Here is a 72,089-nt window from a genome sequence, read left to right as displayed (position 1 = left end):
AGGAAAAGTCGCCTAGTCGTTCGATGAATCATCAAATCCATTTGGCGAGACAAGTCGGGCTCGCCAAATGTTCCAGACAAAAAATTCTCAGAAATCAACATAAGTTGGCAATGTACAAGGTCTTTCGATGATTGGCTGACACCATTCCGCGAATTAAAAGTAGCTCGCCGAAAGTTACAGAACATTTTCAAAAAATTGGGGCACAGAAGGGTGAGCTCAGGCATATCACCGAATATTACAGAATCATTTTAACAAACTTAAGGATAAAAAAGGCGATCCAAGGGTCGTTAGGTGAACCGCCAAACCATTCGACGAGTTCGACCCAATTCGCCGCACAGCCCAGCATGCCAGATTTTGACCCCAACCTTCAATTTTTAACCCGCAGCCCATGAGAACGAAATTAAACACTTATTCTTTGCAATTAAACCTAGACCCACGTCATTAATGATCTCGGGGTACTCAAACTTCCCCCGATTTATCCAAAATTTACCAATCGACGTCTTTTGCCCTTAAGAATGACGTCACCCGCTCTATCATTAGGGAAGATCCATTTATCGGTGCAATTGGGGTTACTCAGACTTCACCCACACTAGACCTATCATATTAACAACATAACCCACAATTATAATCATGCATACACAGGGGATTTCACAAAAATAGGCCACCAAACACAATATGAGGTTGCGCGGGCACAAACTAACAATAATCAATCCAAACAAATAGTACTGCGCAACTGAATCAATAAGAATACGATCTTGCATTTTAAATCCGAAAAATTTAATGGCGGGGTTCGGATAACCAATCTCTGGAGTAGATAAACGAATGCTAGGCTAGAGAGTTGACAAGCGAAAGTGTACAAAATCCCCCCTGAGCAATTGATCCCTCGCAAAACAACAAGAATAGCAATCTAAAATCTAGTTGGGAAAGTGCAAAAGTTGGAAAATAAGAAATGAAGGGAGCTTTTGAATTTAAAAATGGTTTTGGTCTTTTGACCCTTCAGTTCGCTCACTGGTCGGCGATGGTCACTTATGTCGCTGACCATTCGTCAATGCGCCGAATGGCGCTTTTGTCCGCCAAAGTTTACAGAACCTCCAACCATTTTGTTTGTCCTAAAGGTGATCCAAATCGGTCTCGCCGACTTGTTCAACGAGTCACCAATTTGTGCCTGAGATCGCCTAATTGCTCCTTTTCCTAATATTTCTAATATTCAACCTGCATATTCAACACCTGTTATTCAAACCGCAATGACAAAAGAAAAAAACTTGGGTTGCCTCCCAGGAAGCGCCTTATTTAACGTCGTGGCACGATGAGGATACACTGTCAAGGTTCATTCTTTGGGTTAACTAAGGTATCACTTGGTAGACCCCCTTTTTGCCTCGGGTTTAAATTAGATGATATTTGGAACATTTGCATTTCCAGCTGTTTAATGGACACCGAGCGAGAAGTGATAGTCTGGCTTAGAGTTGAGACGTCCTCTTTCATTTCTTTGAGCACTTTGTCCGGCCCTTCCACTTTATTGAGAATGTGTGCAAGCATATCTTCAGTGCATAAATTTTTTGGGTCAACCATTTGCTCTTTTAGGTTTTTACGCTCATGGGGAGGTACATATCTCTCTTTGTCACCGTCTCGCTCCCTCCAATTTATACCACAGTCACACCATTCCTTATCACGGTCCTTCCGACCTTCATCACTCTCTCTATTCCAATCTTGGTTCCCAACTAGCCTTGGATAATTTTGGCAAAAACCTCCTCCCTGATTTTCTAGAAAGTGTACTTATTCATTGTACAAAGTTTCAAAGTACGCATCATTGGGATTTACTTTGCTAAGTCGAAATGCGTTCACAACCTTAGAACCACTACCCATGACATTTTTTGACGAAAGATCCAATTTTGGTCATCATTTTAGACGTGTTTTCATCCCGCTCTTGGTCCTTTTCTATTTTTCCTTTGTCATCCTGAACGTCGAAGGAGACACTTGATCCTCCCTAGTATACCAATCACAGTTTATCTTCGTCATTCAATCAAGGAGAGTCGACGCTATTTCAACAGGTTGCTGCATAATTCCTCCTTGGACAAGCTGGTCAGCCACGCCTTTGTTGACTGAATCTAGACTTCGGTAGAAATGTTTTATCAACACATTTTTCGAGAGTCCATTAGTTGGACATTGGAGTAACAGGTTTTGAAACCTCAGCCAAGTCTCATGGATTGGTTTACCATCTAAACGTTTGAAGCCCTGAATATTATCTCTCAATGTCGTCATCTTCGAAGGAGGGAAAAATCTTATGTATAAGCTCTTCCCAAGATGTAATCGAGTCCCTTGGTAGGTCAGCTAACCACTTTATTGCTTCCCCATCAAAGAAAAAGGAAACAACCAAAGCCAGACCGACTCTTGTGAGATGTTCTTAAACGTAAATGGACCACACATGTCCATAAAATTCTGGATATGGTCATGGGGATCCTCATGAGTCAGCCCTCCGAATAAACCCTTCATTTGCAATAGTTGCAACATCGTGCTAGTAACATGGAATACCACATTTCCCACGACCGGAGGTAAATGAATAGAACCCACACTACTGAATTGAGCTTCATTAACCTCATTCAAGTTACCGACGTCATCTTATGTCCAAGTTAACTAGCGTTACTCCCGTTCACACTCATCTCGTCACATGTTCACCAGTAACCAACAATAAACAAAAAACAAAGTAAGTCGATTCAACTTCAAACAACATTAGATCATAGATTAACTTCACTAAAAGAATTCTAAAAAGCTCACTCACCGGCAGCGGTGCCATTTTCTTTTAACGCTCAACTACACTTCATCGAATTCTAAGTGTAGGAGATCTCAATCTAGTATAAACCCAACGAATAGTTGGGGTCGATCCCATAGCGAGTGATATAGTAGAGAATTCAATTATGAAGTGACATATATGTTCTAATTGGTTTTAGGAATAAATTATCGAAACAATTAAAGTAAATTGAAGGGGCTGACAACTATTGTCAAATTGGGGGATTGGATTTGTCAACTAACAACTACGAAAATTGGGGAGTAATAAAGTAGAGAGGGATCATAGGGATGTGATCGACTAATTGAGAATTTCGCTATAAGGGTGATTACTATTTACTGAAAACCTTTGAATCTTAGTGGGTAGGCTAGGCTTTAGATGTAACAACTATCTCTCGATCAACTACTACGACTCAAGCGAGTTCTCTCGATCATCGACAGGTATAACAATTAGGAACAACCCAAAAGTTTAATTAATCTACTATCTCGAGCTAGATTGGTAGGATCGAATTAAGCACTTTCTCAAGTTGAATCCACAAAAACCTAATAACTACAATCATCAATTGATAACTTTAATTCTAAAACCTCTTTCTCAAGCAAGCATAGAATACTAGATTAGAACTGTATTTGCAACTACAATTCATGAATTAAAACTCAGTTATCAATCGAACCCACTTCAAAACAACAATTAAATAAGTAATTACTAACACCCATAAGCTAATTGAGAAAATTAATCACATAATCACACCCCCAATAATGGGGGTTTTAGCCACACTTTATAAAAGGAAGGAAAATATTACCAACTTCTCCATCAACTGGGTAACCAAATTCGAGTCTTCACAATGCTTCAAATTAACTTAAAATCGGAACCCAACTTAAAATTGTACTCAAAAACTCTAAAAATAGTGTTTGGGATCACAAACTCCAGGTTAGAATTCTCAAACACTCAGAATATTCACTTAAAATTTCGAAACTCCTTTTCATCATTTAAAAATTGGCATTTATACACTTCTGGATTTTCAGCTTTTGGACTAATCGGTGGAATTAGTCGAGCATCGCCGACCAGGTCGGTGATGTTCCAAGTATCCCTCTTCATCGCCTACCTTACTTGCCTCTTCACCATTCGACTTCTGTAACTTTAGGCGATCAGGGTCCTTGTCACTAATCCATTCGGTGGTTCGCCAAAGGTCCATTTCCATGGCCGAGTTGGCTTTTCCCCAAGACTGGCAAGCTGTAACTTTTGGCAAGCTAAAGTATCACTCGACAAGTCACCGAGTGGTCTTGACGATCATCAGCTCTCCTTATCTTCTGCTTTTTCAGTTTTTCCACTTCTTTTTTCTTGGTAATGTCCTTGCCTTGCTCTTTTGCCTTTATAAATGCAAATTAGCACTTAAACAATAGTTTTGAGCATATAGTAGGCATCGAGGACACTAAAACTATGAATAATAGGCCCTAAATGAGTCAAAATCCCATACTCATCAGTACCCACCCTTAGGTTCATGGGAGCTAAAAACTCCCTATTTTCTTGAGTCATTATAGCTTGGGCCAATGTGTGAAATGTGGCTCGAAAATCATCATTAGTCACTTGTTCAACCAAAGGTTCGACTGATACTTAAGAAACCTCGGGCTCCACATTTACATGAGAATTCTTTCTTCCTTCGTGGAGCCATATTTTGAAAAGCATAAACATGGTTTAGGAGAGGTGGACCTTTATAGAGATAAACTATATGGCACATCTTTGGAGTAATCAAAGAAGTGGAGTTTCCTAAATATGTTATAGCCTCTTATCCGTAAATGTGGCCTGTTTCACACACATGAAAAAGACTTTAATCTACGTAGCTTGTGAGACATCCTAGGACCCTTCTAAACCTTGTGCTCTTAATACCATGTTTGTAAACCCAAAGTATACGCTAGACGTGACATGGTGTATAAGACCATGAGAGGCCTTACACAAACCAGTTAACATACATCATACAAGATAATAGAAATAAAAATTTCAAAAGAAATAGTCCTTTATCATATAAGAGTTCAACAAAGTGGAAGTCTAACGTAGTCTCAACAATATATCTATTACATCCAGAGGAAGTGGTTGGGACATAACCCATACACCACATGCAAATGTCTGCAAATTGAAAATAAAGGAAAGCTATAAAACTGTCTTGGTCCTTAGAATATAAGGACTCACTAATCTCTGCATTTGTGTGAGAGAGATCAACAAGTCACAAGTATGTGATGTAGGAGCATCTACCCCTATATTACGAGATAATGTAGGTACAAGTATGCATAATAAACTGAGTATACTAAGTATGATAGCATTGTATAAAAGTTATGAAATCATGCAAAATAAACTTTACATGGCATGCAATGACCAAGCTAAATCATGAGATAAAGGGGTTTAGAAAACATAAGACCAAAGCATGATCAATGCAAGCTTGACATAGTTAAACCACTTTGTGAGATACCTTAAAAGTAACCTTAGCTAATTATTTTGGGAAGTTTACCATCAAGCGACATAGACCATGTGAGATATAACATGGAATCCATTGTACCGTGTAATACCCGGAAACTAGTAGGCTAAAAGAGAGCCTTATGTGAGGGTTCTAGAGTTTGACGTGAGGGTTAAAGTAGTGAATTTAGTTTCTCGTACTTAGAATGAAGGGTATAGGGTTAGAACGTCAAGGTATGACTCCCCAAGGATGAACCAAGGGTCTTTGAAGAGGACCCTAGAAAACCACCCCAAAATCTGCCTCAAGGCAGTGCACCCACATGAAGGATTCATGCCCCATAGGGTGACCCACGCCCCTTGGATGAGGGGACGTGGGTCAAGGGCTCAAAAGCATGATCCAGTAACTCTACCCACAGATGACCAGCATGCCCCGTGGGCGTGGTCTCGTGGGTGAGGCAGTGTGGTCCTTTAAGTCGGTTTAAGTGATGGCTTAGGGAAATTTTTATAATTAATTAGGGTTTAAGTGGTCCCCCTTTGTATTATTTTAGACCACCTATATAAAGATATTAGACCCCTAAATATATTGATCCTAGTCATTATTTTGAATTCACCAAAGAAACCCAATTCCCTCCAAGAAATTCTCTCTCTAGAAAACTCAAAAAAGAGGAAGAAGAAGAAGAAGAAGAAGAAGAAGTAGAAGAAGAGGATCAAGCTAGGTCAAATTCTTCCAATATTCTAAGCTTTGTGAGAGATTTATAATCAAGGTATGATATCTTATTCATACATGGATTCTTCCATCTACGGAGTCCCTTAGAAATCCCCCAATTATGAAGAAGAAATCCCTAATTCAAGTTAGGGTTCCTTCCAATATTATGGGTTAAGTTGAGTATGAATCCAATTGAGTGGATATTACTTGTTTATGATTGATTTAGTAGTGAATCATGTTATTATGATGATATTATATGATTTCCATGGGTAACCATAGTATAATTGATGAAAATGTAGTAATGTGGGTTTATGCCTTGTGAAGGGAAATTGAGGATTTAGAGATGGTCTTCTGGAATTGATGACTTGTATAGTAATAATTCAAGAATAAAAACAAGTAAACATGAATTGAACTAGATTATATGATATGTGATGGATCATTACTAGTAAGGCTTGAAGTTGAACCTTTATGATGATTTATGAATAGAATCACTTAACAATGAGGCATGTGATTAGAATGCCTTGAAATCTAGGTATGGATGATGATTGTAAGAAGTAGAGATTTGAGGGTAAGTCTTGTAGTCATGAAAGTTGATTGCTAGGGCTTTGAGAGTAAAAGCTAATATGTTGAATTATGAATGTATTGGCTTTGAGAGTGAAGCCTATATGAGAATGGTAGACTAGTAGATATCATTGTTGTGGAAGGACTTTACCCACCTCATCTACCTTATGAATGTTTGAATGTATAAAGTGATAGAATCATTTAAACATGGGTTGGTTGTTAAGGACATCCCTCCACGAGTCATGAGTTAAGTAAAGTTTAATAATTAGTCTAAGGGGTGTATGTTTGGCCCGAATGGATATTGACAATGAGGTAGAGACCCACACATAGTAAAGTCCAGGTTTCCTTAAGGTGGCTCTCATGAGATGGAAGCCTTCACCTAGTGTAGTCCAGGTTTCTAGTAGCAATCTCCGTATCCAAGGGACTCAGACGTGCTTAAAGAAGTATCTCGTAGAGTTCAAGAAGATGAGCTAAGACATAGTTAGAGTGGAATCTCATAGTGTTCCAAAAGTAATAAAGTAAGACATACTTGAGATGGTATCTCCTAGTGTTCAAAAGCATTAATGAACTAAGACATGATTAATGAAGCATCTCCAAGTGTTCAAACATAATGAACTACGACATGATTGAGGAAGCATCTCCAAGTGTTCAAATACCTAATGAACTTAGACATGCTTAGTGAAGTACCTCATAGTGTTCAAAAGTAAGGAAGAGGGACTATGATGTGCTTAAAGAAGTATCTTCTAGTGTTCCAATGTCTTAAAAGAGTGATTAGTTCTTAACCAAGAAGTAAGAGTATGAGAACCTAAAGTGGTACTTAGTATGGATAGGATTATGGGGTCTTATTCATGCATTGCACAAGTATGACTAAAGGTTACCTAGAAAGTGTTCACTGATATGATGTATGTTTAGATATGATTGTGCTATAGCTTCCTTCCTTGTGATGATTGACTAAAGGTAAGATATTCCATTGTCTTTGAGAAATAAGCTAAGGATGAGATCAAAGATTGTAAGTATGTATGATTGCCTAAGGTGGTACTTAGTGTGGGTGAGATTATGGGGTCTTATCCATGCATTGCACAAGTATGACTTGAAGATACTTATGAAGTGTTCTTCTTATGATATGGAAGACTAAGGGTTGACTAATGCTTATATGATGCCTATGTTGGAGACTATTCTTATTATTATGATATTTTCTCTTATGCTTATAATTTATGTTTCATGCAGTATCTCTTATGATTATGGCATCTGGCTTATGTTGACTAACCCTTATGTTATGCTTTTATGATGTTATTCTAGATATCATATTTAGTACTTTTTTACTAACGCATACTCTTGCCTACATTCTCATCAAATGTAGGGTTCGGCGATTTTGTGTTCCATTCTTGAAGATAGGTTTCTAGAAGTGTAAGGAGTTAAAAACTTGGTTAGTCCTCATAGGATCGAGGATTTGATCACCTTTCTTTTATGTCTTTCTTTTATGTTTTTGACTACTGTATGGGATGTGTCCCAAGAGCTATTCAAAGTTGTTTAGATTGTTTGAGACAAGTGTAATAAGAATTCCTCTTTGCATTTATAAAGACTTTGATTGTATGAAAAATGTTTTAAAATATCCACATTTTTCTATTATCTTATGTTATGATATGCTAAGTGGCTTACATTGAGTCCTTCGGGGTTCTATGTGTCATGTTACATCTAGGGTGTACCCTTGGGTCGTGACAAACTTGGCAGAGCACAAGGTTTAGAATGGTTCTAGGATGTCTCAAGCCACATCTAGTAGAGTCTTGTTCATAAATACGAAGCGTGCCACATTTCTGAATAGGAGGCTATTGGATGCTTAGGAAACTTCACTTCATCATTCTCTAAGTCGTGCCATAGAGTTTTGGCTCTATTAGGTCTTTCTCCTAATCCGTGCCCTATGGTTTTCAGGGTATGGCTAATACAAGGGTAAATACTAGGAGGAATGAGGAAGGCAATGAGAAGCAAGAGGTTCCTCTCCAAGCTCCACCCCAAGTTCCTCCTCAATATCCATTTTACCGTATAGGGGAGAATGTGACTAATGCGAAGATTAGGTCAGCTATCCAAATGTTGGCTCAAGCCGTGACGGCGCAAGTCAATAGAGAGATGGTAGCCCCAGTGAATCTTAATGAGAATTCCCCAGCTTTAAGAGTGAGGGATTTTATGAGAATAAAACCTCCGGAGTTTTATGGCTCCATAGTGGAGGAAGATCCTCAAGAGTTTATAGATAAAGTTTATAAGGTGCTTGATATCATGGGGTGACTTTGGTAGAGAAAGCGGAGTTAGCCGCTTACCAATTGAGTGGTGTAGCACAAGTATGGTATGATCAATGGAAGGAGAGTAGACCGGTAGGACCGGGTCCCATAGAGTGGGAAGTCTTCAAGTTGGCATTTCTTGATAGGTTCTTTGCCCTAGAGTTGAGGGAGGCTAAAATTCAAGAGTTCATCAACCTTAAAAAAGGTAGCATGAGTGTTAAGGAGTATGCCATGAAATTTACCCAACTATCCTAGTATGCTCCAACTATACTGGCAGATTCGAGGGCTAGAATGAATAAGTTCATGATGGGAGTGTCTGATTTAGTAACAAAAGAATGTCGTACGGCAATGCTTGTTAGTGATATGTGCAACAGTGTATTCCCAACAAATTGAGGAATCGAAACTCAAGGAAAAGAAAGGGAGGAAAAAAGGGCTAGGACCGGTGATAGGAATTTCTCCAATGCTAAGTTCGATGGACAAGGTAGACCTAAGTTTAAGAAAAGTATTCCTTTCAAGATTCTCCCAAAACCCCTAGATTTAACCAAGATAAAGGTGGTGGGTATCCATCACCTAAGCCTACTTGCACTAAGTGTGGGAGGAATCACCGTGGTAAGTGCCTAGCCAGCATGAAAGGTTGTTATGATTGTGGAAAGACTGGGCACAAAATGAGAGATTGCCCCGTGCTTAAGGCTAAGGGAAGCGAGGATAAGCAAGTTTCCACTAGTGGTTCGGATGAGATTGCTCAAAATAAGAATAGGTTCTATGTCCTCTAAGCTAGAAATGAACAAGAGTGACCTCCGAATGTTGATACCGGTATGTGTGTATTATGCTTTAGTAGATTCCAAATTACTTGTCTTTTATGACTTTATATGCTAGACTTGATGTTGTTTTTAGTATATATGAGCTCCATTGTTGTTTTATGTTGTAGATGGTGCTTAGAAAGGTCACCTAGGCTTACTCCCAAGAGGGAGATGGTGTGCCTTGGTAGCAAGGTCATTGAGTATTCTTAGTGGCCATGATTTCTTTATATGCATGTTGATGATAAAGCTTAGGTCTTGATAGAAATGACTTATGTGCATTGTTCTCCTTATGTTGTAGTGCATTGAGAATTATTTGCCTATATACTTCATGAGATGAATAGATAAGCATGCCGTAGTTTGGAGTTGAAAGATTCCTCCTTGAATAAATGTTTTTTTGAGAGTAAAAATTGCATATAGACTCCATGAGTGTATGTTGAGCATGTTTTAGCCAGGAGGTGGTAGTTCCTTCACTTAAATGAGTAGATATAGAATTTTATGCATTTGGGGTTGTTAGATGTAGTTCCTACTCCCTTCTGCTGTATTGGATATGTTTATCTTCGAGTTGAAGTTTTCCTCTGTTGTTTATGTGCATTTAGATGAGTTGCATGCATGATGGGTTGCTAGTCTAGAGTCGTTTCCTTCGAGAAGTGTTTAGAATCGTCATTCGAGGAAGAATATTCCCAAGGGGGGAGATATTGTAACACCTAAAAATTAGTAGGCTAAACTAGAGCCTTATGTGAGGCTTCTAGAGCTTGACGTGAGGGTTAAACTTGTGAATTTAGCTTCTCTTACTTAGAATGAAGGGTTTAGGGTTAGAACGTCAAGGTAAGACTCCCCAAGGACCAACCAAGGGTCTTTGAAGAGGACCTTAGCAAACCACCCCAAAATTTGCCCAAGGAAGTTCACCCACGTGAAAGACTCACACCCCATAGGGTGACCCACGCCCCGTGGGTGAGGGGTCGTGGGTCAAGAGATCAAAACCATGTTCCAGTAACTACACCCACGGATGAGCAGCATGCCCCGTGGGCATGGTCTCGTGGGTGAGGCAGTGTGGTCCTTTAAGACGATTTAAGTGATGGCTTAGGGAACTTTCTAGAATTAATTAGGGGTTAAGTGGTGTCATTTTATATTAGTTTAGACCACCTATATAAATCTATTAGACCCCTAAGTACATTGATCCTAGTACTTAATTCAATTCCCCAAAGAAACCCAATTCCCTCCAAGAAATTCTCTCTCTAGAAAACTCAAAGAAGAAGAAGAAGAAGAAGAGGATCAAGATAGGTCAAATTCTTCCAATCTTCCAAGATTTTTGAGGGATTTATAATGAACGTATGATATCTTATTCATCCATGGATTCTTCCATCTGTCGAGTCCCCTATAAATCCCCCAATTGTGAAGATGAAATCCCTAATTCAAGTTAGGGTTCCTTCCAATATTGTGGGTTAACTTAAGTATGAATCTAATTGATTGGAAATTACTTGTTTATAATTAATTTAGTAGTGAATCATGTTATTATGATGTTATTATATGTTTTCCATGGCTAATCCTAGTCTAATTGATGAAATTGTAGTAATGTGGGTTTATTCCTTGTGAAGGGAAATTGATGATTTAGAGATGATCTTCTAGAATTGATTACTTGTATAGTAATAGTTCAAGAATAAAAGCAAGTAGACATGAATTGAACTAGATTATATGATATGTGATGGATCATGACTAGTAAGGATTAAAGTTGAACCTTTCTGATGATTAATGAATAGAATATCTTAAGAATGAAGCACGTGATTAGAATGCCTTGAAATCTAGGTATGTATGATGATTGTAAGAAGTAAAACTTTGAGGGTAAGTCTTGTAGTCATGAAAGTTGATTGCTAGGGCTTTGAGAGTAAAATCTAATATGTTGAATAATGAATGTAATGGCTTTGACAGTGAAGCCTATATGAGAATGGTAGACTAGTAGATATCATTGTTGTGGAAGGACTTTACCCACCTCATCTACCTTATGAATGTTTGAATGTATAAAGTGATAAAATCACTTGAAACATGGGTTGGTTATCAAGGACATCCCTCCATGAGTCATGAGTTAAGTAAGGCTTAATAATTAGTCTAAGGGGTGTATGCTTGGCCTTAATGGATAATGACAATGAGATAGAGACCCTTACATAGCAAACTCCGGGTTTCCTCAAGGTAGGTCTTATGAGATGGAAGCCTTCACCTAGTGTAGTCCGGATTTCTAGTAGCAATCTCCGTATCCAAAGGACTAAGACGTGCTTAAAGAAGTATCTCGTAGAGTTCAAGAAGATGAGCTAAGACATAATTAGAGAGGCATCTCAGAGTTTTCCAAGAGTAATGAACTAAGACATATTTGATAAGGTATCTCATAGTGTTCAAACACATTAATGAACTAAGACATGCTTAATGAAGCATCTCCAAGTGTTCAAACATAATGAACTAAGATGTTCTTGAGGAAGCATCTCCAAGTGTTCAAATACCTAATGAACTTAGACTTGCTTAGTGAAGTATCTCATAGTGTTCAAAAGTAAGGAAGAGGGACTAAGATATGCTTAAATAAGTATCTCCTAGTGTTCCAATGTCTTAAAAGAGGCTAACCAAGAAGTAAAAGTATGAGAACCTAAAGTGGTACTTAGTATGGATAGGATTATGGGGTCTTATTCATTCATTGCACAAGTATGACTAAAGGTTACCTAGAAAGTGTTCTCTTATATGATATATGTTTAGATAGGATTGTGCTATAGTGGCCTTCCTTGTTATGATTGACTAAAGGTGAGAGATTCCATTGTTTATGACAAATAAGCTAAGGATGAGATCAAATATGGTAAGTATGTATGACGGCCTAAGGTGGTACTTAGTTTTGGTGAGACAGTGGGGTCTTATCCATGCATTGCACAAGTATGACTTGAAGCTACTTATGAAGTGTTCTTCTTATGATATGAAAAACTAAGGGTTAACTAATACTTATATGATCCCTATGTTGGAGACTATGCTTATTATTATGATAATGCCTCTTATGCTTATAGTTTATGTTTCTTGACGTATCTCTTATGATTATGGAATATGGCTTATGTTGACTAACCCTTATATTATGCTCTTATGATGTTGTGCTAACTATCATATTTAGTACTTTTGTACTAACGCATAGTCTTGCCTACATTCTCATCAAATGTAGGGTTCAGCAATATTGAGTTCCATTCTTAAAGATATGTTTCTAGAAGTGCAAGGAGTTGAAGACTTGGTGAGCCCTCATATCATCGAGGATTTGATCACCTTTCCTTTATGTCTTTCTTTTACGTTTTAGACTATTGTATGGGCTGTGTCCCAATAGTTATTCAAAGTTGTTTAGATGGTTTGAGATAAGTGTAATAAGACTTCCGCTTTGCTTTTATAAAGACTTTGATTTTATGAAAAATGTTTTAAAATTTCTGCATTTTTCTATTATCTTATGTTATAATATGCTAAGTGGCTTACATTGAGTCCTTCGGGGTTCTATGTGCCAAGTTACCTCTAGGGTATACACCTGGGTCATGACATACTACTTCCACATCGAAAAGAAAGTGTGCAATTTGCCAAGGTGAGGACCATGAGTCTGAGCTTAGGTGGATTCATTGGCTAATGTCTATTTGAGACAACATCCTATGGTGGCACATAGTTCCATGACTTAGGGATTGCTAATAAAGGTTAACGTACTTTCACATAAACATTTATCCCAAAAGCTCACTATGTTCTACGTAAAATCCCATGAAATAGTCATTAATCATATACATATTATCATCCATGGAAAAGTACAATTAAGATACTAATCTAAGCTACAATCATCAAAAAGTAGCTCCTTAGACCAATGGCTGAGAATACCTTTTACCATCCATGATCTTTTCATGATAGTTTTATAAGAACCATAGTAATTAACTTCATACTAAAAATGTCATACTGGAAATGATAATAGTTTTAGTAAACTTGATACATGATCATTGATGGCATATCCGGATACCATACTAATCAAGACCTAATATAGGAAAATAATCAAAAGCATTGATGGCAAATAAATATATCATTCATTTCATGTGGCAAAGCTTCATACAACATATAGATACCTTAATCTAAAAGCTTACTTAAGTCATAAATATTTCTTTCATAAAAACATGCATATCTTCATAAATTAATATTCTATAGTTCATAAGCATCATCATGTGTTCATGGTTTAAAAATCATGGATCACGCATGTGTTCATATGAATTCAACACAAAAACATGTTATTACTTCAATTCAAGCATTAAAAGATAGAAACCAATCAATGAAAAATAATTGAAAATAACCCATGAAAATTGAATAAAACCCTAACTTTGAATTGAGAATTGAACTGGTAAAATTGCAAGATTTTGGGAATCTTATGCAGGAAAGGACTCCATAGGTGAATAATAACATAACTTAGTGATCAAGGCCTAATAGGTATGGTGAATTGAAGATCTTGAAGGTGAAACCCTAACCTCTTCTTCCTCGGCTTTAGAGAGAACTATTGGGGAAGAAGTTGGAGGGAAATTTAGAATTTAGGTGAAATATTTAGAATGGGTAGTTTTAGGATGTAAATCACTTATATAGGACTTAAAATAGGGGGGGTTAAAATGACATAGCTTAGGTAGTAAAAACATACGGAAAGAACAAAATGTCCCTGACTTAAAAGATGATGGGTGACTTCTAACGGTCCTTAAACAGACCGTACAAGCCTTCACTGGCCGTTTAGGGAACCGTCCAGCTAACCTTCTTTTCCAGGAAGCCCTAAATCATTGGGGCACCTCCCTAAACGGCTTATGGACCCTTTTCACAGATCGTTTAGGGTTCAGTGAAGGGTCCTTGGCGTGTTTAGGCATGTGGTCCAGCCTGTTAACCTGCTTTAACCTTTTTCGAAGTCTAAGGTAATACACCTTTACAAAGAATTGTTGTACTCATCTTTATTTCTTCCCAATTTATTTGCATTCTTTTCATTTGGACACTCAATCCTCAATTTTTCATTATACTTATTGGAAACCCCTTTTATTTCAGCAAGACTTTCTTTTACATTCCATTTTCATGCTTTTGCACATCATTCCATTTTTAAGGACGGATTCCTTGTTTTTGCCACAAACTTTAAGGTTGAGTCTCATTTTACTTTCCTTTCATTCATGTGCTGTTTTTCCTCCTTCCTTTCAACATCCCAACTTAGGCTTTTAGCCTAAGTTGACTATTCAAATAAACCAATAATTAGAAAAGGATTTATGGGTGAGAAGTTAAAGACATATTTGTCTCAAGAGGTTTCTATGAGGGTGACAACAAATGGTATAGTCTCAAATGGTTGCACATCCTCACAAGGTAGTCACAAAAGGTATGAAGATTTGGGTTCCCTCTCAAATTTTTCCCTAGATCATCTTTTACATTCACTATGGCTAAACAATTAGACTAAGAAGGAAAATTCTAGGAATCAACAAGCATGCTTTCAAGTAGGACTCACCACACGTGGAACTTCAAACACAATCATTTCATATAGCTCTACAAAATATAGAAAGCTTACTGTCACGACCCAAAACATGCCCTAGGTGTAACATGACGTATAAGATCCTAAAGGGTCCCACACAAGCTACTTAGCATACTTCATACAAGATAATAGAAAATTTCGAGAGTTTAGAAGAAAATTTTCAAACATGAGAGTTCTTAAAATTTAGCAAAAGTCTAAAAGAGTCTCAATGCCATCTAGTACATCTAGAGTGATCAGGATCTAACCCATACATCACATATAATACTGAAAGTAAAGATATAATGAGATGAAGTTTCGGTCCTCGAAACATGAGGACTTAGCAATCTTCAATATCTACTAAGTAATCCCTAGCCACGGAAATGCGAATCTGGAACGCAAGACCCTACATTTAGAAAAATATAGGCAAGAGTATGTTTTAGTACAAATATGTACCAAGTATGACAGCGATGCATAAAAGTATGACAATCATGTAAAAAGTACCTTTTCATGACACGCAATGACCAAGCTAAAAGATGAGAAAGGGTTAGAAAATATAATTCGTAGAAACTTGTCAATGCAAGCTAACATCTACTTCTAGAAGTAACCTTAGTTCATTATTGTGGGAGATTTACCTTTAACCGACATTTAAGACCATGTGAGTTATTAACATGGAATTTGGTGTCCATCCTACTCCGAAAAGGGGTGTCCTACTTTCCAAGGTAAGACCATGAACTTCTAGCTTATGTGGATGCAATATCTAATGTCTATCTCGATAACCTATGATGGCACATAGTTTATGGGACATGGGTAATCACAACTTGTCCACTCGGTGCTAAGCATAAATCCTATGGAATAGTTATTAGTACTAACTTTTCTTAACATTCATGAGACATGGGTAATCTCCACTTTCTTATCATTAGAGGGCATGCGTAATCGCTGCTTGCCTCATTTTCTATGGAAGGGCACATCAAGTAACCAATCCAAAGTAAGTTGCGTTAGAATAGATCTTTAAGTCTTTATTTATTTTAGGTAAGAAGATCTTTCAACCTTATGAATACTAAATGTGAGAAATCCTTTCACAACAACAACGACATTGATGCTTCAATCTCAAAGCAAGTCTTAAATCATTTTCCTCAATTTTATAAGAACATGCATATAATAATAAACTCGTCTTTCATGATTCAAAAGCTTCATCATATGAAAAATTCTAGGAAATATGGATTTTACATGGGTTCTTGGGGATTGAACTTAGAAACATATGCCTTTGAATTCATTAATGCATTCATCAATATTTTTTGTTCTAAGCCTTACACTTTGTGGTTGTTGTTTGAGCTGAAACTCCTTATTTTTTATTGCTTGAAGATAAGTTTCTTCCAAGCAGTTGAGCAGCCCACAATCAGGTACATGCTTTCTTTTTTCAAGGTTCCTGAGATCCAACTCCTTAGCAACACATCTTTCTCCTCCCAGCAATCAATGTTGCCACTATCTTCTACATCCTTCTCAACAACTACAACTTTTTCAATAGTCTTTCTAATGGAACAACTACTTTTAGTTGGTTAATTCTCTATGATGAGATAGGTTAGTCTCATCATCTGAGTCAACGGCATTATTTGTGTCCTCCATATGATATAGTTTCTTGGTAGAGGGCGTCATTGCAGTTTGAAACATATGGACATTTTTTTTAAGATTCAATACTTAGAAAATGGAAGAACTTATATGCTCTGATACCATGTAGAATTCTTACAAAAACAATATGAGAAATTAAGGTTGTATTGATGATGGAAACTTTCGAGTACATGCTACCTATATAGGAGTGAATTGTATAGCCCTGGCCTTGATCCACTTAAAGTTTTACAACAGTACAAATATACAATTTACAAGACTAGTGGTTGACTACTACTACTATAATTATAACTTATCCTAGTCGACTTCACCTAGTACAAGACATAGCAACCTAGTCAACTTATAGTAGCTCAGTTGTAGCGAGACTCAAACTTTATAACAGTTAATAGTTGTACACACTGATTATACCACGTTGTTCAACCTGTTTCATATCTTCATCATCCCTTATCATCAATAAGTGGATAGTAATAAGTTCTTCTGACTATCCATATTCATGTATTCTTTGAGTTGTAATCATATCATGTTTCTTTCTTAATTTTATTTTTCGAATGATTTGAGTAAATACGGTGAAGGACAGTAAGGTGATTATTATGTGGTTGTATATAGACTGATATGTATGCTTGAATATTTCAATTACATAGACTTATTATGTAATTATAAAGTATTTCAGATTAGAAATTATACTCTTGATTCATTCTTTGTACTTTTTCAAAAAAAAAATTGCATTAGATAAGACAATTTGCAAGCTTGTTTTACATTATGAATAAACATTGATTAAATGATCGAAAACCATATGATGCTTCTTCTTTTGGCACATCAATTTTTTACGCATGTGTTGTTCCTTTATTTTACGATAATTGTTGGAATATACAATATATTTTGATTTCAGAAATTCTTTGTTTGAATATTTTTTAAATTTGTGGTACATATACCTATTTTTCAACATTTATGACAAGACTATCATTCAAAATAAGTTGTATTAACAAATGCATAAAGCATAATGTCAATTAATTTCATGAATTTTATCACCACATTAATTATTTGAGCATCATTATTTACATACATTTACTATGCTTTTGAGTCTCTTCATTTATTTCTATTATTGGAAAATAAAAAAAACAAAACTCACATTTTCTTGAAAAAAATGAGTAAATGGGTGAGGAAGAAGTAAAAAGGAAGAATAAACAGAAAACATAAATATTGAAAGAGATATATGGTTTAACTTAAAGGAAAAATTGGACTAAACTTAAAAATCTAATAAATTGGGACTTGGGGACTAATATCTTTTTTAATTATTAAAAAAATTAGTTTCTTATGATCGCACGAAGGGCGGACCAATTTACTAATTAGATATAATTTTAAATTTCTTAAATCTAATTATAAACACAAATAGTAAGTTATTTATAATCTTTCATATTTCATAGTATTGAATTCTTTCTAGCATGTCCTTCTAAGAGAAATAACAAATTAATTTTTTAAAAAGAATCTTCCATTGATTTTCACCAACAATTGCATTACTTCTCTCCCTTTTAAAATTATTTTTACATCTTATTCAAGATTTCTTTAATATTTAATAAATTCTCCATATTACTTATGACCTACAAACTGTCCCAAAAATTACCACAATTGTGTGTTGGATCCTTTTTTATTTGTTTGTCAAATTAATATTGAATAAATGAGTCACAAAATATTTTAATGAACCACAATGCAATCAATAAATGTAAAATTAAATTGGAACATCCCCTCATAGATAAGGGTTACTAATTAGAGTCATTTCAAATACGTAGTTACTTCTCTTAGCAGTTCATTGCGCACTATGTTATGTAAATTTATGATCTTGTCTTTTCAGTTTGAAAAATATGCATGACATATATATATATATATATATATATATTGAATTATTAAACATGCATAACTATAAAAAAAAAAAACGTAGCAATTATAGTACTGAAGAATTCTCTATAAAAAGTTGGAATAATTGTAGCTGATAGTGAAGGGTACTAATATTTTCTAAAAGATACAATTGAAAAATATATCATGCACTGCCTAGTTTTTTGATGGTGATCACAACCTTAAGGTAGTAATACTTCTGAATCTAGTATCTATCAAAATCAATAAACAACAAAATTATCTTTTGTTTGAAACATTTTCTTATATTGGTGACATGATGTATCTCCACATATGCAAATATTTCTTCCAAATCATTATCAGCCATAAGAATTGTGGTATACTGATGGTTAGTGCACAAATTCAATCTATAAATATTATGGTGTTCGTAATATGCATATAATGTACTGTTGACAAGAGAATACTAGATATATAGAATTTCTTATAATCATCTCGTGATATCAATTTGAAATAATTTTGAAATTAAATTTGCTCCATGGGCCATCTTTATATGTATTAAAATCAAAGATCAAACAAAATAACAAAAGAAAGTAACAAAAAATGGGTCCAATATTCCAGTCCACAATTAAAGAAGCTTAAAATAGTGACCAGACCCAAAAAATACCTAGACCAAAAGAATGCAAGTATATATTTAAACTAAACATACTGAAGTGTCTCTATCTTTCTCTGTATAGATTTGTGAAACCCTATCTTTGTTGCATTCCTCTTCACATTTTTAGTTTCGATTGAACCTCCCAAGGTGATTCCTCCCCAGATCTATTAACTTTGATACCCTCTTTAGTTATTCCATTTACACATGTCTCATCTAAGTTATCTCATAGTAAGTATCGATCCCCTAAATATATTTGATAGTGTCTTCTTTCTCCTACTATAGATCGTCTTGATTTTTGTTTTTACGGTGATGATGACCATCTAGAAGCTCAAACGATGCCCGTTAAGATGAGGTTATGGAATTTGCAATTCCTCTAGATAGTTTTTCTTGTTGATTTATTCTGTTTTGATGTATGTAATAACCTAAGATATCAAGATGTCTTTTCTCATTGTTTTGTTTCTCTATTCTCTGCTACTCACTATGTGTGTGTTGTATGACATTATACTTTGGTTTACCTGTATTTTCTCTAGTTGTTTTTTTTCATATGCTAGATTTTTTTCGATATTCTATGTTAATATTCTGATTAATTGTATGTATGCTTTGTCAATGTTCAAAATAATTCTCTCCATAATTAGGTGCTCCTGAAAATTATATATTGACATATGCTTTTATTTTCTAGAGCTGAGTTGACTAAATAATCTGCTAAATAATTAATTTTCAGAATATATATGATTAATTTATATGCGTTGTTTCTCTGGTTAAAACATTGTTGATTAGATGATTAAAGATGAAATTTGAAATCTAAACATTACTCATTCTCTCTCGACTTGGGGTGCACATTAGGTGAATACTAACTTGCGCTTGCCGGCATGGCTCGAGGCTGGGAGATTAAGATTCTGACTAAGACTACCGATGTATGGAAAATAATAGGGGAAACCAGCACTACAGTATTGGGAACTTAGAGGGGAGAAACCCTGGAGATGGATACAACTGGCGAGCTTGATGTAGGGGAACCTTGGCCTGAATTAATGGTAAATCATGTTCATAATGCTACTCCGAGGCAAGGAAGTGCACTGGCACAAAACCTTGACCCTCAAAGGGGGGGGGGGGGGGTTAGTACTAATTTCACAACTAGTGTGCTAGCGAAAGGAAATGAAATAGTGACAAGTAAGGCGAGCAATCCAGATGTGATACTGAACCCTGGTACGAAGGAGAAGGACGGGAAAGCTGAAAATAACCAGGGAAAGCGAGTTTGGGTAGGACTTTTTTATGCAACAAAGTTAGCTGCAAAGGGGATGAATCTCTCGTATATTCCACGTGTTATACAAGAGGGGGAGATGGTAGTGCAACTAACAGAGGAAGATGTGGAGGAGGAGAATGAGGTATGGGTACAAGCAGTTGTGCTATATGTTGTTGGGAATACACCTTCCATTGGGACAGTAGAAAGATTTATAGGAAGCCAGTGGAATTTTGTCCATAAAGCTAAGGTTTTTCTACATAATGATGGATATTTTGTAGTGACATTTAGTAGCAGTGATGAGAAGGAGGAGGCCCTCTTTAAAGGTCCTTATAGCCTATTCAATAGGCCGGTGATCATTAAATCCTGGGCACCCAATTTCAACTTCAAGGAGGAGGTCTTGCGTACTATCCCACTATGGGTGAAGCTCCCGAACTTGCCTCTTAATTGTTGGACTGCTACAACCCTTAACAAGATTGGGAGTGGGATAGGTAAGCCATTGTGTGCAAATGCATGTACGTTCAATATGGAACGAATATCATATGCTAGACTATTAGTTGAAACTGATGTAACTCAACAGCTGAAGGAGAAGATTGTTAGATTAAGGTGCAGGACCCTACTGGGGGACAGGTGATCAAATTGTGGAATACTAATGGAGGCCTATGAATTGTACTAAATACTGCCAGGTGGGGCATGTGTGTAGAGACGAAAACTTGCCTGTGGAAAAGCCTAGAGGTAAAAAGGTGTGGAGGCAGGCTAGAGTGTTGGATCCTAGTACTAATCCCTTGATTGATGATAAAGGAAGATATAAAGCTCAACTAGTGGGGGAGGGTGAGAAAGGTAAGGAAAAATTTCAGGAGGAGCAACAGTGGTCTAATCCTATAGAAAAGTCAGCTAGAAGAGTGGCTCAACATAATCTGCAAGAAGTGGGTACTTCTAATGGTTTTGAAATACTGGAATATTATGATCAGATGGGGAGGAATGAGGTAGAACAAGAGGATGAACTCAAAAGACTGGTTGAGGGCACAACACATAATTATCCTACATGAAGTGCATTGAATGGAATGTGAGGGGGCTTAATGAAGTACACAAGCAGGTTGAGTTTTGGAACTTTTGCAGAAGTAATAAAGTAGTTATTATAGTTGTTTTGGAGCATAAAATAAAGGAGGGAAAGGCTGGAAAGATTATCCAGAAAATGGACGGAAAGTGGGAATGGGTGGATAACTATAATGCAGACCCTAGAGGCAGGATATGGATCCTATGGGATCCAAATAAAGTGCATTTCAGAGTGGATGTAGTTCACAAACAATTTATCCATGGGTATGTCATGACTCAAAGTTTAGGGTTCTATCTAACAGGAGTTTATGGCATGCACACCATTGCTAATAGGCAACATTTATGGACTGGCTTGACACATGGTACAAATACAATTGCAGATCCCCTAGTAATCATGGGCGATTTCAAGTCTATTCTGCATAGGGATGACAGAATTGGAGGTAATGTTGTGCTTGATGGGGAGGTAAAGGACTTCAAGTAGTTTATGGAGACAGCTAACATGATTAGAATGAGGTGTTTGGGTAGGAGATATACTTGGACTAATGGGCACATTCAAAGTAATTGGATCAGAACAAAAACTGCTTGGGGTACATAAATGGGAGCATATTCAATGACTTATCATGGAGCCACTGTTTTTAGATCATTGCCGTATGAGATTTCCCTTGAGGGATCAAAAGATTAGTGGTCCAAAATCTTTCAAATTTTTTAATCATATAGCCGAGCACCTTGATTGCATTGGTGTTGTGAGGACGGGATGGAGGGGAGTACCACATCCTACAATGAGAGGTGTATGGCGAAACTTGAAGAAGGTAAAGATGCCGATACAGAAATTAAATACCAATGAGTTTAAGGGGGTGACTAAGAAGGTCAACAAGAAACGACAACACTTAATGAATTTACAAGGCCTCATGAGTGATCCCCTAACAGCTAGCAGGCAAGCAATGGATGAAAAACAATGCAAATGTGAGCTTGAGAGTGTTGGGTTCTGAAGGGTGATTAGGGCGTCATGCGGAAGCTTGCAATTTGCAAATCATATGGTTGATAAATCAGATAAAAAAAACTTATGCTAGAAATCAAAATATTATTATATCAAAACTAATATAAAGAAAAACATTGAAACTTTAGAGAGAATAAATCACCCATAAACAAGACTCTTAAACGACTACATTGTGGATGTTATTGTTATTGTTATTGTGTTAGAAGAAACAAACATATATTTATAGAGTCCTAAAATCTTTCCTACTAGAAAAGGAGTCCTAAAAGGAGAGAATAAACCAAATATAAAATAATATTATATTTTCCTTTCAAGAAAAGTAAAAACATTTATGGTAATGTTTTGTTTTTTCTTTAAGGAAAAATAAATCTTAAATTATGGTAAGAAAATCAGGGCAAAACCCTAACAGAGAGGTGGATAAATATTGAAGAGAGCATCATGATGCAAAGTCTAGTGTGCACTGGTTGAAATTAGGGGATGCTAACACCTCTTATTTTCATGCATTTCTCAAGTATAGGAAAAGTCAGAATCAGATAACAAAATTAATGAGTCTTGAAGGCATATTATTGTCATCTTAAATCAGGTTGAAGGGAAAATCACGAAATTTTATAAACAATTGCTAGGTACTGCATCACCTAGTTTACTAGCAGTGGACATAACTGTCATGGGTGGTGGTAATGTTCTATCAAGAGACTAACAACTACAGCTAGTCACGCAAGTGGAGATAGAAGAAATATGGAACTAGCAGGCATCAGTGACACAAAGAGCCCTGGGTATGATGTGTTGATGAGAGAAGAGCTCACTAGTACTGTTATGGAATTTATTAAATGTATAAACCAATTAAATACACCTCCATTACTTTGATTGCAAAGGTTAAAAATCCTGTCACTATGAAGGATTTCAGGCCCATCTCATGTTGTACAATTTTATACAAAGTGGTTTCAAAAGTTTTAACTAATAGGCTGCAAGGAGTAATGGATTTTTCTGTTCGATAAATCACAGAATGCTTTTGTCCCTGGTAGAATGATTGCTCATAACTTAATCATGAGTCATGAGCTTATCAAAGGCTATGGGAGAACTGGTATTTCAACGAAATGCATGCTCAAAGTTTTTATACAAAAAGCATATGATTCAGTGGAGTGGCCCTATCTGCAACAAATATCACAACTACTGGGAATTCCTAGCATTTTTGTAGCATGGAATATGGAGTGCATCACAAAAGTGTCTTATTCCATTCTTATTAATGAAGCTCCTTCCACTTTATTTCCTCCAAAGAAAGGATTAAGGCAAGGAGACCCTATCCTCCACTATTTGTTTGTACTAGCCATGGAATACCTCTGCAGGCTTGTTCAGGGGTTGCAAGAAGATGTGTTGTTCAAATTTCATCCTAGATGTTCAAAAAAAAAAATCACCCAGCTTGGCTTTGCTGTGATCTACTATTATTTTGCAATGGGAATGTGGATTTAGTTGATAGATTATTTAGCAAGTTCAATACCTTTTCTCGAGCTTTTGGACTTGTAGCAAATCCTACTAAAAGTTCTACATATTTTGGTGGAGTGTCGGAAGAGGTGCAACAACAGATACTAAGGATATTGGGATTTGAAAAAGGTACCCTCCCATTTAGTTATCTTGGGGTTACCCTGAATTCGAAGAGGCTGTCAGTTGTACAGTGTGAGCGACTAATTGAAAAAATGATGGGGCGAGTAAGTTCTTGGACTGCAAAATTTTTATCATACGCTGGAATGACTCAATTGTTAAAGAGTGTATTATTTGCAATCCAAACTTTCTGGGCGAGAGTGTTTATATTGCCTAAGAAAATACTACAACTTATTCAAACTATATGTAGGAGATTCCTATGGACAGGGTCAGCTGAGATGTCTAAGAAGGCTTTGGTGGCATGGTATCAAGTTTTCTCACCCATGGTGGCTGGGGGGGATAAATTTGATTAATGTTGAGGTCTGCAACAAAGCAACTATCTCTAAGCTACTATGGGAACTTTGCCAATCTAAAGAAAAATTATGGATCGTATGGGTACATACATACTATGTCAAAGAAAGAGATATATGGAAGGTGGAACCTAAGGTGGCCTCATGGATCATTTAAAAAGTGTTAAAATCCAGTCGATACATAGAGAATAATGGGGAAAATGTAACAGATTTCATGGGAATGCATAAGTTTTATATCAAGAAGATGTATAAGATGCTACTAGGAGAACTACCCAGAGTCAGTTGGACGAAATTGGTATGCAATAACATGGGATGCCCTAAGTGGAATTTTATCCTTTAGTTAGCATTAAAGGGGAGGCTACATACTAGGGATATACTTGGGCAATGAATGAGGAAACTTGATGAGGTTTGTCCACTATGCAGGAGTGATGGGGAATCCCTGCATCACCTATTCTTTAATGTGTGATCTCTTGTGTTAGTATACTATTACTCTCACTTTCTCTTGATCGGTAGTGTCATATATTGCATAAATCTTGTGGGTTGTCTTCTGTTAGTATACTGGGTGTACACATATTCTAGGGCTGATTTCTTTTGTTCGTTCATTATATTATTTTTTGCTTTTCATCGATTTTTGTATAGTAAATTAGTCCTAGACTCTACGTTTTCTTAATTAGTTCTAGTAGATTTCTATTTCTTTTACATATTATTTAGCATACATCTCCCTAGTGACTTTGGTGAACGATGGTGGACTAAAGTCATGAATTAGGTTGAGGTCGGGGGCAAGGGAAAGTAGCGGAAACTTGGTAATGAAGTTTTTTTAAGCTGAAGGCATAGGGTCATGGAACATATGATCACGAACTGAAAACTTCATCAAGCTAGTGAAGACTCTTATAATGAGGAACATAAATGTTATTTATATCCAAGAGGCCAAATGGGTAGGTATCAAGGCCCATGATGTGGACGAGTTTAAATTGACATATTGAGGCAATTTGTAGTAGCTTTAGTGATTCCACAAAGCGTCTGTTTTTTGGGAGATGAATGGAAGTAGAGCTTCAATTTTGGATTTTGCAAAAGCTTTTGAGTTAGTAATGTAATTTCTAAATTGGGAGTTCCAAAGAGGGAGAGACAATTAGTTACCTTTCATAGCATGGTTGTTAATACTGCCACGATCCAAAGTATACCTTAGATGTCACATGGCGTATATGACCCCGAGAGGCCTTGTAAAATCCACTTGGGATTCCCAAAAACCTTAATAATGGATGGAAGGGATCCATTTGGGATTCCCAATAACCTTAATAATCAATGCATAAGAAAGAGATTGAGATTGTCACCCTGAAGCTTGAAACCCTAGCTTTCACCTTGGAGCTTGAGAGAGAATGGGAGGGAATGAACTTGGAGGGAATTTGAGTGTATATGATAGAATGAGGTATTTTTGAAGGTTTATTCAGTTAAAGTGGTAGTTATAGGTTCAAAATGACATAGTTTAGAGGTTAGGTCAATAGAAAAACTCCAAAACACCCTAATTAAAAACTGCCGAAGGACTCGATGGTCCATACTGGTCAACCATAGATTCAAGTACTAGAAACCCAATATTTAACCCTCTTCTCATGAAACCATTTCTACGAACTGTCAACCTTTTTATGGTCCGTAGACCCTATCTGTAGACCTCAACTTTGAGTCTAAAATTTCACCAAGTCTGGATCACATCTACAGACACTTCCTATGCCCTGTAGGCGATCCCACGACTTGCCCTAGTCAACTGTAGATCAGTTTACTGGGACTTGATTTTTCCCAAACTTAAATCAGTTCCGACGAGTGCCACCTATGACCCATAGAGGCTTCAACGAACCGTAGATGATCTCGTAGGTCTGAAGTAGTAGCCAAAAATTTACTCATTCCCTTTCCAAGTAAACATTCCCATTTCAGAGGTGTTACAAATACTTAGATAGATAACTTTCTTCGTAGAAAGGGTAATATAGGCCTTTGTAAGGATTAAAAGGTTATATCATGTGAGAATCTTACTAGCCAACATAAGTTTTTGGTTATGAACTATGAGATTAAGAGAATAGGAGGAGAAAACCCTATATGACTGACTGAGGATTGAATTGGGTGACTTGACCCTACTCTTTATACAGAGATGAAGGAGAAGTTGATTGGTATAAAGGCCTTGATTAGTAGCGAAGATTTCAGAAACATGTGAGATAAAACAACCAAATTCATTAGAGAAGCGGCTACAAAGGTGCTAGGTGTATCGAGGGTTAACTTTGATGGTCATCGATGAGATAGTTGGTGAAATAGAGAAGTCTAGGGAAAAGTTGAAGCAAATAAGGTTGTCTCTAAAAAATTTGTGGAGTGTGTGGATGAGGAAAATAAGCTGACACTTAAAAAAGTCTATAAGACGATAAACACTCAAGCCAAGTTAGCAGTTACTACTTCAAAAGCGTCTGTTTTCAAATTCTTGTATGTCGAGCTAGAGGCCAAATATGGGGATAGGAAATTTTGAAGGATCAAGATATTTGAGAGAGATAAAATCTCGCGAATTGAAATATGCATCAAGCATTAGAAATACAAGGAGTTGGTGGAAGGGACCTACATTAAAAAAAGATGGCAAACATACTTCCACAAACAGTTAAACGAAGTAAGGGACAAAGACATTGTCTTAGATGAGTTAGTGAACACAGAAAGAATTTGGGAATGTTGATACTATAGGTGTTTTAGTGTAGTGGAGGTTAAACACATTATTAGTATGATGAGCAGGGGATAAAAGATCGAAACAAATGAGATTCTGATAGAATTTTGAAAGAACAAAGACAAGGCATGCGTAGAATTGTTGACTAGGTTTAATATTATTTTGAAGAGAACAAAAATACTTGACAAATAAAGGTGGAGTAAAATGATTCCATTGTATAAGAGCATGGGTGATATAAAAAATAGTTACAATTATAGAGGTATCAAATTTCTATGCCACACTAAGAAGGTTAGGAAGAGAGTGGTGGTGATAAGGGTGAGGAAAGATGTGTCCATTTTTTAGAATTATTTTGGATGGCTTCAGTAGTCGATCTCCCTCGCATAAATCCAATTTGATTCTTTGAAATGGATACCCCTTCCCCCACCTTTATCTCCACCACTCACTCCCAACCCACCATACTGTGGCTTAGAAGTTTGATACCCCTGTAATTGTTATAGTTTTGTTGGATATTGCCCTTCTTCTTGTAAAATGGAAAAATTGTACTACACCTACATTCACCAGGAATTTTTGTCATATTAAAAATAGCATTAAATAACTCAATCAACCATTCCATACCTACCTTGTTTGTGCTCTTTAAGAATTGGAATCTCATCGTGCGTGATCACTCTTCAGTTGATCATCTTACAAATAACATGTTTAACCTCCTAAACTGTAGAACACGTAGAGTACCCCAAGTTATAAATTCTTTTAGAGTGCACCAACTCACCTAGTAATATATTTATCCTATTATTAAATTAAGAGTTTGTGGATGTATGCTTTTGATCTTTTCTTAATAAAGGTTTCTTTGACCAACACCTTCCCTTCCTCATATTTGATGCACTTCACTTGATCCAAGCCGCTAGCCTTTCTTTCTCTCGCTTTCGTGAGCCTATACAACTGCTTATCCCTACCTTTGTCCCCTAGTTCAACATACAAGCATTTGAAAGTTGCCTTCTTAGTAGTGGTAACAACTAACTTAGGTTCTGACTTTGTTGTCTTATAAATCTCTTTAAGGTTTAACGTCTCTTACTCGCCCACACACTCCACAAACTTTGTATATGCAACCTTCTTGGTTTTGACTTTGCTTGGATTTTTACATCCCCCCCACTAATATCCTTGATGACCACCAAAGTTACCCCTCGATAACCTTAACACCTCTATAGCTACTCCCCTAATGCAACTATCTTCCTAATCCCACATGTTTTTCACATCACCACTATTTACTCTAGATCCCACACCAATAAACTTCTCCCCTATCACTTGAGAAAGAGTTGGGGTGAAGACACCCAATTTCAACCTCATTCTTTCATATAAGGTCTTCTTCCTCCTATGCCTCTTAATATCCATGTCCATCACAAAAAGCTTGTATAGGGTTGTAATAATCTCACTCGGAATAACCACACAATCCTTGCAAAGTCATTAATCACTCTTTCTAAGGAGCAAGTAATCTAAGTCATAGCTACCATGCTATGAAAGGTTTCCAAGTTGTTTTGCCATTTCATGATGTATGAGTTAGCATTAACCAACTCAAAATCTTTAGCAAAATCAAGAAGCAATGCTCCACCTCCATTCCACTCCCAAAACAAAAGCCTCCATGAACATCATCAAAATCACTAGCAGCTTCCCTGATTTGACCATTAATGTCTCCACCAATTAAAATCTTCTCCATGTTTTTTATACCTCTCACTACCTCATCCATAGTCACCCAATAGAGCATTTTTACCCTATTGTTAAAACCCACTTGAGGTGCATAAGAACTAATAATGTTCAAATACACCCACCAATGACTAGCTTAATCATATTCATCCTATCATTGATTCTCCTAACCTCCACCACAGACTCTCGAAGGTCCCCATCAACTAAAATACCTACTCCGTTTCTAACTCTTGATACTTATGAGTACCACAACTTAAACCCGTCCCACCCATACCTTGGTACCTTCCCATCTGGTATCCTTTAAACAAGTTATAATTATCATCTTTTTCTTGAGAACTTTACAAACTCTATGGAATTCCCTATTAATAGCCCTACTCGTAGCTTAGGAGAACTCTTATCCCACGTACCATCATTTCCCCTCCTGGCCTCTACCGAAGACATGACCCTAGTCCACCATAATTCCCCAAAGCCACTAGAGATATGTAACTAGACAAGATGCAAATAAAACAGGAAGTTACTCAAACTACTAAATCAAGCGAAAAGTCTAAGACTGATTAACAAAACTACAAACAAGATAAAAACAAGAAATAATTAAGGGTATACACTAAATTAATTAAATGCATACAATAAAATAAGCAAGAATAAATATTAATAGTAAAATGACAAGGAGCAGTGACTAGAGAGAAATAACAAACAAAGAGGGTAGATTTTGACCCATAAGTCATGAACAACGGCAGAAATAAACAATATACCAAGAATATAGACATTGAGAAAATAGCAAATATAAAATAGTGTAAGTAAGGCAGAATTTTAGAAAGAATAGAATTCCAGGAATTTCAATAAAGACAGACTTGAAAAGGAAGCAAAATTTAAAGAATGTAGTAGAAAGCACAAGGCAAAATACATAATACAAAATTTCAACAATGTTTTAGAAAGTCAAATACAAAAATTAAATACTCACAATATGAAATAAATGATATAAATTTGATACGGATAAGCAAGAAATTACACACAATCTAAAAAATGCCAAAAGAAATAGAAAACGGAGGGAAAAATGGAAGACATTCACTGCTCGAACAACTACAAAACTATCCTCACTAGCAACGTCAAGACTCTTTGCATAAAAAAATAAGGTATTTTAAAATATAAAATAGTGAGAAAATATTTTGAGTTAACAGTAAGGTATGTGGTTGTCAGGAACCACAAACAAACTATCATATAGTAGCAAACACACAAACAATAATCACCACAAAATATTATTAATTCTTATAAAACATTATTGATCATGTATGTACAAATAATTTAATCACATATCTAGTTAAATATAAGACCATAGTTGTTGACCATTCAAGAGTCTTATAATTAATCATTATAGAATCTCAAAGTTATTTTTAAATAAAACCTCTGGCAGTATATCTTAAAGGGGTCAAAACCTCATTCCATACACCTATGCCACAAGAGTTGCGTCCTCAAAGCCCTTCCCTTTTTTCGTTTATTAGATAAAAAAACAGATGGACGAACTTTAGAGAGAAAAAAACTTTCTCTACTAATAAGGAAACTGAAAATTGTCAAATGATGTATGCCTCAATAGCTGTGGTATTGACATAATTTGTTCTTTCTTCGTTGGATCGATAACTAATTTTTAATTTACAAATAAATAGAAAAAAAATTAACAATTTAGAAACCAAATCTATATATATGACATTTTGATGACTTGGTTTACATTCGAAGAACTAGTCCTATAATAAATGCAATTGTATTCTTTGTTACACATGCATTCATTTAATTTTCCTTACATTGGCCAAAAACACTTTCTTTTGGGGTGTAATTTTTTCGGAAATTTTTTCTAGTAATAGAAAAAAGCAAAATATATCAGCAATCAACAACATTCACATCAAATGGTCACGATATTGAATTTAACTAAAATCATAACATTATTTATAGATCTTGGTTTCTATGTTTTATTTATGTGTACAATTTGTTACTTCGTTTGTTGCTAGGATTGTGCACTAACATCCAAAAGCAAGCACAACAATCAGCAGTCAAATAATGATAAAAGTCTCTAAATATGTTGATCGAGAGCAGATGAGTCCATGATTTGGACTCATTTCACTACTATAAAACTGGATTTTACCGATAATTATTTAACGGCAATTAGTCATTCGCTACTAATTACTACTTTAAGCAAAACAATTAGCGGCATATGAACAATATCCACTAATATATATCTTTTTAGTGACAATGAAATAAACTTGCCAGTAAAAAACATAATTGAACGCTACTTTCATCCTTCTCTTTTTCCCTACAAATTTTTCTTCTTGAATTAACTATTACCCCCAATTATTAATTAAAAAAATTAAAAATTAAAAGAAAACCCTAATATGCTATTGTTGTGCATAACCTTGAGACTTCACCAAGAGTGTCCAAGTTTCATCACAGTCATCATCAAGAATATCTGTTAAAGCCATTCACCATTGGTTCAAAGGTAAATCACGATCTCCATCTTCACAACTAATCTTAGTTTTGATTCCATATGAATCCCAATTTTAGATTATTTAGCCGCATCCATATGAATAATTAATCCTACAATTTATTGAACAATTCAAGGCTGAAACGACCCCTCATCACATAATCACTGCAACGATTTTATTGTTGTAGTTGTATTTTTGGGTCCATATTTTCAATTTATTGAACAAAAGATGATTTTGGAATCCTGTAAAGGCTTTAAGATTTTCTTATTTTGTTCTTAATTTAAGCTTTCTTGTAGGTTTTACAAGATCCATTCTTATTCTTCACTATCCTGTCTTTGTCAGGCAAATATTCTGCTTCCCAAGTACTCAAACACTTTAGGTAATTTTTTATTTTTTAAAAGTAGTTTCAACTCTGTTTTGCATTGTGTGATATTCATCTGCTACATATATGGTGTGCAATTGATTGAGCTGATTACTTTGTTTTCATAGGTTAATGTTAATGTATTAAACTCTCGTGATTGTTTGATTGTTAGTCAACTGTCATTGATCAATATCATTTTTATTAATTGAATCAACAATATTAGGAGCACTACATTATCAATATTTCTGATAGTTACTTGAAAAGGCATGTTCTATTTTTAAGATTATTTTTGTAAGTATAGAAACTGGGAACTTTTTCTTATCTCCCCATTAAGGTTGAATTGTTGAAGAACTGGAAATTATGTCGAGTGGATGAGACTTCAATATTCAGTCTGTGATAGTATTATTTTAACAACTCAACAACTTGTACGTGCAACTCAACACAAGACTCATTATCACAATCATATGATTCTCAACATTATCATGATTTTCACAGTTAGATTCCTTGTTATTAATTAAGTTGTGCCTGGCAGTTTTCAAGATAACAGTAATTTGGCATGGGAAATTTGGGAGCATTCCATTTGTTGAGAAAACAACTCTTATTTCAAGCTGATATTTGTAAGAAGTGATGATGATAAAAACTTTGTAGAGTGCACCATGTAAAATTTCATTAACAGGTTTTCAATAAAATGGTTGAATTGATAAATAATTTCCTATATCATTAGTTAAACCACACCTCTGCTTCTTAGCTATATTTCTGATATGTATTCCGACTCTTCAACCTTTCTCTTGAAAGAAAGTGTTGAAAATGTTCAAGACTATCAAGAAGAGAGTCCACATGTTTTCTTGTTTCATCAATTATCCAATGTTACTTCAAAATTTATATTGAGAGAAAACATACAAACATAAGCCATTCTCTCTCACCAACATAAGTGATTAAGCGAAGGAAACATTACAGTTATTTACATGTACATCTTCTTATTCAACATGAGAAATATAAAAGTTAAATCTCTAGTGCCAACAGTAAATGCTACAACTATTTTTCAATCTACTGTCAGTAAGTTTTCTCTGTTATTACCTTCTCATCTTCTTGATGGAGCAACTGGAAGAAATTTTTGACTTGTATTACATTTTTGTGAATTGAATTGAAAAATATATTTTGAAGTAAGAATAAGTTTTGAGTGTTAAAATTCAATAGAAAGTTCATTAGGTTGAAGAAATAGAACCAGATTCAGTTTTAGCTAAAAAACTAAGAATATTGCTCGATTGCTCAAACTTGTTTCATGAAAAGTGGACCTGATTTTTTTAGCCAATCTTATATCCATATGCTATTGGTATTTAGGGTAAAATCTTGAGTAGTGTTCTAAAAAGTGAGTTCTTTTGTCGCTTAAAGCGAGAAGAGGAGTGAACTTGGATCACTTGTTTCTCTATTATGCATTATTTTTTCCATGTCTTCTTGATGTTCTGTCTCTATTTTCATTACTTTTTTTTTAAGAATTGAAAGATTTTCATAATGTATTATTTCTATTGAGTGCTTTGTTTTCTTTTCTATGTATCTTTAATAGATCTGATGATTTGAAAGATTTTTTAAAGTAGAAAAAGTATGTTCTATGCTTCACTCTTCTTGATTTAGTGAAGCTTGTCCTTATCGTTTCTCACCTTAGTGAAGCGAGCCTATCAACTTAACTTTGATTGTCAGTTGTTAACAATCCATTATAGCTACTGATATTGTCATGATATGAAACTGCTTAGAGATGGTATATTGTGTGAATTTATTTTTAAAACTGGTGTACTTATCCGTTTTGAGTAACTTGAATTGCAATAAGAAACTCTAAAAACTAGAATTGTCAAAAGCTTAAATAAGTAGGTAGGAGCTACAAAATCATATTTAGTTTCTGTATTTCTCCTCAAACATGAATATCTTGAGCAGCCATTCTTAGAATATTCATACTTTGATTATTCCTTTCTAACCATAAATGGTACATACGTTCTGCTTGTAATATCATGAAGATTGCAGCTTAACTAGAACCGTTTGTAGCATTTTATATAGCCCAACTAACCTCAACATATCAGCCCATACACATTCGACACACCCTTAGGCATCTTAGAGATACACACTGGTTCTCATGTTCGGTAAGGAAGTAAATGTAGAGTTTGATGCCCCTACAGAAAAGAGTTAAAGAGGCTTACATATCTATCACTTCCTTCTAGTCGCACCTAACATTCATAAGTAAATGATTAGTTCTCCATCTAAGAAAATTAATAAAATATAGTTCCATTTCTTTTCCTGTCCTATTCCCTTGATGGTTATAAACTATGTTGCTCGGACTCTTCAAAAATGCCAACGGGTGCGTGTCGGATTCGCCAAAAGTAGTGTATTTTTGAAGAATCCGAGACGGGTGCGGCATCAAAAGTGAAGAGTCCGCGCAACTAAGGTTATAAACATGGTTCTAATGTATCTCCTAAACAACAAATGACCACTGAAAGTTAAGCTCTTAAGTATAGTATTTTTTTGGATCAGGTAAACAATTTCATTTTGTAAATCAGAAGGCCAAAGTATTTTGTAAACAAGGAGTACACTGAAAAGTAAACAATCAAGATCTTAAGTATAGTTATATGCTAGATCAAAGAAAGTTCTCAAATAAGGGGAGCCTGTGTGACTCAAAAACTATAACAACATGACCCTTTAACTATTAATCCATGATAAATCATACCACATAATAAAAGGTTAAAGACAAAGATAAACACCTAGTAATTAATTCTTTCAAAAAGCTTTACAGCAGTGTTATAATATGGCATCTGCAACATGTAATCCACCAGTATCCGCTTCAAACGGGTGTTATTCCAGCCTGCTCTGCATCTTGTCACTTACAGATTGTTTGACTCCCCTCTTCCGACTGATTGTTCTAGACCAAAAGATGGCAGTAAATCGACACTTAAAGAAAAGGTGTTCAATTGTGTCAAGTTGCTGCTACATAGCATGACACACAATCAGATCAATTTGTTCGCCTCATTTCAGCTATCTACATAAACCATAGGTTTATTGCAATTAGAAGCTCTGAATACTTGAATTGTCAAAAGCTTAAATATGTAAGTAGGAGCTACAAAATCACATGTAGTTTATTTAAGTATTCCGCAAATGTAAATATCTCTAGTAGCCCTTCTTAGAACTTTCTCAATTGTGCACGCTTTACCTAGATGGTTCCTTTCTAACCATAAATAGTAGATAGAATCTGCTTGTAATATAATGAAGATGTCAACTTAACTAGAAATTCTTTTATCATTTTGTATAGCCCAACTAACCATAGCATAACAACCCATAGATATTTTACACATCCTTAGGCATCATAGAACTTGAGACCAAACAATAGCAGTAAATCAACACTTAATGAAAAGGCGCTTAATCATCTCAAGTTCCTTCAACATAACACACAATCTGGTCATTTTGTACACTCCATTTCAGCTTCCTACGTAAGCGTTAAGTGTATTATAATTTGAAGCTTTGAATACTGGTACAGTCAAAAGCTTAAATCTGTAAGTAGGAGCTACAAAATCATATGTTGCTTTCGTAATTTCTCCTCATATATAAATATCTTGAACAACCCTTCTTAGAATATCCTAAACTATGCAAACTTTACCTTGATGGTTCCTTTCTAACCATAATGGAGATACAATCTATTAGTAATATAATTAATATTTCAACTTAACTGGAGCTGCTTCTAGCATTTTTTATAGCACAACTAACCTCAGCAGATCAGTCCATAAACATTCAGTATACCCTTAGTAATCATAGAAGTCGAGACCAAATGGTAGAAGTAAATTGGGACTTAAAGAAAAGGTGCTCGATTGTCTTAGGTTCCTGCTAAATAACATGCAATCAGGTCACAATCTGGTCAGTTTGTTGCCCCACATCAGCCATCTACGTAAGCCTTAAGTGTATTACAATCAGAAGCTCTGAATACTTAGACTATAAAATGCTTAAATCTGAAAGTAGGAGCTACAAAATCGCATGTAGGTTCTGTAATTTCTTCTCGAACATGAATATCTTGAGCAACCCTTCTTAAAATAATCTTTACTTTGCAAGCTTTAACTTGATGGTTCCTTTATAACAATAAATGGTAGACACAATATGTTAGTATAATATAATTAAGATTTCAGCTTAACTGGAACTTCTTCTAGCCTTTTGTCTAGCGAAGATAACCTGATCAGACCAGCCCATAGACATTTGGGAATCCCTTAGGCATCTTATAAAAGTTGAGACTAAATGATACTATTAAATTGTCACTTAAAGAAAAGGTACTTCAACGTTCTCAGGTTCATGCTACATAACACATAATATGACCAGTTTGTGCACCCCATTTGAGTTGTCTATGTAAGCCATAACTTTATTGCTAACCATGACATATAAGCCAGTTAGGACATCCAAGATTGTTATAGATAAGTTTCCTCCATGGAACCTTTGGAAAGATTCCATCTCATTCTCATGTAAATAGATTCGATAGAGAAGTTCTCAACATGCATCACCTACTCATAAGTAAATGTAGTAGCAATAAAGTAATCCTTAGCCTCTAGAATCATATAACAATCCATTAAGCTTGTCTCGGGGTGATATTCCATATATTCTTATCTTTGATGTTGTAAGCATGGATATATTGTATCTATAGCCCATCCATCTTTAAATAGAACTTCCATAGAATTTTATTTACAAAAGCTAAATGTTTTTAATATTGTTCTTTGTTTATTCTATGCATCGTTTACGTGCACAATTTTGTATATTAGCATCACTTGGGAAGACATTATTTAATGGAAGCCTTCTAACATTCCCATGTGTGTTGAGCTAACTCATTATTGGGATATAATTAGTATCAATTTTCTGTTTGATGATTTTAATTGTTAAAATGACATCTTTTGAGATATGCAACTACATATTGAATAATTCCACCGCTTTTTACTAACATATTTTTAGTTCTTACAGTAATTGTTGAAAGAAAGAATATCTTCAACTTTATAGACAATCTTAGAAATAAAAAGTGTATGTATTGTGATAGAGTTAGTAAAGAATACTTGGATGGTGTGAAGGATTTTATAAATCATGCCTTTCCTGGAAAAAAAGATGCAGACAAAATTGCATTTCCCTGTACAGAATGTGTGCTTTTTCATCAAGTAAATCGGGATACAACATATGATCATCTTGTGGTTAATGGAATTTCGCTATCATATGATACTTGGTTTTGTCACGGAGAGTCTCTAAATAGATCAAACAATACTCAAGTAACTAATTGTAGCCAGTCAACTTTACGAGGCGATGATATGAGAGGAATGATACATGACGCCCTTGGAGGTTGTACATAATTCATCGATATTGATGTCAATGAAACGATCGAGATAGAGCCAAACCTACTAGAAAATAATACTACCACTTCTGGCAATCAAACACATCCAGAGATTAATAAATTTTAACGACTCATGAAGGAGGCAAAAGACATATACCAAAGTTACCAAATAACATAGAGCACACCTCTTTCTGTTGCTATCATTCTCTGGCCACCTGCCTGTTTTTATTGGTTTTGTTGGTATAATTTCATCTATAGGTTTTGTTGGTATTGTTGCAGCCTTAGTAGTCTGATTACTGAAGCTACTTTGTGTACTGATTTTCTCCTCAGATGTATTAACTTTATATTGCTATCATTCTTTGGCCTACTGCCGCAGAAGGATAGAGCAACACGGTGATGAAACCTAGCAAAGGGCGGATCGCCGAGTTGATCGGCGATCTCGACTAATGGTGCCGAATGATCCGCTGCAACACAAATTTTTGAAAACTATAAATACTCGTTGAGAGTTGTAGCTTAATATGAGATTTTTAATATAGAATTTTTGACATTGACTTTTGAGTTCTAAGTTTGGAGAGGGTTTTGAAGAACTTAAAGATTCAAAGGGTTTCAACTCCAAGAATTTGGACTTGGGTCTTGTGGATTCTTCACTCTTGGCTAGTTTTGAGACTTAAATCTTCATACCCATTTGAATGAAAACTCATATTGGTATAAATTTCTATCTCTTTTACATGTCTAGCTAAAACCCCAATTCTTGGGGTGTGATTTTGTGAATACGGGTTAAATTATCTGTTGGGTCTTGCTTGTTGATGATTTATTTGTTGTTTAGATGTTATTTCGTTTAGTAGTTGTGGTGGAACTTAATGAAATTGTAGTTGGAAATATGATTTCACCTTTGTGTTTTCGGTTTGCGAGAGAGAGAGAGGTCGTAAACCTAAGACTACTAAATTGATGGCCGGTGGGATTGGGTCGACATGAGGTTCAACTCGAGAGAGTGAACCCTAGTCCTTCTCCCACACACTCAGCTCGAGTGAGTGAGTGGGCTAAGGTGGAGGTTGTTCTTCATGCGGCAAGTAGGTGTCCGAGAGGAACCCATTTGATTCGGGGTAAGTTGCTCGAGAGAGAATTTACCCCCACTATAGTCTAGCCTAGTCACAAATATTCAACGAATTTATTATCAAAAGCATGTACCCAATAGTTTAGTTTTTCCCGTATTTCTATCACATCCCAAGAACCCCATCTCCTTTGATTAGTACTCTTTGCATTTTTGCTGTTTTTCTGTTTACTTGTGAAAAAACCCCATTGATAATTGACACTTGCGTCACCCCTTAGATTTAACATGTTTATATTCGAAAATGTTTTTAGCTAGGACTAATTAGAACAAAAATTTATTTTTCTATTAATTCTCAATCCCACTCCCTTTGGACTCGACCCCAACCCTTGGTTGGGTTACTTTAGTATTGTACAATCGTAGACACGCATTGGAAGTTGTGTCTTAATTACGCAAACATCACCGTTGCCGAGGACTTTCAATTCAGAAGTGTTTTACTAGCTTTTATTCTAAGTGTAGTTAGATTATCTAATTTTATGTCTTATTCTTTGTCTGTGTCTCTTACAGGTGAGTTCGACTGTGTATGCCAAATACCAAAAGTAAGGGAGCCCCATTAGTCCCATACGATCCATAACTTCGGAAAACAATTCGCAAAATGGTGAACGCACAAGAACTTGAGGTGCAGAGACAAAGATTTGGATTGGAAGCTGAAACCGTCGCAAAAGGTATTCAGCCGAATGTTGTGAACAACCAACCTAGGGCAGTGGATGAAAACATAGCAGTAGATGAAATCATTCCTCTCCACCGCCAACCAATAGCTCCAAGGAGTAGACCACAACCTCCAGCTCACATGATGTATGAAGAGGATGACTTAGATTTTGATGGAGCTGGAGCTACTAGAGTGATAGTGTTACCTGCACTACCTCCAGGTGTTAAATTCAGAATCACCAACACTATGATTCAACTGCTGAATCTGAAAGGTATGTTTAGAGGAACAGCGGGTGATGATGCTAACCAGCATCTGATGAATTTTGTGGCTATATGCAAGTCGCAAGAAATTCCTGGAGTTAGCCAGACAACAATGAGACTGAGAATGTTCCCATTGTGTCTTACTTGAGAGGCAACAAATTGGCTGAATGAGATGCCCAATGACTCAATTAGGACTTGGACCGAACTGAAGGAAGCTTTCGTGGAACGATTCTTTCTAGAATCAAAAGAGCTACAAATGAAAGACGAGATAAGTGCCCATAAGCAGCTACCCAGAGAAGCAATGTATTACACCTGGTGGAGATTCAGCCAAAAGCTGAAGAAGTGACCAAACCATGGTCTCACTGAGAGACATCTAAAACAGGCATTTTACATATCTTTAAATTATGTTACTAAACCTGTTGCTGATGCAGTGTGTGGAGGATTTTTATAAGGAAGCCATTCTCAGAGAGCATGCAACTGATGGATGAGGTTTCAAAGAATAAAAAGGCATGGTACACCAGGGATGCAGAAGTAGGAGATCTTGGGTATACTTATGAACTTTCAGCTGAACAAAGGAAGAGAGAAGAAGAAAGGGATCAGGACATAGCACACATGAGGACCCAAATAGATCTACTCACGAAGCATATTGTCTCCAAGTCTGAAAAAGTAAATGTCGTGGGACAGTCAAACATATATGAAGATCAGGACATCAATCTAGATGAAGAGGCTAATTACCTGGGCAACCAAGGAGGTTTCCAAAATTATTACTCGGGCAACCAGGGTTACAATTCTGGAAATGCAGGTTGGAACTATTCAATGGAAGGACAGTATGAAAGGCCAGCAAATAGAGAGCAGGAAACTGGCAGAACAGAGATGTGTACAGAAATTATTGAAGTGGTGTCTATGTGCTCCCAGGTAATAGAGACCAGGCAAGTGGTAGTTCCAGCGGGTCTAAGTTGGAAGACATGTTGGCCAAGGTGCTCCAAAAGGTTAAATCAACTGATGCAGGGGTAAAGGAGATGAAAGGTGATTTCTCCAGTATGATTCAGCTGGTAGATTCTCACACCACCTCCATCAAGCAGATTGAGCAGCAGTTGGGGTAACTTTCAGGTTTATTAAATCAGAGGAAGAATGGGTCATTACCAAGTGACACGATCCAAAATCCCAAGAAGGATGGGCATTTTGTGGCTATCGCCACCAGGAGTGGTAAGGTTCTTACTGACCCTATTTTTGCAGGTACTAAACATGAGCATGTGTTGGAGAAAGTTGGAAGAGAGGGGGATGAAGCTGAACAAGTAGATGACTTGGAGTATGCTCAACCAATAGCCAAACCGGCAGGAGCAAAAGAAAAAGAGGTTGAGGGAACCATGCCTTTACAGCAGATCCCAAGACCACATCTTCCTTTCCCTCAAACGCTTAAAAAGAAAGCCGAAGATGGGAAATTTGTGAAGTTTATCACCATGTTGCGACAGCTGTCAGTAAACATCCCACTGGTGGAAGCACTACAGCAAATGTCGGGATATGCCAAGTTCATGAAGGACTTGGTCACAAAGAAAAGAGCTGTAAGTATTGATTTAACTGACAATGTTCATCACTGCAGTGCTTTTGCTACCAGGTCTCTGGTACAGAAGAAGGAGGATCTGGATGCATTCACCATACCGTGAATCATCGGATCAATCGAATATGCAAAGGCCTTGTGTGACTTAGGGGCCAGTATAAACTTGATGCCGCTGGCCATCTACAAGCAATTAGGATTAGGAGTTCCAAAACCCACAGCTATGAGATTGATGATGGCAGATAGGTCAGTGAAGCAACCTATGGGCTTCATATGTGATGTTCTCATAAAGGTGGACACATTCATCTTTCTGGCAGACTTCGTGATCTTGGATTGCGAAGTAGATTTTGAGGTTCCCATTAATTTGGGAAGACCATTTTTGGCCACGGGACGAGCATTGGTAGATGTTGAGTGAGGAGAACTGAAATTCAGACTCAACAAAGAAAAGGTAAAGTTTAATCTTTGCAGGTCCATGAAGTAGCCACATGACATGAATGTGGTTTCTGCAATAGAGGTCTTTGATGAAGAATAAATGGGAGAAACTATTGAAGAGAGGCTAGATGTTGAGACCTTAGCCGCAGTGCTGATGAATTTTAAAGCTGATTTTCGGTCTGACTATGTAGAGACCGTGAATGCTTTGCAGGGTATGAGAGCACACCCTAATGCTCCAAAGAAATTGGACCTGTACTTGAAAAACAGGCCAAGTCCTCCAGCAAAACCATCCATTGAGGAGCCACCGGTACTGGAACTGAAACAGTTACCCATTCACCTGAGATATCTAATTTTGGGAGCTAACAACACTTTACCTATGATTTAGGCTGTAGATTTGAATAATGAACAGGTTTAAGCTGTGATCAAAGTGTTGATTAGGTACAAAAGGGCCATTGGGTGGACCTTTGCTGATATCATCGGGATACCTCCAGGTATATGCACCCATAAGATTCAACTTGAGGAGGACTGCAGCCCAAGCATTGAACACCAGCGGATGCTAAACCCACCTATGCAAGAGGTGGTCAAAAAGAAGATCATCAAATGGTTAGACGCTGGGGTGGTGTACCCTATTTCTGACCGTCACTGGGTCAGTCCAGTGCAATGTGTGCCCAAAAAGGGCGGTATGACTATGGTTGCAAATGAGAAGAATGAGTTGGTCCTGCAGAGGCCAGTCACCGGATGGCGAGTGTGCATGGATTACAGGAAGCTGAACAAGTGGACCTTGAAAGATCATGTACTGATGCCTTTCATGGACCAGATGTTTGATAGGTTGGGTGGCAAAGTGTGGTACTGCTTTTTAGATGGATACTCTGGCTACAAATAGATATCAATTGCTCCTGAAGATCAGGAAAAGACAACCTTTACATTTCCTTATGGAACCTTTGCATTTAAACGCATGCCATTTGGAATATGTAATGCACCACCAACTTTCCAGAGGTGTATGATGTCTATCTTCTCAGACATGGTGGAGAAAACTCTAGAAGGCTTCATGGATGACTTTTCAGTAGTAGGTGATACCTTTAATAATTGTTTGCTTAATATTAGCAGGGCCTACAGAGATGCGAGGAGGCCAACCTAGTGTTGAACTGGGAGAAGTGTCATTTCATGGTCAAGAAAGGCATAGTCCTTGGCATAAGGTGTCACAAAAGGGGATAGAGGTCGACAAGGCCAAAATTGAGGTGATTGAAAAGTTGCCTCCACCTATTTGTGTGAAGGATGTTCGGAGTTTCTTAGGACATGCCAGATTTTATAGGCATTTCATCAAGGACTTCTCCAAAATTGCACACCCCATGTGCAAGCTTTTGGAGAAGGAGGTGAAATTCATTTTTGATGAGGCATGTCTTAGAGCTTTTGAATGCCTGAAGGAGAAGTTTATTTGTGCACCAGTGATCATTGGCCCTGATTGGGCTGAGCCGTTTGAGGTAATGTGCGATGCTAGTGGTATTGATTTAGGAATTGTGTTGGGGAAGAAGCACAACAAGATGTTTCATCTGATTTAGTATGCTAGTAAGTCACTGAATGGAGCACAGTGAAATTACATAGTTACTGAACAGGAACTACTGGCTGTGGTGTATGCTTTTGAGAAGTTCAGAGCTTACTTGCTGGGAACTAGAGTGATAGTCCATACAGATCATGCAGCTCTGAGGTACCTCATGGCAAATAAAGATGCCAAACCAAGGTTAATCAAATGGGTATTACTTTTTCAAGAGTTTGATTTCGAGGTCAAGGATAGGAAAGGTTGTGAGAACCAGGTGGTTGATCACCTGTCTAGGTTAGAGGCTGAAAAGAAAGAGGAGTGTGAACTAGAAATCAATGATGCATTCCCGAATGAGTAGGTATTGGCTGCAACTCTTGATCTTATCCCTTGGTTTGCTGATTTTCTAACTTTCTTGTTAGTGATTTGATGCTTGAGGGGCTGACATTTCAGTAAAGGAAGAGGTTCCTGCATGATGTGGGTAAGTATTTTTGGGATGAACCTTATCTGTACAGGGTGTGTGCTGATAACATCATCAGGCGATGTATCCTTGAAGCCTAGATGTTGCATATCCTAGAAGCATGTCACTCCTCCCCGATAGGTGGTCATCATGAAGGTGCTTGGACATCCCACAAGATACTTCAGTGTGGGTATTATTGGCCCACAATTCATCAGGATGCGATGGACGTAGTAAGGAGTTGTGATGTGTGCCAGCGACAAGGAGCCATCTCTCGGCGCCATGAGTTACCTATGACACCTATTCTGGAGGTGGAGTTGTTTGATGTGTGGGGAATTGATTTCACGGGGACATTTGTGAGCTTCTATGGGCAGAAGTACATATTGGTTGCAGTGGACTATGTGTCCAAATGGGTTGAGGCAGTTGCTTTGCCCGAGAATGATGGCAAGAGTGTTGCTGGTTTTCTGAAGAAGAATATCTTCTCAAAGTTCGGCACACCAAAGCTATCATTAGTGATGGTGGGTCTCATTTCTGCAACAAGGTATTCAGTTATGTTCTGGCCAAATATGGTGTTAAACAGCACAAGGTGGCAACACCTTATCACCCACAGACTAGTGGCCAAATGGAAATCTCCAACAGAGAAATTAAAGCAATTCTGGCTAAAACAATGAATGTCAACATGACAGATTGGGCACGAACGTTAGATGATGCTCTATATATTGGACATCTTTCAAGACACCTATTGGTATGTCTCCATATCAATTGGTGTTTGGAAAGGCATGTCATTTGCCGGTTGAGCTTGAGCATAAAGCACTCTGTGCACTAAAGAAGCTGAATCTCAATTGGAGCGAAATAGAAAACCTGAGACTGGATCAAATTAATGAGATGGATGAGTTGCATTTGAGAGTGTATGAGAGGTATGCACTGTATAAGGAGAGGATGAAGTTGTATCATGATAAGCATATTGAAATGAGAACCTTCACTCCTAGTGACTTAGTGTTACTTTTCAACTCCAGACTTCGTCTATTTCCGGGAAAATTGAGATCTAAATGGTTATGACCTTTTAAGGTTACTTAGGTATTCCAGTCGGGTGAGATTGTGCTTGAAAATGACAAAGGCGAGAGGTTCGAAGCGAATGGCCAACAAATCAAGGCATACTTGGGTGTTCCAGAAGATGTGAAGATCGTGGAGGAATGTAAACTTGATGCAGACTGAGTAATCAAGTAACCTGCGTCGTGCCACAACGTTAAATTGTATGCTACTTGGGAGGCAACCCAAGATGTAATTGTATTAGGTATTTCCTTTTTTTTTTAGATTCGCTGTGTGTTGATGTGTGTAGGAATAATTGGACTAAGAGTTGCAGAACTGGGTGTAGACTACTCTTCATGGGCAGTCTCACGGACTATGGTGCCCTTCACGGGCAACTTCACGGTCCATCACAACCACTTACAGGATATCGAGGCTATTGGAAATTGCCATAAAAAGGTTCACGGAAGGGTTCACGGTCCGTCGTAGTTTGTACGGACCGTCTAGCCTCTCATGAACCTTAGGTGAGAACTCTAGTTCAAAGTCATGTTCACAGATATTTTCACGGACCGTAATGCCCTTCACGAGCAACTTCACGGTCCGTCGTTCACAACCCAGTAGTAACAGTGAACTGACCCGACCTGTGCGTGTACCAAAGTTGAAATTAAATGTATATTTTCTTCCTAAGTGCCAAAGGTAAGATTTTTCTCCCTCTTCTTCTTCCTATAACGGTTCTTCAAGAGTTAAAAAATGGTTCCCATCATCCATTAATCCTTAGTTTATCCAAGAATCGAAGCCCTAAACCTACGTTGTCAAGAACTTCAAGCCAAGTCCACTGAGTCTTCTTTTTGAGCGAAATTCTCTTCTAAATCTCTAAATAAGTCACTTCATAACTTGTTATAAGTTTGATCTTGTTTAAAAACAAGTTAGATTTACTTCCCTTTAGTTGAAATTAGCATGATCATATGAGAAATAATATGGATTAGTGTGAAATTATTGTGGGTTAGATTGAATTGTATAACATTAATGGTTTTTGTGTGGGTATGATTAGGGTATAGGTGTGTTTGATGAATATTGTTCTTTATAGCATCTTGCTTGTTGAAATTCAGTAGTGATAGTAAGTCACTTGTGGTCATGTGTAAAAAAATGGGGTAACCTGTACTATGGTGAAGTTGAGGGAGAAACTGATGGAATGAATGGTTAAGTGTCAGATCACGAGAGGCTTCACGGACCGTGGAAGCCACCACGATCCGTGAAACCACTCGTGGACCACACTTCAATTACATCCACCTAATAAATAGGTTCACGAGTATGATTACGGACCGTGGTTCACTCCACGGGCCGTGAAACTGTTGGTGAACAACACTTGGTCAACCCACTGTTGCACATTGACTTTGTAAGAACTCCACAAGAAGTTTTATGGACCGTGGTACCTACCATGGCTCGTGTGAGCTCTCATACAGTTTACTTGGTGTGTAAAGTTTTATTTTTTCTGTACTTTTATTTCTGTCATCTTTCGATTCTGTGGCCCTTCCCAATGATAGATTGGGTGATGACATTCTTAAGGCAAGGCGTCACGATGTAATTACATAGGGGAAGTATGAGTACTCGATAGTGTGTCATTTTACTGATTTTTGTACTAATGAGTGTTGTGTTTCTCAGGTACTATGCCTCCCCGATGAAAGAACGCGACCAAACATTCCTCCCCTGCTGCATCTCAATCGAAAGGCCATAATGCTTCTGAATCTAGTAGTTCGGAAGTACAAATGAATATTACACTTGACGATCATCCACCTCGGGCTACTAGATCCACAGTAGCTAGGGCTATCCTCCGGGACATTCCTCCCCAGTCTGAAGAGGGAGGTAGTAGTTCCGGTAGCAGGGAGGAATCGGAAAGTAAATGTGATGCTGCTTCGGGAAGCCAGTAGGATGATGGGTCGGGAGGTAGTGAAGAGTCTGAAAGCGGCTCTCAGGAAGATGCTACTACTTCTCCACCTGCAGTAATACCAGATGATAACATGGGAGCTCAGACAAAGACAGGTGCAGCAGAGGGGGGTGATGAGGTGACTCCAGACGATATAATGGTCCAGTATGTGAGGATCCGTGAATTTGACCCAGTAGTGCGACATCAATTTATTCACTATTTCAGAGTTATGTGAATGGTGAACATATCGGAAGATTTCTTTGAAAAGGGAATTGTAAGCAAGTCAGGGGGATTTAGAAAGACACCACTCATGCCCGAGACTAGGGTAGTGATGGCAAACATCCAGGCATTTCCAGAGATTTACAGACTGTTCCAAATTCACCAGTTTGAATGGATGACCAATGCTCCTGGGGAATACACCAGCCATCTAACTCAAGAGTTCTATGCTATCTACGCCACCACCTTAATGAACTGCTGCGGAAACTGAAACAACAAAGAGAGCACAAAAGACACTTGCAGCCACATTTGCTCATTTAGACACAATCACTATTCAGGGTAAGACTGTGAACATCTTCGAGGAAACGATTAATCGGATGTTACATGGCCCTGAGTATACAACACCAGCTTCTATGGGACTATTTGAGGGCAAACACACGTTGTCACGAGTGAATCAGAGATGGAGGATCCTACTTCACGAGAGCGCATCATGCGTTGGATTGCCAGGTACATTGCTACAGACAGAGAAGCAGTAGCATGGATGTCTGATCCAAATGTACAGATTAAGAAAACATCCCTTACTTTTCCAGCCAAGATCTGGTGGTCAATAGTTCTAGCACGGCTGCGATCCACATCAAATGATAATACACTATCTCCATCACTAGCATCATTGGTTGCATGCCTCATGGCCGGGTACTTTGTGAATGCGGGTCGGATCATCACCACGGAGATGCGAGATAGAGCGCTGAATGAGCGAGCAGGTTTGTCGTTTCCCTTTCTGATAGGGAAGCTTTGTTTGCAGGCGAACATTCCTCCAAATAAGTTGGTGGAAAAACCGATGGAGGCATCTAAGATAACTGCAGCTTCAAAAATTCAGGATGTCAACAATCCTCTTTATGGGAGGAAATCAGGTACAGCGGGACCATTAGCGGTAGTACCTCATACACCGCTAGTCATCCCACAGGTTGCAGACCAAACTGAGCAGGGTGAGACATCACAGCCAGCTTCGAGGGCACCATCATCGTCACCAGCTTCAAACCACCAAGCAACAGGTACTTATATCACTCTCCCAACTACTTTTCTTGAGAAGTTGGTTACAGATCAGTAGCGGACGACCTTGGTTGACCAAATCATCCACCGGATGCCCCAGTTTATAAAGCACAATATGTTAGCTGTGGAGAAGAGTATTAAAGATAAAATGAGGAAGGATCTTGCTATTTTGAAGAACATGATGGATGGCTTTGAGGCACATGTACAAACACAGTTGCAGGCTGCCAGCTCTAGAAATAATGAAGAGTTCAAGAAGCAGTTAACCGAGATGCAACCCCAAGTTACTAAACTAGCTGAAAAGCCAGTACAGGTGCCCACTCCAGTCATGTCGGAGTCATTAATGAAGATATTCGATGAACAGCCTACTACTCAGTGTCTTGACGATATCTGGGGGAACTCCCTAAGAGTAAGTCCTGCAAGAGGAAATACATAGCCGAAGAATCTGGTGATAAGATACCTGCTGACCTATCCAGAGAGGCAACAAGGCATAAAAATAAAGCCCGAAAAGCATCAAGGAAGGAAGCTAGAGAAAAAGAAGCACTTGAACAACAACAGCGAGATGCCGTGTTAGCTGGAGCTTCTAGTAGCGGAGTACCTTTCCCGGTGAGTGGTAGCCATCCTGATCCTGAGTTGGTGTCTGAGAGTGCACCCGTTGATAAGGGTGCCGACACTGATCCGACTACCAGTGCCTCAGGTATGACCCCTCCTGATAGCCCTGTTTTATTCGTTGTTATTGACTTTGAGGGAAAAGTCTTTTTGTTTAGGGAGGGGGTGGTGAACAATCTGCCATTCTAGTTGTTAGAATGATGGAGTTTGACTATGCTTTTACTGTGAAAATTGTTATGGTCCTGTGTTTGTGTTGGAGTGTTGAGCTATGCAGTAGCTAGTTTGTGTGTAATGATTACCTTGATCTAAGATTTGACTGTTAGAATCTTTAGATGACATCTTAGATACTTACATGTTGAAAATTGCTAGTCTGATAAATAAATTGGTGAACCAAGAAGCTGGAGAATGTAGTCATGTGTCATGTGTGTGTGAGAGTGTTGTTTGAAGTCTAACACTAGGAGCATAAACTAGAACTTGCCCGAGTAGTCTTGCTTGAATCTAAGAATAACCGAATAGGAAAAGATCAGTAGGCCATTTTTGTTAAGCCATTAAAAAGCCAAAAATAAAACAACCAAATAAAAGCTTATCACTTGAACCCGATTTGAGCCTAAAAGTCAGTTTTTGTTCTTACCCAGTAAATATCATATCCTTTGGTTTTCAAAGATGCGATATCACAACTCAGGCCAAAAGCCTAAGTTGAGGGTGATGCAATCCGAGCAGAAAGAAGAAGTGAAAAAGAAGGTTCAACCAGTGAGCTAAGTGCATATAAAAAAAAGAAGTGTGAAGAAAGAAAAGAAAAAGAAAATAATGGCTGCTGGGATGTACTGAAATGAAGTAAAAGAGGGAATCACTCATAAAAGAGTTGTGTGCAAACGAAATTTTGGATAACCAAGGGACTAGTCACTCACAAATCCAAATATTCATTCCCTATCCTGAGACTATGTTACAAACCGATAAAGTCCTACAGTGATCCTATTCCGGGTGTTTGAAAGATATAGCATAGAAAGCAAGGGCAAGCCTATGGTAGTTTATTGTTAGTGTTAGAAGTTCTTTGAAAGTGTGAGTGTAGTACTTAGTCCCAATTATCATGAGCAAGGGACTTCTTTGGTGTGAGGACATAGTGATTGCATTTGAGAGTAGATTGTGTTAGCTGCTAATTCACAGCATAGGCATGATCGACTGTGAGTAATGAGATGTCATAGATTGAACCTTGCATGTTAGATTCATGGTTTTAGATACAAATTGTGTTTAAGATGGCTGTTGTGTGGTTTCAAAAGTGTTTGAATAACTTGAGGGCTGAACATATTGTTTTTTTCATCACTTGAGGACAAGTAATGGTTCTAAGTTGAGGGTATTGATGTGCCGCAAAATCTTGGCACATTTGATGCTTGAAAACTAAAGATTAATACTCGAATCGAGTGTATTTATGGAAGATTTGATGTGTTTGTTGAATGACTAGATAGGTAGTTACTTACATGGTAAAAATTGAAAAAGAAGCATAAAATGACTGGACTGAAGGAAACACCACAGAGCCAGTACATATCGTGGTCATCATAACGGGCCGTCATAATGGCCATGGTGATGAAGCAGTGAGCCAGGAATCTTGAGACTAAAGATCAAAGTCCAAGTGAAGACTACAGATCCCTAGACGGGTCGTTGTCCTCATGATGGATCGTGATGCTGATCGTGGAGATGAACCTGTGGAAGACCTCAAGGAGTTATACATTGGGTTGGCCAAGTAAAGACCACGGACACCCAGACTGGCCGTGGTCATCATAACGATCTGTGATGGAGCCCGTGGTAAATTTCCAGTGTACATGCCATGAAGAACTGCGTGTTCAAATTTCTAAGTAAGGACCACGGTACCCAGACAGGCCGTGGTACTCATAACGGGTCGTGATGGAAGCCGTGAAGGATTCCAATGAATATTCCTTGAAGACTCACATTTCAGTTGGCCAAGTATAGAGCACGCCAGGCTTTATAGACCGTGAAGTTTGTGACGGACCGTCAAGTTGTCCGTGAAGCTGCCCACATTTCAGTCCTACTTCTAGTAGGACACTTTTTAAAACACTATTTTTAAATTAATTAGGTCATTTTTCATGTTTTATCTTATCTTACCTTGAATGACAAACGAGTTCCATAATTCTCAGTTTGTGATTTTCGATTTGAACATTGAATTAAGTTTGAAGTTCGGATTTCCGGTTCTTGAATTATCAAAGTGGTTGTTGATTGCTTATTCTTGTAAGTACTTCTTAACATGTTTTCATTCGATATTTCTGAACATTTACGTGAAATTATGAGTGGCTAAACACCACAACTAGGGTTGTGGGATCCATGACGTAATTCTAATTGTGATTTCGTAAAACGAGTGAAAGGCAATTTGTGGTTACAAACTGTAGTTTAGTTTTCATTATTCATGTATTTTGATGAGTGCACGCATTAGAGTGAGCCTATATCTGTCATTTGTTCGAGATAAAAATGATAGTTAGGAAAAAGCTAAACTAATCTAACTAAATGGAGTCAAAGTTCGAGTTTGAGAGAAAAGAACCTTAACACCATATTAGGCGAGGGTAAATCGTGTAACACTCTAGGACCGAGAGGACTTAAGTGAAGATTATCTGAGTAGACTGAGAAGTTTTAGATATAGCTAACTCGCATGTATTTTGTAGAGATAAATTGCCTGAAACTCAACTATGGAAGAACATTAGACGCAACGTTTTGGGGAACACAATCCTAGTTTTAGTTAATTATTGAAACAACTTCGAAACTGACATTTTGTTCATGGTTCAATAGACTTTAGTTTACAACTTTGGTTACCAAAGCATTAACGCTAAACCCATTTTACTTTCTGTAATTGTTTATTTAGGAAATAATAACGACATTTGAGTAAAACGCGACAGTGAAATCATTTCAGTAAAGAAATTCTCTGTGCGATCAACCTCAACTCACGTTGAGTTCTATAAATTGACTTCGACTATTTATATCTCTTAATTGAGGTGTAAGTTGGGACGTATCAAACACATTCATATGAACACCATAAAGATAGTGATACCATATTTTCAAAGCAAATACTATGGCAGCCAACTCTAGATCATGGGTAGGGTAATTCTTCTCGTGAACCTTAAGTTGTCTGGAGGCATAAGCTATAACTTTACTATTTTGCATTAACACACAACCCAAAGCAACTTTAGACACATCAAAATATACAACAAAGCCTTGCGTACCTTTTGGTAAGGTCAATACTGGGGCAGTAGTCAACCTCTTTTTTCAATTCTTGAAAGCTTTTCTCACAAGCTTTAGACCATTGAAACTTCATTGTTTTCTGAGTTAACTTAGTCAAAGGAGATGAAATAGATGAAAATCTCTCGACGAACCTTCTCTAATCACCAGCCAACCCCAAGAAACTCCTAATATCAGTTGGAGATGTGGGTCTAGGCCAATTTTGCAGTGCCTCTATTTTCTGAGTATCAACTCTAATTCCATCGCCGAAAATAATATAGCCTAAGAATGCCACAGACTCAAGCCAAAATTCACATTTAGAAAACTTAGCATATAATTCCATATCCTTTAAAGTTTGGAGAACTACTTTGAGATGACTAGCATGATCTTCCTCATTCCTCAAATAGATAAGAATGCCATCAGTGAATACGATAACAAACATATCTAAATAAGTCTTGAAGACTCTATTCATAAGGTCCATGAACGCTACAGGTGCATTAGTTAAACCGAACGACATGATCAGAAACTCATAGTGACCATAATGGGTCCTGAATGCTGTCTTTGGAATATCACATTCCCTTACTTTCAACTGATGGTAGCCTGATCTGAGGTCTATCTTAGAAAAACATGAGCCACCCTGAAGTTGATCGAAAAGGTCATCAATTCTCAGAAGAGGATACTTATTCTTGATGGTAACCTTGTTCAATTGACAGTAATCTATACACATCCTAAGGGAACCATCTTTCTTTCTCACAAATAAGACCGGAGCTCCCTAAGGTGAGACACTTGGTAGAATGAAACCTTTCTTTAGGAGGTCTTTCAACTGCTCTTTTTACTCTTTCAAATCTGTTGGTGCCATTCTATATGGCAGAATAGATATAGGACGAGTATTAGGAAGAATAGGAAAGACCTCTGGAAACTCTTTTACTACTAGAACTGACTGGATAGGAAGTATCTCAACACTACAGTAATTAACTCGGACTAAGTGATAGACACACCCCTTGGAAACTAACTTTCTCGCCTTAAGGTACGAAATAAAATGACCCTTAGGCACTGCTGAACTTTCGGTCAGTATATAACTGGTTCACTAGAAGCTGGAACTTGACTACTCGAGTTCTACAATCTATTAATTGGTACGAAATAAAATGACCCTTAGGCACTGCTGAACTTTCGGTCAGTATATAACTGGTTCACTAGAAGCTGGAACTTGACTACTCGAGTTCTACAATCTATTAATTCATAACAGGCATGGAGCCAGTCCATACCTAGAATGACATCAAAAACTACCATATCTAACTCAACTAAGTCAGAAATTGTACTCTTGTGATTGTACAATTTATGTCAATCACAATAGACTCTCTCAGCTAGAATAGACTCACCAAGAGGTGTAGAAACACTAAAGGGCTCAAGAAGTTGCTCAGGAAGAACATCAAAATTCATAGCAACATATGGAGTTACAAAAGATAAACTCGCTCCTGGATCTAGCAAAGCATAAAGATCAAAGTTAAAGACTTGGATCATACCAGTGACAACATCTTCCGAATCCTCTTGCTCTTGGCCACTAGTGATAGCATAAAGATGGTTTTATCCTCCGCCTTCCCCTGAACTAGCTCCTCTAGATGCAGCTCTGTCTGGTGGAGCAACTGAAGAAGACTGGACTCTATTACCCCCATTACTATTTCCATGCTTGTTCTTGGGACACTCTCTCATAAAATGAATGTTCTGACCACACTTGAAACAATCAGTGAAGCCATCACGACACACCCCTAAGTGGCTCCTACCACGCTTAGCACATGCAGGAGTCTTAGTACCCCCTTGTGCCATACTAACTTGAGAATGCGTAGGTCTAGCTCTGAAATTATAGGAATTTTGATTTTAGAATTCACCTCTGTTTCTTGGTGCAGGTGCACTAGCAGATGATGGAGCAGGTCCTTTCTGTTTCTGTTGGAAGGAAGACCGGTTCGCATTAATCTTTTGCTGCCCAGACTCATTCCCTGATGTCTTAGCCCTTTTATTCTTAAACTCTTCTCTATCCCTCAGCTTATCCTCATCAACTTGTTGCACATGTATCATTAGCCTTGCTATGTCTATATCCCCTATCAGCATACCTACCTTGCCTTCCTTACTTGACAGACGAGACAACACAACAACAAACAAACTCATCATGCTTCTCATGTCAACAACTATCTCCGGAGCATAGCAGGAAAGCTGTGTGAAGTTCAGACTGTATTCATGAACACTCATAGCTTCCTGCTTAAGAGTAAGGAATTCTCGTACCTTGGCTTCTCTCAGTTCACGGGGAAAGAAACGCCCCAAGAAGGCCTCCTCAAACAAACCCAACTCATAAGTAGTGCACCTTCAGCCCTATTCTTTTTCCATTAATCAAGCCAAATTCTAGCGACACCCTTCAATTGGTATGCAACTAGTTCCACCCTCTCAGCATCAGTAACATGCATAATCTCACAAACCTTCTTGAGCTCCTTGACAAAGTTTTTTGGGTCATCTGTGACACTTGAACCTGTGAAGCTTGGAGGATTCATCCTTAAGAACTCACGGACCCTAGAAGTATCAGCCACTTCCAGACGATTCTCTCTTTGTCCAACTTGATTAGTCACAACTTGACTTAACATTCAGATAGCTTTGTGGAATTCAGCATTGGTGACCTATCCTTGGGGTTGCACTTTTGGTGCATTGGGTACCCCTTGTTCCTCAACATTCCTTCTAGCCGGAAAACCTCAGACATCTCTTCATGGAGGCATGATCTGAAAGACACGCGCAAGCACGAATTAGAAGAAACTTTTTAGAGATAAAACTCAATCGCACGAAATGAGTATGAAAGAAGTGAGATAGTTCCTAAATGTTGCAGCCTCCTAATTATAGATGTGACGCGCTTTACACCGATAACTAGGACTCTACAGACACGGCTTCATAGATTCCCTAGGACTCTTGAACTCTGTTCTCCGATACCAAGTTTGTCACTCCCTGAGCCTACACCCTCGGCGGGACTGGCACTCGAGAACTCTTGCTGGCCCCAAGAGAACCCTTGGCCTAGCTTAACTCATAGAGGAAGACTTAAATAACAAGATAATAGTCTTAAAAGATAAACTCGTGAAATAACTTGGAATGTCTTGAAAGAGCATTCATCTAGCCAAAATGGCAACTCAAAGTTTAACATAAGCCAAAAACAAGATAATGACAAATAAACTAACTAACTGTCTATGAAGCCTCTAAACTAGGAGGGATGTCGGGACAAGACCCCCGATCATCCTAACAACTGAAAACTACTGGAGCAATATAAATAGGGGTCCTCCGTAAAGCAAGGAGATCTCACCACAAGACTCTGAATGCTCAACTGGATCAACGAAGCGCTGGGTGCTAATCGTGGTTACCTGTATCTGCATCATAACAACGATACATGCCAAATAGTGTCAATACATTGAATGTAAGAGCATGCGAGAGGATTTCTAAAACAAGACATAAGCTTGAAAGGAACTGAAAGAACAAACATGGGATCAACTCAACTCAATTTAACTCATTTCAATATAAAGTTATAATATAAATGCAATATCAAGAAAGCTTTAAAACATAGATAACAACTATGTATATGTAGAAATACAATAATAACTCTGTAATGTATGCAAAGATACAATATGAACTCTGTGTATATATAAAATACAAATAACTTTGTGTATATTAGAGTAAAAAATACTTCTGTGGGAGTTTCTCTAACCGACAACCATCACTTAAGAGCTATGTGATGATACAATATTTTGCCTCACGTTGATAGGCCTGTTCTATACCTTGCCAAGGGCATAGAACCTAATTACTAAGTGGATCCACTAGTCTATTCTAAAAATCACTAAGGAATCATATAAAAAGTATGACCCTTTTCAACCTATGATGGCTACATGGTTTATGAGGGTTGGCAGTTGTCTGAACTCTACCCCATATCGGTGCTCAATACTACTCCCAAAAGAGACTAGCTCATATGTTGAAAACATAACTTCTTTCTGTGGTATGAGATTATTGCTAAAAACTTAGATCAAAGGCTCTCTTGGAAATCAAAGTTTCCTCTCTTGCTTAATTGTGAAAGCATTTACTCTTTGGGAATACATAGTCCCGATATACTCTTTCTAAGAAATAAACTACAATCTTTGCTCTTTACTCAACTCAAAACTCAAGTCTTAAAACAAAGTTAAAACATTTATAAAGACTTTTGGAAGACTCTACGAACTTCTCTTGACTTGACTCTTAACTTTTCTTGAGTTGAATTATGGATTCAAGGCTCATGATCTCATGTTATGGATGATTCCATGTTGTTTAGATGTACCTTAGAGTGTAGTGATCAACTAGAAAAAATAGGTACGTTGCTAAGGAACTCAAACGGAAAGAAGTGGGAAACGGTGGAAGGCCTGGCAACCCTGGCGCTCTGAGTAGAGAGGGGCTCTAGAGCTTGAACTACAGAGGCTGGCTTGGGGCGCACTAGCTAGCGCGGCGCCCCAGAGGCAAAACTTCAGAGGCTAATGTGGGGCGCTCTGAGTGGTGCCCCCCCCCCCCTTTTCCCCAGATTTTGACGAATTCTCTTGGTCATTTTTCAACTCTAAACCCTCTAGATTCAATTGGTTCTTTCCCCCAAATACTTAGATTCGACTACATAACCAAAATATGCAAGAATCTACTCAAAACGACATCTAATTCCATAAATTTAAAGCAAGAACTCCTCAACAACTTCAACTATCAAGAACCCAATAGAAACTTCAACAAAATCCATCAAGAACTTTATTTCTATACTTTCAAGAATATCATTTCTCTGAATTAAATCATGATTGGCGCATGGGTGAACGAACCCAACGCTATGTTATCTTACATACCTCATAGGGATCAACCCTTGGTGAAATCCACAAGACTAGCTTCAAGAACTTGACGATTCCTTGCTTCTTCTCCTTTTTTCTTCTCTTTTTTTCTCTTCTCTCAAAACCCTAACTTATTTTGATGAAGCGTAAACTGAACCAAATCAGTTTAGACCCCAACTTAATTACCAAAAACGAAATTAAATAATTGGATAGTGAAAAGACCACAATACCCTTCTAAAATCCGGTTTTGACTTTCCTTAGCCAGACAACCCAACTTGAAATGGGAATATCTCCTTCATACAAACTCAAAATTGAGCAAACTCAGTGGAGTTGGAAAGATAATTCAAAAATATTTCCTACGGTATCTTGTATCACATGTAAATCATCTTGAGCTAGGAGTTACGGTCATTTGAAGTTGAACCAAAACTCATACTTAGCTTAACTTTGTCAAACTTTCCAAATTTGATTATTTCCAAAAATGTTTTCTTTCTAATTCTAGTTATTTCGAATAGCGGGATGTTACGTATAATGAATGTCGATCTGTTAGAGAAAATTTAGGAACTCTAACTTTGGGACCAAGTCAATTTCCCCCCTATAAATATAGGGGGTCTCTTCATTGTAAAATCATCTCTCAAGAGAAATAATAAGTCTTCTCTTTTCTTCCTACTTTCTTCTATTTATTTTATATACTTTCATAACCAAAAAGAAGTTTTAGTCGGAATCTAAAAACAAATGAACGGTTTAGAGTTTTGCACTTTTATCTAATAATAATAATAATTGTGTCACAGTAAAAATAGGAATTTTTACGTAAACAGTATTTTATTTGATCAATTACGCTTTTAATTGTTACGATATTTTTATTACAAGAACAAATATAATACATTTTTAACAATGTAAACTAATTTAAATAGCACCGAAATAATTGAAATTCACATATAATACTTATAATATATTTGTATTAAAATTGTTTTAGTTATATATATATTAGGTTAAGTTCTAAAAAATTGTATTAAAATTGTATCAAAATTATATTAAATATAAATAATCAGTGGTCTGGTGGTGGTGATTTACCGAAAAAGAAGAGGTGAATCTACGAAAATATGTATTGAAGTTGCATTAAAATTGTATAAATATAAATGATAGTTATAATACAATTTGAATTCTATATTATACATTACTATAAATTTGATAGTTATTATTCCAGAACAAATATAATACATTTCTAACAATGTAAACTAATTTAAATAGTACATGAATGATTGAAATCACATATAATACTTATAATATATTTGTATTTAAAATATTTTAGTTATATATTTTGTGAAGTTCTGAACAATTGTACTAAAGTTGTATTAACATTGTATTAAATATAAACAATTGATGGTCTGGTGGTGGCGATTTATCGAAAAAGAAGAGGTGTGTAATGACTCGTCGGTCATTTTTGGAAAGTTTCATGAATTCATTGTATTGCCCCTCTCAATATTGACCCCGAGTCTTTTATGATTGTGTTTGAAGAGTTGGTTTTGAACTTTGGGTTAAAATATGAGATTTTGGTGAGTTTGTGAGTTTTAAAGCCTAAGTTGTTAAGAAAGTAGTTTTTGGGATCTTTCGAAGTTACGAGTGTTGGAATGGAATTCTATCAATTTCATTAGTCTCAAAATGTAAAATCTGACCCGTAAGAGTTGTCAGTTTCAGATTCTGAGTCTTTTTAAAGATTTCAGGTCCTAAGTTATGAAATTGTTGAAATTTAGCCTTTGGCTTTGGTCAACATTTGGGGTTTGGATGCTCGGATCAGAATTCCGAGAGTTTCGTTGGATTCGGGGGATGATTTTAGGTCTAGATGAGGTCTTGTCATGTTCTAGCCTTTTTAGACGTTGAGTTAGTTTCTTATTATTTTCACAGATGTCAGATCAAGGAGACCTCATATTCGTATTTTGACAGTTCCATTAAGTCCGGAACATCGAGTATAATTTATTTGCATATGTGGGTTATATTCACAGGGTTCCAAACAAATCCCAAGGCTCCTTTCGATGATTTTTAAGTTGGCTGATTTTTTTGTGTTCAAGTGCAACCCTCTGCGTTCGCGGAGCTTGTGTCTCATTTGTGAAGGGGAAGGGATGAGAACCCTGCATTTGCGGAGTCTCGAACGCGTTCGCGGGACGTCAAAGTGTTGACCTCCGTGTTTGTAGAGGTCCAACTCATTTAAAGTCCACGTTTGCGCGCAGGGGTCCGCGTTCGCGGGGGACCCCTGGCAATGTTAAACCCAAATTTTGGGGTTGCTTCACCATTTTCATTTTTGGAGCTTTGATGACTCGATAGAGGCGATTTCAAGTGGGTTTTATGAGTTAAAATTTTTGGGTAACATTTCTTAACTCTAAATCTTTGATTGCTCATTATTATTATTGAATTTATGAGCTTAAATCAAGATTTTGAGTTGATAAATTGGGGGTTCTTCATGAACTTATGTTTTGAAGTAAAAGTGAGTTTATGAACTGATTTTAAGCTCATTTTTAAATATTCTTTCCTCATGAGTTCCTACAGCGTTGAATAATGTTGTCAAGTATTCTTTTCTGGATTCAAACCTCCATTTTAATATTGGGGTTTGAGTTGTTTGACCCATTTCTCTATATAATTAATGTGGGAATTGTTGTCTCTGATGGGTGATTGTGATTACTTGATTATTTTAGATTGTTTGGCTTTGAAAGTTATTCAGAAGGGGAAGACTCAACTTTTGGAGTGATTGATTTTTTATTTGAGGCAAGGCTTCCTAAACCTTGTATTCTAGTTAAATTCGTATACTTCCTTCGTTGCTTGTATGTTGGCAGTAAGGTGAAGGACTTAATTGTCCATGTGTTATATCTAAATGAATAAAAAGAGGTTTAAGTGAAAAAGACTATGTGATGAACATGATGATGTGAATTTCCTTATTGTGATCCTTGTTGATTGATTGATGAATTGTTTGAAGGATGATTGTGGACTTGAATTGTATGAACTGGTGTCTCTTACGTGTGGTATGATATTGCTTGTGTGCATTGATTGTGAATACCGCAATGAGACGTGTGATGATTTGTGATGCCGAGGTCTTTGTCGGCGAGTGTTGTGATGTCGAGGTCTTGGCCATCGAGTGTTATTATGAAGAGGACTTTGTCGGTAAGTATTGTGATGCCGAGGTCTTTACTGACGAGTGTTATTATGCTGAGGTTTTTGCCGGCGAGTGTTTTGATGCCAAGGTCTTTTTTGGCGAGTGTTATTATGCCAAGGTTTTTACCGGAGGGTGTTAGTGATGCCGAGGTCATTTCTGGCAAGTGCTTATAAAGCTGATAGAAAATGGTTCGGGCAAGTGACATTGTGCCGATGGGAAATGGTTCCGGCGAGAGATTAACTATGTGACTTGATGCCTTTGATACTTATGTGTGACTTGCTTGATATTTGAGATTGATGTACTTTTTGTTTGTTACTGAACTACTTGAATTTGAGGTTGACTTATTCGATCTCTTTAATTGTTGAATTGTGGCTATTAAACCATGCTTATTGGGCCTTGTAAGCCGTGTATTGTAGAATTGCTAAGTTGGGCTGATTTTTGTGCATGTTGTAGTTTGAGGAGGTTCGATTGGAGAGTCAGGGGTATTCATTTTCTAGCTAGTTTCCTTGTTTATATGTTACTTGTTGGGTACCATGTTGTTAGTACTCGCCCCTTTCTTCTTCACTTGTGTAGGTCCCGAGCCTGGACCCGTGTGTCTTCTTCTTCTAATGATAGTCGAGGCTCTTCAAGGATTGAGAGAGGCAGCTGCTTGTCATCCTTGCATGCCATCTTTTCCTTTTTTGTTTAAGCTTTATTATACTTGAGAAACAAAGTATGAGACTTGTATTTATCTTTAGAATTCTATATTCTTATTAATGGCTTGTACATGTGACAACCAGGTTCCGGCCTATTGTTTAGAATGAATAATTTTTTTGCCTTTGTCTTATTCTTGCTTTTAACTTCCCCATTGCTTTCGTTTTCATTTGGGTTTAGGCTGCCTTGTCATGGTGGGAATAGACAAGTGTCATTACGTCCATTTTTGGGTCATGACAAAATGGTATTAGAGCCAAGGTTCATAGGTATCACATGTGTACAAACCAAGTCTAAGTAGAGTCTTGAAGATCGGTACGGAGACGTCTATACTTATCTTCAAGAGGCTACAAGAATTGTTAGGAAGCTTCCTTTTATTCATCCTTTCTTATCGTTCGTGGTTACTTTTGCTAGTATTGAATTGCCGCGTGTTGTTTTGGCAGATGTGTAGGACCACAACTTTTATTTCCAGTGATAAATGGGAGGCATTCCCCAAGGATGTTGTTGAGACCCTAGTTAAGGGTAGAGGTAGGGTCCGAGCTAGAGGTCGTGTACGTGGAGTAGCACCAATAAGAGGTCGTACCCATTGAGCGACACCAGCTAGAGAGGCTTCTCCTGAGCCACATGTTGAGGTTGCTGAGGAACAGGTTCCTCCCGATTTTGGAGCTCTGTTGTTTCAAGATACTTTATTGAGTATGCTTGGTGTGTTAGAGAACCTTTATCCAAGTGCACACACTGCAGGTCAGCAACAAACTCTAGGTGTTCATGTTCAGGTGGGCCAACCACCAATGGCTGTTTGGTGCACATATTGATCCTGAGGTTATTTTGACAGTGACAAATCAACAGTGCTATGAGAGGTTTTAGAAGATGAAACCACCCTAGTTTCGGAAGGTAAGAGTGAGGCTGATCATGAGTTCTTGACCTTGTGCCATGAGATGCTAGAGGAAGTAGGTATGGTAGAAGCTCGTGGTGTCTAGTTTGTTACACTTTAGCTTCGTGGTCACACTAGATAAGGGTAGAGGACTTTTGTGAGGTCTAGAATAGTTTGATCTCCTCCGATAGAGTGGGATGTGTTTTCTAGTGCTTTTCAGGACCACTTCATTCCTTGGAGTGTAAGAGAGGAGAGTTGTCTGAGATTTAAGAGCTTGGTTCAAGGTAGTCTGTCTGTGATCGAGTATGAGGCCCTTTTTAGTGAGCTCTCTAGGCATTATTTTTCTATTGTTCTGGACGAGGCAGAGAGAATTCGTTGGTTTGTGAGAGGGCTGACTTTCTTTGTCAGATCTTATGTGGTTAGGGCAGCTAGAGAGGGGGCTTCCTTCAAGTCCATTGAGAAAACCACCGAGGAGGCGGAGTTGATGGTTTTAGAGGTGTTTAGGGAGCCCAAGAGGGCCTGTTATTCTAGTTAGTTTTGTGGTGCCTTATGTGGAGGCAGAGGTTCACATAAGTGTAGTGATTCCTTCTAGCATCGTGGGCTGGTTCATGCTTTTATGGAAACAACTGAGAGTGGGCAGTCAGCCCAATGATCTTATGATCTTGACCAAGGTAACTATGGTAGTTCGTCTGGTTCGCAACAACAGTTAATTGTGCCAAGATCTTGCTTTACTTCTGGGGATGTAGGTCATATGATGCGACATTATCCTCTACAGGCTTATTCAAGACCTCAACGTTCTTACTCAGCTGTTCTTGTCACGACCCGAGAGCACCACCTAGTCGTAACACGGTGTACTCGACCCGAAAGGGTATTATACAAGCCTCATAGCATTCATTCATCGCATAGGTAATAGAAATAGTACGGAATTAAAACTTTATTCAAAAACCATACAATCTAAAGACATTCATTTATAAAGCAGCGGAATACTAAAGTCTCACATGGCCATCTTAGACAAAACTTTAAACAAGATAGGGTCACGGCCCTTTACAATCGAAGTCTTAAAAATAGTCCCTAAACATAAAAGAACTAGAAACATTTAAAAAGTCCTTGTCCTCGATCTATGAGGACATACCAAAAGATACCCAAGCTTCACTAGAGAATGCAATCACTTGCTGAAACCTACACTTGTAGTAAAAATAAGAGAAATATGGGTTAGCACACAAAAATGTACTAAGTATGATGACCATGCAAAAACATGCTTAAAAACATGCTTAAAAAGGGACATTTTGGTTAGAAACCATGCAAGATGCCATTTTAGTAAAACTTCATGAAGATTTATAAAAGAGGCATAATATAAGTCACAACCAACATACAAGTCACATTAGAACATTAGAACATAATCACATATAAACCTTTACCCTTTCCTTGAGCCTCCACCTAAAGTAACCCTCAAGCTATACCTTGTGCAATGTATGGATAGCATACCATACCACCACTCACACTAAGGTACCACCTTAAGGTCACCAAAAGTGAACTTACCATTCATCCTTTCCACCTTTACACAATAAAGCATATAAGAGACATAAACATTACATGAAGCACATCATCACATTAAGACCAAACCTAAGACAACTCTAAGTCATACTTGTGCAATGTGCAAATAGCATCCCATACTACTACTCACACTAAGTACTCCCTTTGAAGTCACCCTAGACAAGGCACATTCACACTCAAAAGTTATGACAAGGAAGTAACTCATAATACAATCCAAGTATAGCATGCATCTTTACATTTAAGCATTTAAGCCACATCTTCATTAGGTTCATTTAGGACACATTCATTCATTTAGAGGACTTTCATACATTTAGTCATTAAGACTTAGAGAACTCACTATAGCCCTTTTGAAGCCTACTTGTGCCATGTATGGATAGCATCACATACTACTACTCACACTTCATAGAAATCCTCAAGAAACTATAATGCACATCTCACATGATGGGAACAGACGTTTAACCGACATAGACCATGAAAGCTAAATCTTGGAATCCGATGTCATATAACCCCACACCGAAGAAAGGTGTTCTACTTGCCTAAGGTAGAACTAGGTTATATCTTAGCTTTGGTAGACACCGCTGGCTAATATATATCCTATGTGGGGACATAGTTATGGGATAGGAAGATGTTCGTTGGAACCCTAGCCTAACATTGAGAGAGTTTCCATCTTACCATATCCACTCGGTGCTTAGCCTCCATTCTCATAGAGTAGTTCATTCTCATTAACATCATTGTACTTGAGAGGGCTACCAACACTAGGTCTACCGACCCAAAGTACATTACACAATAAAAGGCCACCATTACTAGGTCTACCGATTCAAGGTACATTAAGGATAGCTCATTGACTTTCCAAGAAGGGTGCCATAAACGTTGGGTCTACCGATACAAGGTCATCAGTTCACACATGAAAGGGCTACCTACACTAGGTCTACCAATTCAAGGTTCATCACATTAGTTCCTAGACTCATCATGAAGGGCTACCAACACTAGCTCTACCGGTTCATGTCATAACCTAGAATACTTCATCATTCATTTATGAAAGGAATGTCATTGGCTTATCGATTCATATTCCTCAAGTCAAGACACATTCATTAGTCATTTAAGAAAGGAATTCCATAGGCCTATCGATTCATATACATCAAGTCGAGACACGTTCATTACACAAGAGAGGATGCCTAAGCCTACCAACTCAAGATACTTCATTCATGATCACATTCATCAATATAAGAAAAGGATGCCTCAGCCTACCAATTCAAGATTCAACATTCACATTAATCTCATTATCATTCATGAGTGTCAATTGAGAATATACTATCAACAACAACACACTTACATTCTACACATGATCATCATTTTATCATAGAAATCACTTGCAAATCCTTCACATCACATTCACATATACAATATCATGATAATACTTCAATTACTAAAACTATACCTTCAAGGCCATGATCACAATATACATAGTAAGTAAACACCTCCACCTTTCAAGTGGATCAACAATTCAAGCACAATTCTACTTCAACAAGTAATTAGGTCAAACTTGCCCTTTTAAGGCTATGAACAAATCCTCAATTCACCAAAAAGTAACCATAATTAGGCATTGATGATGATACAATTCAATAACCCAAAGCAATTTAGGCATAATCCACCAACATTCATTCATATATAATCAACAAACCAACTTCATAAAGCACAATTTAGGAATTGAGAAAAATCATGGTTCATAGAATATTTTCATCTTAAATAATCAATTAAACATCAATATAATCATAATTTATAATTTGAAAATGTTTGATGAGAGTAACCATGAGATTGAGAAAAATCTAGGGTTTTTGAGAAAGTTGAAAACTTTGAAAACTTCTTTGAAATTGACTCTAGGGTGAAAGCTAGCCCTAGATGAAGGATCACCATACCTTAATAGATGAATTCCACGAAAAATCTACTCAATTATCCCTCCTCTTCAAGCCCTAAGTCTTCTTCTTCTCTTCGTCTTCAATGGAGTTCTAGAGAGAGGATATTTTGAGAGGAAAGGGTTTTGATTTGGGGAAATTGAACAATGAAATCTAAAATAGTATTTTAATATTTTAATACTCTTAAAATATCTATATAAACCCAAAATAACCGTCCAAACACTTAACTAGCTAAGGGAGGAATTTACTAAACACCCTTGACTTGGCTGTGTCTTTGACAGCACACAAGTGCCATTCACGAGACCTAGACTCACGGACCGCGAGTCCATTCATGGACCATACTTTTGGTCCGTGTTCTGGGTCAGAGACGTGCATTTAGGGACCATGACCTACGGATGCCATCCACGGGGCATGGATGGATCTACGGGGCATGGACCCGTTCCGTAGGTCACCCCATTTTTTGACAAGTTCATCATTTGTGGCAGCCTTAGGGGTTAAGCTTAGGGTCCTCCTCAAGGACCCCTAGGATGGTCCATGGGGAGTCGTACCTTGATGTTTAACCCCTAAACCCCTTAACCATGGCTCGGGACAACATAAAGCACCATCAAACCTCACACCAAACTCTAACACACACCTATTAGGCTCTAGTTTCACTTATTCGTTTTTAGGGTCATTACAGTTCCAACTAGGGATCCAGCATCTCCGGTCAAAGGTCGAGGCAAAGCTCAAACTAGTAGAGGTGGTAGTACTTTTGGTAGGGGTACTCCAGCTCCGCAGGGTGGAGGTAGAGGTTCTACTCAAGCCAAAGGCGGCCAAGATGGCCAGTGTTATGCTTTTCTTGGGAAGCATGAGCCTGAGACTTTTGATGTTGTGATCACATGTATCATCCCAGTTTGCCATTGACATGCGTCTATATTATTTTATCCGAGCTCTACTTTCTCATATATGTCTACCTATTTTTCTTCTAGGTTTGATATGATAATTTGCTTGCATGCATGTGTCTATTCATGTTTTTACACCAGTGGGTGAATCCTTAATGGTGGATTGAGTGTATCCATCCTGTTTTATTTCTTTGGTTGGGTAGACCTGATTATTTTAGGAATGGTAGACTTTGATATTATCTTGGGTATGGATTGGCTTGCTCCGTATCATGATGTTCTTGATTGTTATGCTAAGATTGTGACCTTAGTGATGTCAGGTGTCCCTAGAGTTGAGTGGACGGGTTCTAGTAATTCTTACCCTAGCAAGGTCATCTCCTTCATTAGAGCTCAGTGATTGGTTGCTATAGGGTGTTTGTCTTACTTGGCGTTCATTCGGGATAATAGTGTTGAGCCACTTCCCATGGCGTCAGTGCTCGTGATTCGAGAGTTTGTAGATGTGTTTCCTAGTAATCTTCTAGGTATTCTTACAAATAGGGATATTGATTTTGCTATTGACTTGGAGCCGGGCACCAAGCCCATATCTATTCCTCTGTATCGTATGGCTCCAATTGAGTTGAAGGAATTGAAGGATCAGTTACTGAATTTGTTGTGTAAAGGATTTATTCTCCCTAGTATTTCCATGTGCGGTGCTCAAGTGTTGTTTGTGAGGAAGAAGGATTAAGCTATGAGGATGTGTATTGACTATCGACAGTTGAACAAAGTGACAGTGAAGAACAAGTATCCTATTCCTTGTATTTATTATTTGTTTGATCAGTTTCATTAATGTTTTCTAAGATTGATTTGAGATTCGAATATGATCAGCTGAAGATTAGGGCAACGGATATCCCTAAGACAACTTTTAGGACTCGTTATGGCAACTATGAGTTTCTTTTAATGTCTTTCGGTTTGATTAACGCACATGCAACATTCACTACTAAAAAACTGCCAAAAAGCGAGGGACGGTGTCGCTCAAAAAAATGACGATTTTTGCCACGCTGTCCGTCGTTTTTTAATAAAAATAATTATTTTTTAAATTATTTGACAAAAAGCGATGGACAACATCTCTTATTCTGTTGCTTTTTTTAGCAGATTTTTGCGCCAAATATATATATAATTAATAATTATTTATTTAATATAAATAGCGACGCCGTCCGTCGCTTTTATTAAAAATAATTTTATATAAATTAAAATATTAACCACACTGTCCGTCGCTTTTAATTTATTTTAAGATATTAAAAAAAAATTACTATAGCGACGGACAACATCTTTATGTTCGTCGCTTCTTGGTCAAAATACTTGGTCAATTATTTTTAAAAAGTGATGAACAGTGTCTCTTAGTCCGTTGTTTTTTGGTCAAAATGTTGGTCAATTATTTTTAAAAAAAGCGACGGACATAGAGACGTTGTCCGTCACTTTTTATTAAATATGTAAAATAGATCCGCGATTTTAACCCATTTATCCATTTCCCCATTTGTGAAATTCTCCTCCTTCTCTCCACTCCTCACCACCACCACTACGTCGTTGTTGCCACCGGACCCGCCGCGAGCCAGCCAGCCGCCGCCACCTCCTGCTTCTTCGTTACTACCGGATCAGACGCCGCCGCCGCTGCATGCCTCTCCTCTCTCTTCAATCCTTCGTTCCCTGAAATTCTCTCCAACCCTTTCTATCTATCTTTAGAAGTAGGGTGAGAGAAAGTCAATATGATATTTGCGTTGGTTTTTCCAACGAAACTAAGCACTTTTCTTCTTTCTCATTTGGAAGGCTCAGTCCCACACCCCGACTTCAATGATGGGAACAACCTCCGCACTCCGGCGTTCCACTGAACAACAGTTCTCCGCCTTACTATATTTAGAATAGTGGTCGATCCTTCGGGAGTTACATTCATAACAACATGTAATGTTATGTTCATGTGGTGATATTCTATCTTTCTAAGATTACTACCCTGTACGTAGTCTATGTCTGGGGAGCATATTTGACAGTAGATAGACTTCTCCTTTAAGGTTGGGGTTTAATAATGCATCAAAAAAAATTTCAAATTGAACTATATTTTGATTTTGTTAGCTATTTAATTGTAATTAGTTTATTGAATTCATGTTAATTGATTGTTAGTTTGAATTAGCGATTATTAGTTATTGAGTGAATTGAAAATTTTAATGTTAGGGTTAGTTTGAATTAGGGTATCTTAGGATTTGTTTGAAATTCGGTATTTCTTGAGTTAATTAGTTTGATTTTGGAATTGTAAGATTAGATTGAATTAGGGTATTTAAGGAGTTGTTTGAATTTGGGTATTATTTGAGTTTGTTTGATTTTCGGATTTTAGGACTAACTAGAGTTTGAATTATTATTGAGACTTTAAGACTAATAGTTTGAATTTGCGATTAGAAATAGCTAGCTAGTTTGAATTTAGGATTTTAGCACTAGTTAGATTTTAGGACTTTGGGACTAGTTTGAAATTGTGATTTTAAGACTAGTTTGAATTTGGAATTTAGGACTAGTTTGAATTATATTTGAGATTTCAGGACTACTAATAGTTTGAATTTGAGATTTTAGCACTAGTTTGATTTTTGAATTCTAGGAGCACTTTGAATTTGTGATTTTAAGACTAGTTTGAATTTAGAATTTAGGACTAGTTTGAATTATATTTGAAATTTTAGGACTAATAGTTTTGAATTTGGGACACTATCTAGCTAGTTTGAATTTGGAATTTTAGGGATTTGAATTACAACTTAATTAGAACTTATATTTAATTATAACTTGAATTTACTATAAATTGAACTTAATTAGGAATATGAACTTGAAATGTTGTTGACTTTAATTTATTAGAACTTAATTTTTATTCTTATTAGAACTTGGATTTTATTTTAACTTAATTAGAATTTTGTAGTACTTAAAAATCTTATTGACCTTAATTAATTTGAACTTAATATAAATTAATTAGAAATTTATTAAACTTCATTAATTTATAATAACTTGAAAACTTAATTAGGAATTAATATAAACTTAATTTTGAACTTAACTAGAACTTGAACTTAATTAATTAGTGTTCATTAATTAATTAAGCTTTAACTTTAATTTGTAGATCTTGAACTAATTAAACTTAATTAGAATTTGAATATGTGTACTTGGGAGTCGAGGTACAATTTGGTCATTGCGACCACATTTGAGAGGAGGGCATCCGCGAGACAGTCTAGCTGGCTAAAGAAAGTTCGGGATACTGATCAACGTCCGGGTTGGATGTTGTCTCATGTATTTGATGATTTGCGTGTGTATTGGAACACAAATAAGTTTAAGGCAATGTCCGAACAAGCCAAAAAGGCTAGAGGCAGTCTTAAGGGTGGCTCGTTGCACACCGAAGGTGCAAAGACCGTTGGAACAATTACAAGGGAGATGGTAAGTTCTAATTCAAACTTTTAAATAAATAATTAGTTGATTCATATATATCGTTATAAATTTCAGTTTTTTATTTATAGGAAAAAAAATTGGAGCGCAACCCCATTAAACTAGAGGTTTTCAAGAAGACTCATGTGAAGAAGAAAGAAGATGAGTTCAATTCGGATGTGTGGGTCGAGGAAAGGGCCGAATGAAATTTTGTAAGTTATTTAATATGAATAATATATATTAATAGTGAATATATTTATAATATATATATATATATATTGATGTCAATTTTTTATATTTAATATGCAGAATGAGTTTCATCAGTACGTCGCTGAGAATCTAGATAGTTCGGTCCAAATGACACCTGAATTGTCCACCCAAATTTGGACAGAAAAAGTGGTAGGGGGGACACACAAGGGTAGAGTCTATGGTCTAGGCTCTCGAAATTATGTAAGACGACTCTAGTCAGGCTTAGAAGGTATTGGATCGCCACGTCAAGCCAAGGCACTTGACGGTATTCAGATTGCTGCTATGTCGGCTCAAATAGCACATCTTACATCAGCACTGGCAGAGTCAGAGCGGAGAAGAGTAGCTGAACAACAAAGCATGAGTGCGATCGTTCAGGAAATCAAAGAACAAGTGTTGAATCTCGCTCGTTGACCTACTACATCTTCTCCTGCCGAGGACACCGACGACGAGAGTGAGGAGGAGAAGGAGGATTTTTGTAGATGCCACTCCCTACTTTAGGTCTCTTTTGAAACACTTTATAAGTTTTTTGTATTGTGATTTGTATAGTTTTGAAGATTGAGTTAAGTTTGATGTTGTATATGTTGTGTGTTTACATTATATTGTTTTATTGGGCTGGTTGAATATGAATTAAATTGATTTATATTTGAAGGTGGGCAGTAGAAACTGTCAAAAAATTGGAGGAAAAAATGATGGACAGGGTGGTTTCGTCCGTCGCTTTTTTGCATTATATTTTTCAAATAAACCCAGAAAACCAATGGACAGGGTCCTTTAGTCCGTCGCTTTTCTGGGTATTTTAAAAAATTAATTTCCAGAAAAGCAACGAACAGTGTCCTTTAGTCTGTTGCTTTTCTGGAATTATCAAAATATAAATTTCCAGAAAAGCGAGGGACTGCGTCGCTTTTTGGAAATAAAAATAAATGAAAATATAAAAAAGCGATGGAGTTCATCGCTTATTGAAAAAAAATAACAAAAAAAAATAATCAAAAAGCGACGCACTAGCGACGAACATGACTGCGTCGCTTTTCCATCGATTTTGACCAAAAAAGCGATGCAGTCCGTCGCTTGTGGCTGTCATTTTTGGCAGTTTTTTAGTAGTGATTCATAGAGTTGATGAACGAGGTGTTCTGACCGTTTATGGATTCCTTTTTTATAGTGGTCATTGATGACATCTTGGTGTACTCTAAGACTAAAGAGGACCACGATTGACATTTGATGATTGTACTCCAGAGATTGAGGGAAGAGAAGTTTTATGCCAAGTTCTCAAAGTGCGGGTTTTGACTTGATTATGTTGTATTTTTGGGACACGTGATTTCCAACAAGTGTATTAGGGTGGATCCTGCCAAGATTGAGGCAATGAGGGGCTGGACCAGACCTACATCGGTTATTGAGATCCAGAGTTTTGTGGGGCTTGCAGGCTATTACCGATGATTTTTTTGGAGCTTCTCTGCCATTGCATCTCCTCTGACTAGATTGACTCATCAGAGTGTGAGTTTCCAGTGGTCTGATGAGTGTGAGGAGAGATTTCAAAAGCTCAAGACCTTGTTGACTTCAGCTCTCTCTTGTTTTGACTTAACCCAAGGAGGGTCTGGATGTCACTATTTATTGTGATGCTTCTGGAGTCGGGTTAGGTGGTATTCTGATGTAGAAGGGTAAGGTGATTGCCTATGCTTCTAGGTAGTTGAAGATCTATAAGAGGAACTACCCTACCCATGATTTAGAGTTGGCAGTCATTGTATTTATTCTTAAGCTATGGAAATATTATCTGTATAGAGTTCATTGTGATATTTTCACAGATCATCGAAGTCTTCAGTATATCTTCGGTTAGAGAGATTTGAACTTGAGGGAGCGTAGATGGCTGGAGCTACTGAAGGACTATGACATTACTATTTGTACTATCCAAGGAAGGCGAATGTGGTGGCCGATGCTTTGAGTAGGAAGACTTCTAGCATGGGAAGTCTTGCCACTATTAGTGTTTTTTCGGAGGAGAGACCATTGGCTAGAGATGTGCAGAGGTTAGCCAACAATCTCGCCTGGTTACGTATTTCTAAGGAGATGGGTGGTTTGATTTCTTTCATTGAGAGTTATTCTTCCTTAGTTGAGTAGATTCGTGAGCACTAGTTTGGTGATGAGAAACTATGGCTCATTCGAGATAAGGTGATGAGAGGGGAAGCCAAGGAGTCTGTCCTTGATTCAGATGTTGTCTTGCAGATTGGAGGCAGCATTTGTGTGCGCAAGGTAGGCGAGTTGGTTTGACTGATTCTTAAGGAGGCCCATTATTCTCAATATTCCATCCATCCAGGTATGACAAAGATGTATCATGATTGAGCCAGCACTATTGGTGGTGTGGTATGAACAGGGATATTGCAGATTTTGTTTTGAGGTGTTTAACTTGCCATCAGGTCAAGCGTGAGCACCAACGACTTGGAGGTATATCTCAGAGGATGCCTATTCCTACTTGGAAGTGGGAACGAATCACTATGGACTTTGTTATGGCACTACCTACCACCGTGAGTGGTTATGACTCCATTTGGGTTGTTGTTGATAGGTTGACCAAGTCCACCCATTTCATCCCAGTTCGAGTGAAGTATACGTCGAAGAAGTTAGCCGAGCTATTGTGTGACTACATGGATACCCAGATTCTATCGTCTCCAATCGAGGCTCCTTGTTTACTTCCCATTTCTCGAAGGCTTTGCAACATGGTTTGGGCACTCAGTTAGATATGAAGTACAAGTTTTCATCCTCACACTAATGGTCAGTTTGAGCGGACGATTCAGGTATTGGAGTACATGCTCCGAGTTTGTATGATTGATTTTAGTGCTAGATGGGATCGACATTTGACCTTAGCAGAGTTTTCCTATAACAATAATTATCATTCCAGTATTCAAATGGCCTTTTTTGAAGCATTGTATGGAAGATTGTGTAGATCTCAGATCGGATGGTTTAGTTCAACTGAGATGGACTGAGTGGATACAGACTTTCTTAAACATGATATGGAGTAGGTTCGTATAATCCAGGGTAGACTGTTGACATCCCAGAGTCGACAGAAGAGTTATGCGGATCAGAGAGTTTGAGCCTTAGTATTCATGGAGGGTGACCATGTTTGGCTTCGAGTGTCACCCATGAAAGGTGTGATGAGGTTCGTAAAGAAGGGCAAGCTTAGCCCTAGATTCATAAGACCCTTTGAGATTTTAAATCGTGTGGGAGAGGTGGCCTATAAGTTGGCCTTACCGCCTAGCTTGTAAACTGTGCATCCCGTGTTTTATTTTTTCATGCTTTGAAAGTATGTGCCAGATGAGTCCCATGTACTTTCCCTTGATCCAGTTAAGTTGAGTCTAAAATTATCTTTTGAGGAGGAGCCATAGCCATTTTTGAAAGGCAAGTCCGGAAACTTAGGATCAAAGAGATCACTTCAGTGAAGGTGTAGTGGAAGCATCATTTAGTTGGTGAGGTGACTTATGAGATAGAGTCAGATATGCGTGCCAGATATCCTCAACTTTTCGAAGCTTCAGGTA

General features: G+C 37.4%; 2 protein-coding genes across 2 annotated transcripts; both read left to right on the top strand.

The window, feature by feature from the left end:
- The first annotated feature begins 38,674 nt into the window (after positions 1-38,674).
- On the top strand, positions 38,675-40,652 carry LOC107060032 (uncharacterized). Its single transcript, XM_015307323.1, has 4 exons — positions 38,675-39,085; positions 39,140-39,330; positions 39,420-39,903; positions 40,113-40,652. Exons 1-4 carry the CDS (start codon positions 38,675-38,677, stop codon positions 40,650-40,652), a joined length of 1,626 nt encoding a protein of 541 aa, XP_015162809.1.
- Positions 40,653-43,190: 2,538 nt separating this feature from the next.
- On the top strand, positions 43,191-44,181 carry LOC107060031 (uncharacterized). The gene is made up of 3 exons (XM_015307322.1): positions 43,191-43,484; positions 43,547-43,711; positions 44,044-44,181. Exons 1-3 carry the CDS (start codon positions 43,191-43,193, stop codon positions 44,179-44,181), a joined length of 597 nt encoding a protein of 198 aa, XP_015162808.1.
- Positions 44,182-72,089: the final 27,908 nt, after the last annotated feature.

Source organism: Solanum tuberosum, unplaced genomic scaffold (genome assembly GCF_000226075.1).
Source record: "Solanum tuberosum cultivar DM 1-3 516 R44 unplaced genomic scaffold, SolTub_3.0 scf00053, whole genome shotgun sequence".
Classification (NCBI taxonomy): Eukaryota; Viridiplantae; Streptophyta; class Magnoliopsida; order Solanales; family Solanaceae; genus Solanum; species Solanum tuberosum.
This window is presented reverse-complemented; position numbering and strand designations above follow the sequence as displayed.

Excerpts from the sequence above, each read along its gene's own strand:
- LOC107060032 (XM_015307323.1), top strand. The coding sequence starts at position 38,675 with ATGGTGAACGCACAAGAACTTGAGGTGCAGAGACAAAGATTTGGATTG. Across the intron at positions 39,086-39,139 it reads AGTCGCAAGAAATTCCTGGA|GCAACAAATTGGCTGAATGA; the intron begins GTTAGCCAGACA and ends CTTACTTGAGAG. Across the intron at positions 39,904-40,112 it reads TGGTGTCTATGTGCTCCCAG|AGGAAGAATGGGTCATTACC; the intron begins GTAATAGAGACC and ends TTATTAAATCAG.
- LOC107060031 (XM_015307322.1), top strand. The coding sequence starts at position 43,191 with ATGGACGTAGTAAGGAGTTGTGATGTGTGCCAGCGACAAGGAGCCATC. Across the intron at positions 43,485-43,546 it reads CAAAGCTATCATTAGTGATG|CACAAGGTGGCAACACCTTA; the intron begins GTGGGTCTCATT and ends GGTGTTAAACAG. Across the intron at positions 43,712-44,043 it reads ATCTTTCAAGACACCTATTG|GTATTCCAGTCGGGTGAGAT; the intron begins GTATGTCTCCAT and ends AAGGTTACTTAG.